This window comes from Hoplias malabaricus, chromosome 6 (genome assembly GCF_029633855.1).
Source record: "Hoplias malabaricus isolate fHopMal1 chromosome 6, fHopMal1.hap1, whole genome shotgun sequence".
In the NCBI taxonomy this organism is placed as follows: Eukaryota; Metazoa; Chordata; class Actinopteri; order Characiformes; family Erythrinidae; genus Hoplias; species Hoplias malabaricus.
Genome location: NC_089805.1, coordinates 25,528,182 through 25,599,024, shown reverse-complemented (window position 1 = coordinate 25,599,024; position 70,843 = coordinate 25,528,182). Strand labels below are relative to the sequence as shown.

General features: G+C 38.5%; 5 protein-coding genes across 19 annotated transcripts; 2 read left to right on the top strand and 3 right to left on the bottom strand.

Moving 5' to 3' along the window:
- Positions 1-9,741: 9,741 nt before the first annotated feature.
- Positions 9,742-10,938, top strand: gper1 (G protein-coupled estrogen receptor 1). The gene has a single exon (XM_066675639.1). It carries the CDS (start codon positions 9,742-9,744, stop codon positions 10,837-10,839), a length of 1,098 nt encoding a protein of 365 aa, XP_066531736.1. The 3' UTR covers positions 10,840-10,938.
- A 7,706-nt stretch (positions 10,939-18,644) lies between these two features.
- On the bottom strand, positions 18,645-20,879 carry h3f3a (H3 histone, family 3A). 2 transcript variants are annotated; one of them, XM_066673827.1, is made up of 4 exons: positions 20,154-20,299; positions 19,382-19,522; positions 19,091-19,244; positions 18,645-18,993 (listed from the first exon to the last, which is right to left on the bottom strand). In XM_066673827.1, exons 2-4 carry the CDS (start codon positions 19,507-19,509, stop codon positions 18,865-18,867), a joined length of 411 nt encoding a protein of 136 aa, XP_066529924.1. In that variant the 5' UTR covers positions 19,510-19,522; positions 20,154-20,299; the 3' UTR covers positions 18,645-18,864. The 2 variants fall into 2 exon arrangements, with proteins under 2 accessions (XP_066529924.1, XP_066529923.1); XM_066673826.1 differs by lacking the exon at positions 20,154-20,299 and adding an exon at positions 20,724-20,879 and having other exon boundaries at positions 18,646-18,993.
- Positions 20,880-21,837: 958 nt separating this feature from the next.
- unkl (unk like zinc finger) lies at positions 21,838-43,306 on the top strand. Of its 4 annotated transcripts, XM_066673822.1 has the most exons (16): positions 21,838-21,902; positions 22,846-23,055; positions 28,555-28,731; positions 29,418-29,551; positions 29,678-29,813; positions 30,328-30,445; positions 30,526-30,610; positions 32,037-32,203; positions 34,327-34,515; positions 35,121-35,180; positions 35,357-35,534; positions 36,180-36,272; positions 36,426-36,653; positions 36,789-36,985; positions 37,602-37,859; positions 38,071-43,306. In XM_066673822.1, the coding sequence occupies exons 1-16, from the start codon at positions 21,838-21,840 to the stop codon at positions 38,224-38,226; spliced, it is 2,451 nt and encodes an 816-aa protein (XP_066529919.1). In that variant the 3' UTR covers positions 38,227-43,306. The 4 variants fall into 4 exon arrangements, with proteins under 4 accessions (XP_066529919.1, XP_066529921.1, XP_066529920.1 ...); XM_066673824.1 differs by lacking the exon at positions 34,327-34,515; XM_066673823.1 differs by lacking the exon at positions 36,180-36,272.
- Positions 43,307-44,101: 795 nt separating this feature from the next.
- LOC136699773 (dynein axonemal assembly factor 8) lies at positions 44,102-65,225 on the bottom strand. Of its 10 annotated transcripts, XR_010803665.1 has the most exons (32): positions 63,254-65,223; positions 62,274-62,384; positions 61,723-62,124; positions 61,519-61,636; positions 61,243-61,399; positions 60,921-61,139; positions 60,503-60,760; positions 60,058-60,196; positions 59,774-59,965; positions 58,535-58,699; positions 58,262-58,456; positions 57,631-57,741; positions 57,401-57,545; positions 56,553-56,829; positions 56,382-56,458; positions 54,439-54,593; positions 54,181-54,307; positions 52,657-52,788; positions 52,410-52,577; positions 51,245-51,547; positions 50,569-50,616; positions 50,439-50,477; positions 50,204-50,364; positions 49,897-50,092; positions 49,097-49,191; positions 47,147-47,258; positions 46,741-46,958; positions 45,998-46,083; positions 45,628-45,919; positions 45,195-45,330; positions 45,011-45,080; positions 44,857-44,922 (listed from the first exon to the last, which is right to left on the bottom strand). XR_010803665.1 is itself a non-coding variant. In XM_066674744.1 (30 exons), the coding sequence occupies exons 1-30, from the start codon at positions 63,323-63,325 to the stop codon at positions 44,851-44,853; spliced, it is 4,620 nt and encodes a 1,539-aa protein (XP_066530841.1). In that variant the 5' UTR covers positions 63,326-65,209; the 3' UTR covers positions 44,102-44,850. The 10 variants fall into 10 exon arrangements, 4 of the variants coding, with proteins under 4 accessions (XP_066530841.1, XP_066530842.1, XP_066530845.1 ...); XR_010803666.1 differs by lacking the exons at positions 45,195-45,330; positions 45,628-45,919 and adding an exon at positions 46,253-46,293 and having other exon boundaries at positions 44,858-44,922; positions 63,254-65,224; XM_066674744.1 differs by lacking the exons at positions 45,195-45,330; positions 45,628-45,919 and having other exon boundaries at positions 44,102-44,922; positions 63,254-65,209.
- Positions 65,226-65,487: 262 nt separating this feature from the next.
- Positions 65,488-67,977, bottom strand: igfals (insulin-like growth factor binding protein, acid labile subunit). Of its 2 annotated transcripts, none has more exons than XM_066674750.1 (2): positions 67,901-67,977; positions 65,488-67,655 (listed from the first exon to the last, which is right to left on the bottom strand). In XM_066674750.1, exon 2 carries the CDS (start codon positions 67,632-67,634, stop codon positions 65,844-65,846), a length of 1,791 nt encoding a protein of 596 aa, XP_066530847.1. In that variant the 5' UTR covers positions 67,635-67,655; positions 67,901-67,977; the 3' UTR covers positions 65,488-65,843. The 2 variants fall into 2 exon arrangements, with proteins under 2 accessions (XP_066530847.1, XP_066530846.1); XM_066674749.1 differs by having other exon boundaries at positions 65,489-67,636; positions 67,901-67,949.
- Between the last annotated feature and the right edge of the window lie 2,866 nt (positions 67,978-70,843).

Below are 70,843 nucleotides of genomic sequence, written 5' to 3'. Positions count from 1 at the left end.
CAATCGTACATTCCTTTTAATGGCTGCCTCAATCTAGGAGTGCAGTCTTTGTTGATTTCGGACCATTTTTAAATAATAGGTATAAAAGGTACGGTGTTCTACTATTTTCACCCATTGTTTCCCTCATTTGTTTATGAATTGAATGAAAACTTTATAACACACTGTAAGTAAAGTCTCTGAAAATGTTGAGGATCCTATACAATCTTTGAAAGTTTAAAGAATATTTCAAAGAGCATTAAATATATTTTTTTGTTTATTACCTGTGATTTACATAGATGTGCATTGGTATATGTAAGTATATAAGGCTCAGCTAATTTGTTACATTGTAGCTCATCTTTTTCCATGCTGTCTGCTTTAGTCATCCTCTGGTTCTTCAACAGTGTTCAGTTTCTGACCATAAACTAGGGCTTTAAATCATTCCAGTGTAACATTTTACTGTACATTAGCATTCATAAGGCTTTATGATAAGGACAGATTTTATTAAAGTTAATATATGTTTATTTCACGTGTTACTTGTCATAAAATCTGCTTTAATCATTTTACAGTAGAACATTTGTTTTTAAATAAACACTTGAAAAAGCATTTTAAAGTAGTGCAAAAAGGGGCAGCTGCAGCTAAACGTTAGCAAAGCAGATTCAGGATCATAAGGTTTCCACTTTAATTGCCTGAACCTCATCGCAAATAGCTCCCTGGGCGTTGGGATGGCTGCCCATAGATAAGAGCTGCGTCCGCACACGCCGCCATTTACTGATCTGTCTGTGTGTGCTCACTGTCACAGATTAATTAAATTCAGAGGTACAACTTTCTTCTACTGCTGACAATAAAAAGAATTTTTCACAGTACACTACATCATGAAAAGCTTATGATAGTAAGATTCATGAAAATTTACCTGCAAAAAGTGTAAGCTAAAGTACCAGCTCTAATACCAGTAGCAACCCTAACTTGACTTTGCTTTTTATACATTTTTTAATTTATGCTTTTAGGATACAAACCAAAAGTGGGAGGAGCTTTAACAAGAAATGAGTGTTAAGTGCTTGACGTCAGATTATTTGCTAACCAGTGGAGAGCAGACTGACAAAATAAAGAGCAGAAGCAATTATATGTATTCTTCCAATAACTGGCCAATAACCAGTCTAGATTTTACAATAAGTGTGCTTATTTATTAGTTTTATGATTAATCTGATATCAATAATATGACCTCTGAAATTTGAAAATGAATAACCATTTACCATCAAGTGCTGTGAATGCCCCCATGCCTTATTTTACATTATTATTATTATTATTCAAATTTAAATTGTCATGGTAATACATCACAGAAATATGCCTTACAACTTGCCTGAATTTGTAAAGTCTGCACTTTCAAGTCCATCGTATTAAAGGATACATCCTGACTCACAACTAGACTCTCATGAAACATGAAATGACATGCTATATAACAGGTCAATTTAAAAGGTGCAAAAAAGTAGAAAATGCCATTTGTTTCCAGAGGGTTAAAGCTTTATTCAGAAATTGTCATAAACATCTCATAAATACATCTCATAATTATGGTGTAGCAATTATTTGGCCAATAATAATAATAATAATAATAACAACAACAACAACAACAACAATAATAATAATAATAATAATAATAATAATAATAAAAATTGTAATAATGAGAAAATTTACCATGACAATGAATATCATTATCACAATGAATAATATCTCTTTATAAATAGATAACAAGTTATAATTACAGAGTGGGCCATTTATATGGATACACCTTAATAAAATGGGAATGGTTGGTAACTTCCTGTTTGTGGCACATTTGTATATGGGAGGGGGGAAACCTTTCAAGGTGGGTGGTGACCATGGCGGCCATTTTGAAGTTGGCCATTTTGAATCCAACTTTTGTTTTTTTAATGGGAAGAGGGTCATGTGACACATCAAACTTATTGGGAATTTTACAAGAAAAACAATGGTGTGGTTTTAACGTAACTTTAGTCTTTCATGAGTTATTTACAAGTTTCTGACCACTTATAAAATGTGTTCAAAGTGCTGCCATTGTGTTGGATTTTCAGTGCAACCCTCTTCTCCCACTCTTCACACACTGATAGCAACACTGCAGGAGAAATGCTAGCATAGGCTTCCAGTATCCATAGTTTCACCACCCATCTTGAAAAGTTTACCCCCTCGCATATACTAATGTGCCACAAACAGGAAGTTAATATCACCAACCATTCCCATTTTATTAAGGTGTATCCATATAAACGGCCCACCCTGTATATCAAAATGTTTGCTATGAATATGAAATCATGGTTAATTATGTGAGGTTCTAGGAATAATTTTAGGAGGAATGTTCTTTCACAATAAGACAAACTTGATAAATCTGAGTTTTTTTTCCAGAATTGGCATAAAGATCATTGTGTTAAAACAAAATTACAATAAAATTTAATTATTGGCTCTTCCCTGAAGCTGAGACACACAGACAGCTCTTGCGGATGTCTTAGGGTCTGTGAAAGATGTAAGTGTCTGAGAGACATGGGGAACTGGTGAAGAGAAAGAGAAGCAGCAGCCAGCAGATGGCCATCTGTAAACACCCGACACTCTGCACTGTGTCACTGCTGAGATTTATTTTTTTAAAAAGCCCAGCACTAACACACAGAGACTAGGATGAAACACCTAAAATGTCCATTACATAATTGTTATACAGGGTGATTCAATTTTTAAAAAATGGAGATAAACATGCTTCTTCCAGACCTGCATTCATGTTGCCTATATATAAGTGCATGTAGATGGTATTATAAACTGTCACACACTATATCTTATAATGGCTGGTATCATTCATTCATTCATTCATTATCTGTAACCGCTTATCCAGTTCAGGGTCATGGTGGGTCCAGAGCCTTCCTGGAATCATTGGGCACAAGGCGGGATCACATTCTGGAGGGGGCGCCAATCCTTCACAGGGTGACACACACACTCACACCTACGAACACTTCTGAGTCACCAATCCACCTACCAGTACATTGCTGTAAAGACAAATAAACTAACAATGACAGTAGGGGGAGCCCCAGGTGTAAAAATCCAAATCCTACCTAGTGTTACTTTAAGTACAAGCTGGCAGCCTTATTGCAGGTAATATTTGGTATTATATATGTTATGTAAAACATTCATAAAGCCTTTTCTCTACAGGATTCATAGAAACTGTTACCATATGTTTGTGCTTCATATATTTGCTATTTGTTATCTTTTATCAACATAATATCCTGAAATCTCTTTTCCATGTACAGTCACTCTCGCTCTTCCCTGGTTTAAAGGGCACAATGCAGGTGCACTGAAGCCATACTGAGCACCATATTCAGTGTTGAATGTCCTGGAAATGTGGTTAGAGTCACATGAAAAGGGCCCTGGAGCTTTTCTCGAGACATTCGAAGCAGCAAGGTGCAGTGAGGTGAACAAAAGCCATGTCTGTGCAGAAAACTGAATTACCCGTGTAATAGCATTTGTCTTGTAATCTCAATGCCTAGAAGAGGGGAAACAGCAGCAAATCTTCTGTCCATCATCTACAAGATTCAGATTTAAGATGCAATTACTTCTATAGGGTCTCTTCATCCAATATTAACAGGATATTACTTGAAATTGTGTTAAAGACATTTTAAAAGGGCGTTTAGTCATTATTTCCCTTGATTCTTCAAGTTACAGCCAATTATATTCAAACTTATTGGCCTGGATGTTTATGAAATTCAGAGATTTTAAACATCAAGGGCCTGATGTGTGGAATATAAAGTGGTTCCTTCAGGGACTAAAAAGCAGTTTGATCCTTCATCTTGTGCAAGTTGGCCTCCATTAAAATATTATAAAAATTATAAATAATTGCTTTCGTAAATATTGCTGGCTACTTCTTGGTGTTTAAAAATATATTTATTTCTCCTTTAATGTCTATACTGTTAGGAGTTTACAGCTAGATTCAAGCTGCCCCATGAGGTTGAATATTACACTACAAAGGTGGATTTGTTTATTTAACTCAGTCATGGTTGGAGGCCCCTTTTTGTAGGCTGTTAAACTGTCTGCAAAGTGGTCTCATAAAAGACATTGGTGACATTTATTCCAGTCTTATATTTTCCCCTTCCCCTGTGCTCAAAAGCAGTAATTCCACAAATATTTGTTAAAACTATTTATAGTGAAGTTATTGCAGATATGAGAAACTTTGTTCTTGACATGCATTATGTTTGAGATGAGAACCATTAAAACTAAAATACATATTCATTTTAGTGGCTATCACTGGGTTCAATTTAAAATGTAGTTATCCCTAAAGATGCCCTTCATTTTAAGTGAATGCACTTACATTAAAGATCACTTATTGTGACGCAAATCTTCAATTGTACAAACACAGCTTGTATAATCTCCAGAGAACAGCATGAAATGAAAGCAGGGTATAAAGCCTTAGGTCATGGAACAGTGGAACCGAATTCTCTGGTGGATGAAGTGCCATTTAATACCTCTGGGATGAGATGGACTAATTTTGTGATACAAAACTAATCATCCAGCATTAGTAACTGACCTCACTAATGCTCTTGAGAGCAAGTGCCATCAAATCCACACAGTAATGTTCCAATATCCAGTGTTGAGTTTCCCAGAAGAGTTGAATATGTTCCTGCAACAAAGGGGGACAAACTACTATGTAGAATATGGCCATGCCCCTCAGTGTAGGAGGACGTGTTATGAGCAATCCTAAGCACAATGAATATCAAACAATATTAAAGAGTCTATAAGTCTTTCTCTGTCTCTTCCTGTGACTGTCTTTCTCCTCTGAACGTCTCTGGACCTTTCTTTATATCCATTAGTGCACAGCAAATTCACACAGTAAAATCAACATTTTTTGTATTAAATTAACACTGAGAGTGTTGAAAAGTTTGCATTTTTACACTAATGGTGTTGATTTAACACTGGTGAATTTGCTGTGTGCCTCCTGCGCCAGTGTTTACCACAGGGATGATGCCAGTAGGGAGTCCAGAAAACAGGTTTTGAGTGTGAGAAGAATTATGTGGCCTCATCACCTTCTTAGACAGTGCTGCCTCTCAGCTCAAACCTATAGATAAAGTGGGCCATGGCCAGCTTCAAAGCTTTACAGAGCACCCTCTGTTGTGCCTCTGTGGTGACTCATTGTTATTTATATTTAATCGAATGTGGTTTACAGAATTATGCAGAGGGGCATTCTGCTATTAATCTATATTTTCAGCATTTTTTTTTCAACTTTTTTCTTCAGTCTTATTACTTTGACAGTATTCATTACTTTATTTTTTTTAACTTCATCAAAGTTTTCATTCTGTAGATGTTGATTCTGAATTCACAGTGCATCATGCAAATCATCATATAATCATTGAAAATCCTTGTGATGTTAAACAATGTCAACTGCAAGTGCAAAGTGGCCACAAAAGAATTAAAGTTTTGTGTGGCTTTCAAGTGCCACAGTTGTTAAAGCTTGGTCCTATCACCGGGAGATCACCAGGTTGATCTCTTAAGATGTCTCAGCCATCATTAAATAATTCACACTCTCTGGATGGGAAGAAACAGACCCTTTCTCCCCTCATCTCTCAACACGGTGCTAGCCGGTGCTGATCTGTTGTCAGCATAACAGCATTGGCCAGATAGTGTTCTCATCTCAGTGTGTTGGGCTGGGTAGTGATTAACATGAAACCACTTTTATCATTAGTGCAAGGCTGTACCACAAATTTAACCCATCCCTGGCAGTGAACACACACTTAAACACACTCTCATTATGTGTGAGTTCATGGTCAGGTAGACACTTTTCTGGTATTAATACATAATAAAATTAAATAATAAAGTGCGGTTTAATAAACAATATGACAACAGTTTGTATTTTTCCTTACTCTTACAGAACAGATACTTTAAATCGGGGTAGTACTAACATTTTTATAATAAAATATATATAAATATAAATAAAAGTTATATAGAAATATTTTTTTATCATTCTTTTCCTTTGCTGTTCAGAGCAGCTACATTTAAAACCTCTATTGTAAAGTACATAGGGTTTCAGTGTGTACTGTAGCCCTGTTAAAATACTACAGACTGTATTATTTTTTATAAGCTTATTTTATTTAACTCTAATTTTGTCAAATTTTTTAAGTAGTTTTTTCTTTTTAACTCAATGTTTTAGCTCAAAGTTCAGCTTCTGTTTCAGCTTTTTATTTCAGTGCACCACTCATGATGAAATTCAGGTTAAAATGGTTCATAATTGTATGTGACCTACATATTTGCAGTATTTAGCAGTTCTTGAAACTTTGAACAGGTACTTTATATTTAAATATAGCCTTTTAAAGAACCATTTGTTGAAAGAACCAGAAGTGGTTCTTCTATGGCATAGCTCCAAAGAACCTTTGTTTTTAAGAGGGCTAAGTATAAAATAGGTACGTAAGGTAATCTCAACACTACGATGATCTTAGGAATGTGGGTCTTGAGCTCCTGAGCTGTGATTTTCTCAGAAAAAAACTTCTAGACGGTCAGCAGACTTGACTTTTAAGAGTAAATGTATTGGGACGTTCTCCCTACAACATGTGCCTCAGGGGCTTCAGAAGCACGGAGGCGTACTTAGGAGAGCCATGAAAAACAGGAGGTGTGTCTGCAGTCACCTGCTCCAAAGTCACTCGGGTCAGTGGGTTCTTCTTGAGTCTGATGCTACTGTGGGCACATAGGGGTGGGGGAAGTGGGGTTGAGCGGTGTGTGCGTTGGTGGTGGGGGGGTGGGGGGTAAAGCCAGAGTTGAGGAAGGAGGAGAATTGCAGGAAGAGGTAGTGGTGGAGCAGGGAGAGAAAGGGAAAGGGAGCTTGAAAACTGAAGTGAGGAGGGAGCTAGGGACGGTGGAAGGCTGCTCTGATCCTCTCCAGAACAGCGTCTCGTCCTTCTCTTCTCTCATCCTCCTCTGGTACTCAGGCAGGGGCTGGACAGCAGGGGGAGCAGGGAGTGGAACTCACTCCTCGTGTGGGATTACAGACTTCTCGGTCCTCTCGGTCTTCTGCAGTGGAGCTACGCAAACCTGCGACACAGACGTCCATCTACGAAGTAAGTGCTTTTCTTTCTGAGTTGTGAGAGTTAGCTCAAGTTGGGAGTTCCAGTACAAACTGAAGACGTGATTACAGCAAATTGCAATCCAACTGGAAAGTATAATTCAAGCATCAAATTTAGATGTGAGTGGAACTCAGGCACATTTTTACCCTTCCTGTCTTTAGACAAACAGTTGGTATGTAAATATATGCATATTTTTGCTGTTGGGAAAAAATGCATTAAAAAATGTCAGAAAAAAATATTCCTAAATTTAAACGGAAGCTAATAGAACAAGATAAGCAAGATAGGTCTCATTGTTCAATTCATAATAAGAAAGGGAGACAATGTAAAGAGCAGCTGGTATTTTATTATACACAGATAGAGAAAGAGAGAGAGAGAGAGAGAGAGAGAGAGAGAGAGAGAGAGAGAGAGAGAGAGCAACCAAAGTCTAATCTCCATTTTTTACATGTTTGAAAACACCAGTTGTCTTTCACAGCATGTTAACAGAAATGCTAATAGTTCAGAAATGTTCTGAATAAAACCTTTATTCAATGTCATGGAAATTGAAGTCAGATACAAGGATTTGCTCCAGCGATATGCAAGTAGAAAATATGGTTTCTGAACTTTTAGAATAGAACTTAGTTTTTGATATTATTATAAAGATTATTTAAAAATTACATTTGTGTGTGTGTGTTATTATTATTATTAAATTTTTAAATATATATATATATATATATATATATATATATATATATATATATATATATAGTATGTGTGTGTGTGTGTGTGTGTGTGTATGTATAAAAGCAGGGCAACCATATTAAAAATAATTGTATAAGTGGTTCCCCCTATGACAACATGCTACACACTAAATCTACCTGGTCTCTACTCCTATATTCTTCTTGTGTTTAAATTAGATTAAGCTTATTTAAAAGAGTTCATTAGATTTCTTCTTCTATATAATCTGAGTGGGTGTCTTTCATGTCAAAGAAAACAGTGCTTGTTAAAGTGTACAATACTTCAAAAAATTTCATCAAACAACTTCCCTTGCCGTCATTCTCTGAAATTCTGGCCAGCCATCTGTCTAGGTCTGAAAATAAATGGTCTAATTTTGGGAAGCTGGCAGCCCTTCTTTTGCCTTTTCTGCCTGATGTCAACCATTTTCACTGGGAACCTGATCCCCAAGCACAGTGTTTTTTGAAAGGTCATATTATTTACACAAGTCCCAGGTGGACGGCTATACATTATGTGTTAATCCAATTAAATTTGTACCTGTACGGGCAATTGTTTTGACAAGGCTTTGCACGCTTGGGCTCTTTGGAATCTGCACAGCCTTTTGTCTGATTAGAATTCACTCTGTTCATGTAGGGCTTGTGAGTTATAGCTGTCAAAGCATGTATTTTATGGGGGGAGCATTAATATTTCACAGACTTCCACAGTGGAGAAGGAGCAGACTGAGGGGCTCTGATCACCAGCTAAAGGTCAAGGTTCTCTCTGCCACAGCTTATTATCATTTTCATTAACACAATACGTTTGCATCTTTTATGATATTATTTGAGTAAAATGCATAGAAAAACAGAATGACCTGGTTCCTCCTAAGATTATTTTTACAGACCAGTGTTATAAATTGTCATTATGTAATTATGGGTAATTTTAGCATTGGGGTGTGGCTTGATTGGTCTTCACTTCTTATTTTTCATAAAGCAGAAGTAGATTATATGTCAATTAATATTTTAAAATATAATATTAATTAAAATATAAATTAATTAAAATTTTTTACTATTCCATTGCTACTTCTGTTACGGTCAAGTGTGTGTTGTTCATTTAAAAACAAACTTAGTACTTTTTTTTTGTTGGTGCCAGCAGTCTCTCTGGAGTTTGAAGCAGCTCTTCAATGAATCTGCTTAAGTCTTTTCTTTGCATTTTAATTCCCTCTGATTCTCACTGATTGGCTGCTGAGAAAAAAAAAACCAAAATGGTTTTAGGTATTTACATCAAATGCATACACTCATAATTAATCTTTGTTTTTACACTTTGAAATGCCAATGCTTTATATAGAAGCTATCATTAGAGTAAATCAGAGTATTTTAGTCAAAAAGAGACCATAGAATGATATTGCTAAGCACAGGAGCATGGTGGCTTGTATTTTTTTACACTTGTAATTACTTTTTTTTTCTCTGCTTTCTCCCCCCTCCTTCTTTCTCACTAGATTAGGTGTCACAGTAATAGCGTCATCAGCTGCTGCTTGGTGAATAATCATGCCCGCGGACTGGAGCAAGCAAGGCAGCACTGGAATTAAAACGTGTGAAGAACAAAGCATGCAAGAGAAGAAGCAAGAGAAGCACAACCCCTAGAGAGAGAGAGAGAGAGAGAGAAAGAGAGAGAGAGAGAGAGAGAGAGAGAGAGAGAGAGAGAGAGAGACCTCACAGTTTGTGCCATGGATCATACAAGTCCAGGCAGCCTCCTTGGGTGAGAGGACTACACATCAACATGGAGGTGCTTATTGACCCCTCTTTCCACTGTCACCCTGGGTCAAAAAGTCAATTCCCAGGGCACTGTTTCATAGTCCTGAGTTTTCTGTACTGTAAGTTTGGACTGCTAAGAATGACAAGTGCAGACTAAATGAGTGATCCTCCGAACACTGAGAGCTGGGCACACATTCCAATGCAATATTTAACACTAGCAAATCATGTGACTTATGACAGAGAGCGTTTGGTACAGGGACTCTGTCAGTATGGAACAGGAGACAACCTCTCTGATTCAGATTTACAGGAACAGCACTGAGCACTTAAACACGTCATTTGACTACAACTCAACTGACCTGAAGGAGAATTCTGACACTTATGAATTTTATATTATTGGTCTTTTCCTGTCCTGTCTCTACACAATCTTACTTTTTCCCATTGGCTTCATTGGGAACATCCTCATACTGGTGGTCAACCTGAACCACAGGGAGAAGATGACCATCCCTGACCTTTACTTCATCAACTTGGCTGTGGCAGACCTAATTTTGGTGGCGGATTCGCTCATCGAAGTCTTCAATCTGAACGAGAAGTACTACGACTATGCTATCCTCTGCACCTTCATGTCACTTTTCCTACAGATCAACATGTACAGCAGCATCTTCTTCCTGACCTGGATGAGCTTTGACCGCTACGTAGCTCTGGCCAACTCCATGAGCAGCAGACCCTTGCGTACCATGCAGCATGCCAAGCTGAGCTGCAGCCTCATTTGGATGGCGTCTATCCTGGCCACTCTCCTACCCTTCACCATTGTGCAGACGCAGCACAGGGGTGAGGTGCATTTCTGCTTCGCCAACGTCATCGAGATCCAGTGGCTGGAAGTGACCATTGGCTTCCTGGTGCCCTTCTCCATCATTGGCTTGTGCTACTCCCTGATTGTGCGCATCCTCATGCGGGCTCAGAAGCACAGAGGCTTGTGGCCACGGCGGCAGAAGGCTCTGCGGATGATCGTGGTGGTGGTGCTGGTCTTCTTCATCTGTTGGCTGCCCGAGAACGTCTTTATTAGCATCCAGCTGCTTCAGGGCACAGCTGACCCTTCACAGCGGAGTGCCACGACTTTGTGGCATGACTACCCACTGACCGGGCATATCGTCAACTTGGCTGCATTCTCTAACAGCTGCTTGAACCCCATCATCTACAGCTTCCTGGGAGAGACCTTTCGGGATAAGCTGCGGCTCTTTGTGAAGCAGAAAGCCAGCTGGTCTGTGGTCTATCGCTTCTGCCACCACACTCTGGACCTGAATATCCCTGTCAGGAGTGAGTCCGAGGTGTAGGACGTGAATAGAGTTCCGGGGATGAAGTTCTTCTCTATCGAGATGCTAAAAAAAACTTGGACCTCTCCCCAAGCTTCTTAGAATGAAGTTGCTATGAAACCGCACATGCAACAGGGATAGGGTGGAGGCACATACCCACCAACTGAGTAAGGGGTGCATGGCTCGTCTTACCAAGAGCAGAAGAAGCACCATGTTTGGTTTATGTCCAGCAGAGTGTAATCAATACTCAGTGGAATGAAAACAGGGATTATTCAGGGTAATTCTTTGCAAAGATGTTGATATAATGGATTAAATAGCAAAGAAACAATGACCTGTTTTTCTAAAAGTAAACGTTGTAGATATCAAAAACATATAATGTATCAAAGCAACGACTTTTATACTCAAGGATGACTGTGCTCGGTGAGCCCATGGTAAGGGAACAAATAAAAAAGACATCAATGGCCCTAAGATCCACTTCTCCTCTGCCTTGCTGTGGTATAAAATCTGATAACAGTTACCTCTATGTGTTGATTCAGCAGTACAATGTCTTTTAAAAGCCTTACACTGGGATTTGGTAATGACTAGCAACCATCATTGATTTCTAGACTGAATAAATATATATTTTGATCAACTTTGGTTGAAAAAAAATATTTTCTGTGAAGTACCACTTGCAAAATAATGGAATCACCCGACTTTGAAGATGTTTACCTGGGTTTTTTACTGCTTAGCAAATAAACATTCATTCATTGTCTGTAACCGCTTATCCAGTTCAGGGTCATGATGGGTTCGGAGCCTACACAGAATTGTTGGGTGCAAGGCGGGAATACACCCTGGAGGGGATGCCAGTCCTTCACAGGGTGATACACACATTCACTCACGCTTATGGACACTTTTGAGGCGCCAATCCACCTACCAACATGTGTTTTTAGATTGTGGGAGGAAACTGGAGCACCTGCAGGAAACCCACGCAGATACAGGGAGAACACACCAAACAGTCACCCGGACTGGAACTGGAAACCACAACCTCCAGTTCCCTGGAGCTGTGTGACTGCGACACTACCTGCTGCGCCACCGTGAAAGAAAATAATTCTGTTTAATAGCTAAACATTCTAAAACACACCTCAAACAAACAAAAATAAATTAATTGAATTAATAATATCTTTTTTCCAGCTCAAGGAGAGGAAATAAATATCTAATCACTCCAAACTGAGGAAACAATTAAAATACAAGCACAAATTTAAATATGTAAATTAGTCTGCTAAAATTAACTGCTTACATATTAATGAGCAGTTGCACAGGGTAACACCAAAGAGAGTTGCCAGCTGAAACAATGGATAATATTATAAAACTCCTTCAAGGCCAATCAATTGAAAATGTTGTTTGTTTCCAGTCATTGGTGCCTAAAACATAGTTCAAGTATAAATAAAAGGAAAGCTTATAAAAGGAAAACATACGGAAAGGTCAATGATAATTTAAAAGCAAAAATCTAATAAAAATACCCAAACTGTAAAAATGGGATGAATGAAATGGGGTTTATATTTAAAAAATCTATAACTAGTGAAAACCAGCACCAGTGAAGCAAACAAGGCTACAGTGTGCAAAGTGAAGCAATCATGCAGTGTGCTGAAATTGGATTGGATGAAAGTAATATTGACTAATGAATCATGAATCTGCACTGACCTAAGAGTGCCATACTTATGAAACATATCAGATTTCCCCACTCATTATGCTGCAGGTCAGGTAAAGCACGGGGGCAACCATTATGTCAACAGACAATGCACAGTTGTGAACGAATGTTTCTGGACACCTTTCTCCTTTCTCATTAAATTGACAAAAAACAAATGTCTTTGGTCATAATGAATTTGCACTGTAGTGCTGCAGGTAGAGGTAGTGTCACTGACACACAATCCTGGGGTTCTGGTTTTGATCCTCTCCTCGGGTCACCTTCTTTGAACTGTTTGGTGCATTCTCCATATGTCTCAGTGGATTTTCCTCCCACAGTCAAAAAACTGTTATCGGTGGATTGGCTGGGTGAAACTGACCGAGGGTGTGTGTGTGTGAGTGAATTGGTGTGATGCCCTGCAATTAACTGGTGATTTTTCCAGGGTGTGTTCCCGCCTTAAACACAATGACCCTGGGTACGGAACCACCACATCCTTGATAAGGATGAAATGGTTACAGAATATGAATAAATTATTAGAAAATGTATTTTTAGGATGATAATGCAATTTGCCACAGAACAAAAAATGTGATAAAACGTTTCTTCAAAAAAGGTATGTGTACGCAATTGTAAAGGCAGCAAACAGTCAGGGAGTAAATTTGATTTTAATTTTATGTTGGGCCATGACAAGATGTGGATGAAGTCCACTTAATGTCATTTTCATATCTTGAGGAGCAGCAGAGCACTATTTTTGTATGAATGTATTTATTTATTTGTGTATTTATTTATATATTTCATTATTCGAGCATTGAGTGATTCCAATTTTTGTTCCTCTACTGGTCTGTAGAAAAAAGTGGGCACCAATGCAAATAATGAAATGTAAATTGTTTGCGGTGTGTTTCACAAAGCCAGAATTTTCATCTTTTACACAACATTGTTTTGTGTTATTACTGTGCTATGTTTATTTACTACATAGTAAAAAAGCAGGGTGAACAATCTCTAACAATGGTGATTCCATTACTGTTGCCAGTGGTTGTAAAGTGTAAGTAAGGAAAAACAGCCAATTCCATGTTCTCAGGAATGTGTCAGATCAGATCTCCAACACATTCATATTCTTTCACTGTGTGCGTCTTTCCCACACCCTCCACTGTAGGAACAAAACAAAGTTGAACCACCCAAGTTCATTTGGAGTTCACTGCCCACCTCACTTTGACATGAGCAACGCCTCAGAGTAAATTTGGGTTAAGCAAACCACATTAGGAGGATTACGGCTCGGAGGTGTTATCGATTCTAACCGCAGGTGTTGGCTCCTGTTTACCAGAGGTAGGGGCCTGGGGGCAGGTGGCTTGCGGAAGATACTAAGCAATGTAAACACATTATTCGAGACTTCAGTGACCCATCTAGCCGTACTCCATCAGTGGTGTTTATTCAGTCCGATCCTCTACGTCATGTCTCTTTCTTTTCACCTCTGTGTCATCCTGAGCTTTGACCTTAACCTGTGAGAAGTTTTCTGTTACTATTATGCCTGTCACATTTATTACATAATCACCTGATTGGATTCATTTTTGGAGCTGATGATAATTATTTAAACTTACTGTAATATTATAGTTGTATACTTACATCACAATACACAAAATTGGTTGCTGGTATAACATCATCATAGTGAAGCTGTTTGTTTATTTGAGCTCAAGCTGTTTCTGTCTTTAATTGGAAGCCACTAATTATTGAGCACGGGGGTCCCTGAGTGGGACAACAGTTGACCCTGTCATCAGGAGATAACCAGTTCAATCACCAGTGATGCCTAAGCCATCCGTACTCAAGAGTCCAAAAGAGTACAACTTTTTCTCTCTCTCCAACTCTGCTTATTTTAGTTATCATAACCAATTGGGCAGTCCAATGATTTTCTGCAAATCTTTAAAAAGATGCAGTAGTTGACTTTCCATGAGTTGAAGGAGGCGTGTGCTAACGTTCATCCCAAGGGTGTGTCTATGCATGAGCTGGGAATCACTTGCACATCCAAAAAAGTGCAAGTGATGAACATAATTATGTTATGAATGTTCAGAGGCTCATGCTCCTATTTTTATATTTTCTTCTTCTCAGTTATGTCTTCTTTGTTCCTTAGTTTTTTTCCCTTATTGACAAAGGCTACCATTTTAAGCAGGGCATTTGAGTGTGACATGAGACAGAGAGGGAGAGTGAGAACTAGAGACAGAGAAAAAACAGACAGAGAAAGCAAGAAATAATCAAGGAAAAGAAAAATCAGCGATTAAGACAGGAACAAAAAGCAAATGACTTAAAGAAAGAGAGAGATTTTCTTTCTTTCTCGCAAAGCAATGGCTCCAAACCCTCATACAAAAATGGATGCTATATTCTATTTTTTTCTTTTATCCTCCCTCCTTCTTGAAGTAAACAACACCCTTGTTTACCACCCCTTTATAAGAAAAGCAGCATTTTTGTTGTTGCCCACCCAAAGAGGATAGCCTTATAACGTCTCGACTTCACCCTTTCAGCTTCATTCATTCATTCATTATCTGTAACCTCTTATCCAGTTCAATGTCGTGGTGGGTCCAGAGCCTACCTGGAATCATTGGGCGCAAGGCAGGAATACACCCTGGAGGGGGCGCCAGTCCTTCCCCTTTCAGCTTGGTAATCTTAAATAAGGCCTAGCTAAAAGGTCAGTAGATAATAAAAAGTACTAGTACATTTAGAAATGTAATTAAAAGGACAATGGACAACAACAAAAAAAGACAAATATTTGCAAATATATGACTGTAACAAGGCTACTCACTTTACTAAGGATTTACTCTACAACTTCAGGTTCAGGAACTCAAATTTTGGTTGGATCTAATCTATAAAAGAAATTAAAATCTCCAAGAGAAGAATATGGAAATGCATTTAAATTCATTTTAACATTTCCTCTTGTAGATTCAAATCAAACTTGTCTATCACATTTCTGCTTTGATGGTCTGGGTTATACAGGCACAGGAGTCAAACAGTGGAATAGTCCTGTCAAGAAGTGGTTCTCAAATTGGCTGAGTTCCCAGACGGTCCACACTTTTCCTCTATTACCACTCTCACCACATACAGATAAGGTGAAAATGTGGCCTGTAAGGAGGGCCCAGAGGATTGGGCTGAGAACCACTGCATTTCTCTGCTGTTAGCTGCTTAAACCAGAAGGTTTACTCTTGAGATTTACTGACCACAAGGAATGGAGACTGTCTGGAATAAGAACTGGAAATCAGGAAACATATATTCTCCACCTAATGCAAATATACATTGAGTTGACCATCTCATTTAATGCCATACATAGCAACAATGTACAGTGTGTTCTTTCCCATGACAAGCAGACTGGGAAAACAAATAAGAATGTAAGAAGTCATAAATAACCCTGGGGGGTGGGGGTGTTTTATTTGTTTTTAATGATGAATCCCAGTCAGCTCTTCTCCATCACAGCAACAATCTCCACTCCTCAACCAAATAATCAAGTACTATGCATCCAAGAATCAGATAAAATAATGTTTAAACATTAGCGGCTTTAATAAAGCTTATAATTGTGATTAAAAAACGTGTTTATCATGAAAAATAATGTGTGTGGTCAAATTCCTATTAGCCCAGCTGCAAATATAAATAAATGGTCAGATTACCAGTCTACAGTAGCGGGGCATTAAGAAACTTGCAGTGCCTTCTAGCACTGCCTGGTATTGCTCAGAAATTGTAAACAAAACATATTTCATTTGATTGGCCAAAGTAATCTTAAACTTACATTTAGATGTTATTTTTAAATGTTTCTAGATGTGTGACTACTTGTATCTTTCCCTACTTCATAGTTTCCCATGTCGTGTGATAATGGCTTCCAGTGATAATGCTAATTGAGGATATAATCCAATCTGTGTCTGATGGAGTGTGTTTGGCGGCGGCAGTGTGTTTGGAGATACAGCAGCGGAACAAGCAGGTTTGGCCTGGTCTGGGAAAGCATTACAAAACAAGCCAAAAACAAAACACTGGCAAAGCGTCAGTTGTTTTTTCAGCTGTGATAATGGGAAATGGCCTGGGAAACGCAAGCCAACTTCTCAATCATTACTTGGAAAGATATTATATAATATTATCATTAAGATAAACAAGGCCTTATCAAAACCCTCTAAATTGATAGACTGACCTGTTTGTAGGGCCAGATATGGGATTTTATTTTGTAGGTTAAGCTTTAGAAATAAAGGTATAGCAGCAAGCAATATTCGGTAGGAATTGCCTTGAGATGTGGAAGATCTTGACATGGAGACCATCACAAGAAAAAAAAATGTGATTATCCAATGAAAAACTCATTACCAACAAGTGGCGCCAGAACAGACGGAGGTCAGAACTACCCCACCACTGCCCCCTGCTCGGGCAATCCCAAGAGAAACAGCAAGTGGGACATGTTCATTATGAATAAATAGGCAGGATGACACATGGACTTTGAGAGACACAAAGAGCAAAACGGGGAGGGAGAGAGAGTGAGGAATAGACTGTGAGAAGTTTGAGACATCAGGCCTGGAGATACAGCTGAGATTTGAGAAAGGTTCAAAGTTGAAGGACTCTGACGTTACATCTACTGGCACATAAGTTCATGTCTATTTTTTTCTGCACAGCTTCTCTTCTGATGTGGTTAAATCAAAATCGTTATCACACTACACTTAAAAAAAAGACATCTCTTCAAAGCAGTCTACTTGATACGTGCAGACAGCATCCACAAGCACAGATGTAGTTTTCCCATATGGGTCAATTGCCACATCCTAATTTTCACACTTTAAGTATTCAAATTTATTTTTTTCATTTTTGCACACATCCCAAGCTAGCTTTCTTTACATGTTTATTCCTAGCCCTATGTGTTAAGTGAGGCACAGTGACTGCAATGTTACAAACATTAGCTTTCCTGTCATTTGTGCAGCACTGGTCTATGTAATCGAGGCTGAAATAAGTTTCTGAAATGGATCTGCAAACCTGACAAACCGACTCTGGCTTTCAGATTAATGCATTAATGGAGGACACGGGCCTGAAACCAATGAGAGTGCGCTGCAATGTCAAGGCTAATTAATGGAGTGTGGGTTAATGCATAATCCTGGAACTGTGCATTCAGGGGGAATTCAAGTCTGAATAATGGACCTGACCTGCAATTACATTTGCATATTAAAATCTTTACTGGAAAAAGAAAAAGGAAGAAATTGGATTAGGTTTAGCAAGGGCAAATGCACGTTATGTGTCCCTGATAAGAGCAGATGAGAAATGACAGCTTTCATTATTTATGCATATAAACTAATGGCACAAAAACTTAACCAAAGTACTCCCTTGTGCAGTGGGGTACTTGCCTTGGCGCCACGGCAAATCAGCGCAGTTACTCACATGTACTGCGTCCTCCACATTTTTTTGTATTCTAGTGCGTTTAGCGTTGTGCAAACATGGTCTTCGTAATCCAACTTCCTCTTATGTCTATCCCTTTTGTTACACCTACGGTTTGTTTGCGAGTTTAAATGTTTGTAAAGACTTAATTTCTTTTCCAACTTAAAGATGTACTTGTTCGGTAAAATCAGCACAAACCGCTGAAAAATGATTCTTCCCGCTTCTTTGAATCCCAACACAATGCAACTCTGACCTCTAGTGGGTAAACCATATTAAAGTCAATTTCCACAAACCCAAACTAACAGCTGCAATTTTAATCTAACGTACAAAACAGTTTAGCATGCAGGTTTTAATCCTATAAAATATTTTGGAAGCAACTAAAAGGATGTCACCGTTCTATCAACTTTTTCGCCTTTCCATGACACAGCATTCTAATGTTAGACGTGACTGGTGTAGATTTGCCCCTAACTTAGTCATTAAAATCCACTTGCACTAGTATGTCTCCTCCATCAATCATAATATAATGTAAGCTTGCTAGGTTTTGCAACTCACCTGTGCTTTTATATATATATAAAAAAATTTTTTAAAACATCCTACTGATAACTCTGAAATTGGCCCCTCACGTGATTAGAAATTAAAACTCTGCCCCATTTCCTTTCGTATTGCGCTGCGTTTCTGCCACAAAAATCACGCACAAAACATTCCTGTGGCACCAGATTTAGTACAAGAGCAACAACTCCCAATTAAAAAAAAGCTGATTGTTAAGGAAATGCAATATTAAATAATACCAGTCAGATTGAGGTAGTGAAATTTATTAACAACCCAATAAATGTAAAAAGAAAATTTCAGCATGCAAACTAAATGCTATTCTACAATGAGTACAACTAAATACACTTTTTTCACCTGAACCTGAGTCTGTAGGGAATGTATTATAAAATTATGCCATCAGTTTTAAAATCCATTGCTTAGAGTGTTTGGTTAACAAAATTTTAAAATAAAGAAAAATAATTAAATTATGCACGCTCTCCCCTGATCCGCCTTGCAAGCTGAATGTCTTTGGGCATGATTGTGACCCTCTTGGCGTGGATGGCACACAGATTGGTGTCTTCAAACAGACCAACAAGATAAGCCTCGCTTGCTTCCTGTTATGAAAACAAAAACAAAGTTAGTCCACAAATATAACTCAAAGAGAAATCAAGACAACTCAGGGCATGAAATATGGTTGAGAAAATGGCTTGCCTGAAGAGCGCCAATGGCTGCACCCTGAAACCTCAAGTCAGTCTTGAAATCTTGTGCAATTTCTCTGACCAGCCGCTGGAATGGCAGCTTGCGGATTAGCAACTCTGTTGATTTCTGGTAACGACGGATCTCTCTCAGAGCAACAGTTCCAGGCCTTTGGGTCAGAAAAAAAACAAACAAACAAACGTGAGAACACAAATATGGACAACCCTAGAAAAATGTAGGGTTCAAATGTAGCGTTCAGAGCACATTGTTTAAACTGTAAACGCAGCCAGAGGTCTTGAGACTCACCTGTATCTATGAGGCTTCTTGACTCCTCCAGTAGAGGGCGCACTTTTCCTCGCAGCCTTTGTTGCCAGCTGTTTTCTGGGAGCTTTCCCTCCAGTTGATTTACGCGCCGTTTGTTTGGTACGAGCCATGATCCCTCAGAAGCTGGAATGTTAAAATGAACATTAAATATCGCGTGTACGACCATGCAAAATTTAAAGTAGCATTAAAATAAATCCCTAGGCGAAAATCCCGCTTATTTCATAAAAGAATCAACGGAAATCACGCCACATTTGAGTTTAATAAGCCAAATTGGCGGTCAAATCTATTAGTCACTAACGAACGTTGTAGCAACAACAGCTTGCATTACCAGAAAACCCTGCCATCTTTCCCAACGTTGTTTAGACACAAAAATAAAAACAAACTAACACTGACTTCAACTGAGGAATACAGAATATTTTGTATCGCAGACAAAATGGCGGCCTGGATGCTGTTCTATTTTCACCAACCCGGCTCCACGACCGAGTGTATCTGCTAGCTCAGCTTCTTACAATTAATCCAGTCTACCTTAAATCAAGCATCAGTTACAGTCGTCCGCCTGAAGCCAAATGCAGCCTTCCCCCCCAATTACTATATTTTCAATTTAGTGATGAACTTCTCTACATGTTGTGGCTCGGAACACTCAAAAAGCCAACGATTTCCATCTTCCACAGAGCGGACGAATTCGAGAAAAGTCCCTGCTCGTCTTCAGACTAGCTGGAACATGTGAAAGTAATTCACAGCTCTAGTCAGTTACCTCAGTAAGATTCAAATGAGAAGTTCCCCACACTGAATTTATAACGTAGACGTTGCTATTAAAGCAGTCCAACTATCCGTTAGTCAAACAAACAGGTCTAGAGTCACTAGAATTAACTGCCAGACAGACAAAGGAAGTGATGTAATGGTACACTACTATCGCTAAAGTAACTCCAGAGGAGTGTCTCTGTCGAGGCGGCTCTCTGTGAGTTTCCAGTTTAATCTCGTAAACTGGACTCATTGTCCAAAATGGCGGGCAAAGCACACAACAGTCACCGCGTCTTCACACAAACCATCATCAGCTCGAAAATCAACTAAGAAGCCAGTTCAGCAAATTACAAAATAACAAACAGGGAACATTTGGGATAACACATTTTAGACACTCTTGAAGCGCCCAATTCACGGACGATCAAGTCAGAGTCAGCATCAGCTCTCTATGAGTCTTTCAACAGAGGAAATCAGCTTTTGCTGGACAGAACACAGGCGACAAAAGAATCGGTTAAATCTATTTCTACACTATATTCCGTAACGTGTAGTTTATCGATTGAAACTCGGGAAAGTCGTCCCTTACCTTAGCTTCTCCGCTCTAGATGTCCGGATTGTGTTTGAAAATAATGGGGTGGGTATGGGGTATTTATACTTCTCTTCAACTGCCACTACACACCAGCAGCACGTGACCTCAGGCTCCTCCCAAATGTTTCACTGCTTCTGTCCAGCGGTGGGGGCTTTTGGGGACTGAGGGGTTGTGGTGGTTTGGGGAGGGGAGGGGTTATAAAAATGATTAATGTTTTAAACGAGTAATAGATCATATTTTGTTTCTAAAACTAACAAAACTCATTTTAAACAGATCAAGGTAAGATATAGCTATATAGTATAAATGTTAGTTGCTGGTGTTAGTGGAAGGCAGTATGTTTTTGGGTAACAAAAAGTAAGGGAATGTAAGAACTGTAGAAAGTGGGTATTTATTATTATATTGACAACTGTGAGTTCTCAAGCTTTTATTAAAAATGAACCGATATATGCACATGAATTCACACACATGAATTCCACATACATGCAAATTTACACCAGTTAGCCAAAACATTAAAATGACCTCACATTTCATCAGCTCCTATTAAAATAATGGTGCACTTTGTACTTCTATATTTTCAAACTTTATATTTGCCATTTTCAACCCTGTTTATCATTGGTGAGGACCCCCATTGGACCACCACAGAGCAGGTATTATTTGGGGAGTCAATCATTCTCAGCACTGCTGTGTCTAATCCACTTGTACCAACACAACACGCACTTACACACCACCACCACCACAACAATGCCCGCTCTGTGGTGGTTGTGTGAGGATTTTAACCACAGAAACAGGTTGAAAGGAGGCGAATAAAGTAAGCAGAGAAGCAGATGTACCAATTGTCGAACTACAAAGTGCCCCTGTATGGTCAGTGGAGCTGAGAGAACGGACAGTGTGTGTAAAAACAAGGGAGTGTCTTCAATGTTTACGCTGCTGGGTGTATGTTACGCCGTGAATCTGCTCGGGGGTGTTGTTCCTGTGTTGTGTGCAGCGTGCTCAGTGTTCGTGCTGTTCGTGTGTCCCGCCAGTTGCTGATATTGGCCAGTCCGCGGCGTGCGAGAGCGCGAGGAGAAGAGAGGAGAGCCTCGCGCACGCGCGCTTATTGTTTTGACTGAAAATGCCGTCGGTTTCGAAAACGGCGGTGAGCGCTTCTCCTCAAACCGAGAAACCAACCCACTATACGTGAGTAAAGTGCGCATTAACGACATGAAAACGCGTTTTCTATAGACCTCTTGTGCCCATTTGTTGTTCCGCCGTCTGCTGGGTGTTTGCAGGACTTGGTATTTCCACGTCGTTCGTGCGTTTAAATATGGTGCTGTTGTAAATTCTTCCGAATGCACGTAGCTCGGCAGTTATAATGTGAGGGGTGGAAATTACACTTCTAGTCCCTGGTCAATAATACCGTTACCGTCGTGATGCGGTTGCAGCTTGACTAAGCTCAAGACTCAAAACAAACTTAAAGACAATAACCTGCTGCTTGTCCACAGCTCGCTGGAGAGGGAGGGACAGAGACACGGCTGAGCCAAAGCAAAGGCAAGCAGTGGAGGAGCTCTCTCGCTAACAAGCTTGCGTTTCTCTCTCCTTCCTCCGCCTCGGCCTCAATAGCTGCCACTACGCTACTCTCTTGGCGTACGCTGTCATTGGGAGAGTGGGGCGGGCGGCGAAGATCATGCGTAAGTTTTGTTGATAATCGCGGAATGCTTCGCGCAAGCTTCATAGTTTGTTATTCGGGACCCCATGTTAAATATCCGAGCGGAGACTCGACATGGTAATCGGTGTTTGTGCCGAGAAACTAGTGGACTGTCCCCACTCTTTGTGTTTTTCGGTCAACACTAATCCCCTTTTGCACGTTTTGACTGATTTTGAAAACATTTTGACCGTGACAGTCAGTTAGTTTGGCGCTAGTTTGTTGTGGCGCGATGGAGTAAAGTAGGCTAATTAGCTGTCCAAATACCCACATATCGCTCACTCAGAAGTAAGTTCCGATTTATTTCGACATTAAAAAGACAGTATAAACGAGTAGCACCGTGTTTGTTTTTGTGGTTTGGCGCCAATAGCTCGCTGCCTTCTCGGTTACTCATCGTGTCCTTAAACTTCATTTGCCTCCTCTTTCCTCTTCTCCCAGATATTTGAAGGAATTTAGGACCGAGCAGTGCCCACTGTTTCTGCAGCACAAATGCACGCAGCACAGACCCTTTACATGCTTTCACTGGCATTTTCTAAACCAGCGGAGACGGAGACCGATACGGAGGAGGGACGGGACTTTTAACTACAGCCCCGATGTGTACTGCACCAAGTACGACGAGACAACAGGCATCTGTCCTGACGGAGACGAGTGAGTGCCTGCTTACTCCTTTACCGTTCACTTATTCACTGAGTGTGTTTGTTCAACATGAGCACACACTGCTGAGGAGGCTTTTTCACTCCTACAGAGGAATTTTGCGGATTCCTGATGGTGAAAAAAATTGTATCATTGTTATTAACTCTGTTCTCAGGAATAGTTTACTAAGTGGTATCCTGATAGATTGCTCAGAGCATGGAATGCAAGGTGCTAGGAATGTGCTTTGATTTTTGCCTCTTTCATAAATATGGTATGTGGATGGTCCCTGGTCACTGAGACCTTTTGTTTTTTAATGCTGACACAACAGTGTTCATTAGATCTGTTGCTTGCTTCTGCAGCCAAGACACACTAACTTTTAAAATGTATTTCTTATAATCTTTTCTTTATAATCTGTGGTTACTGGCTGCTTAAGTAGAGCTGCAGAGAATTGTGAATAAAACTTACTCTCAGCCTCAGCATCATATAGCACTTTAAACACAGGCTTCCACACTTAAACGTGGCATAGGATGTCTAATAAAGAGCCATTAGGGTTCAGTCATGTGTTCACAGCTCCTTAGTGCACTGAACAGAGAGATCTTTGCGAGACATTCAGAAACACAAACAAAATACATTTTTGTAACTAAAGCGATTCATTTCTGTTTGCATGAAAGAATAGAATAAAATGTACTTTTATCTTCACACCAAAGGTAGTAGATGAGCTGAATCATTTCTGGTGTTTGTTTTAATTAATTTTGATAACTGGCAGTGTTTATTTTGAAGCTCATAGGCAACCTAACTGCATTCATTATGATACCCAAAGTTCATTGTTTAATACATTGTTCTTCTTCATAATATGTTATATTTGTATTGTTACACTACTAATTAACATTCTGCCCTATTAAACAATGGGGGGGCAAAGCTGACACTTAAATCATTAATCACAATTTTATATATATATATATATATATATATAATTTGTGATCATGTCATCCCTAAAGCACAGATGATGTTAATTTGCTCCAGACATTTCCTGTTGTAATTAAATGCCTTCTCCAGTGAAAATCATGTTTTTTTACCTTTTAAACATGTTGCTGTTGTGTTATTTGCTAGTGTACTGTGTGAAATAAGCAGTCAATGCCGGAATGCATTGATGGTCTTAAATAGATGAAATCAGACTGCCAGGGTTTCTGATGTCATAAACCAAAGGAACTAGTCACATCAACATACAGTGCAGTGTGTAGGTGCAGGTGAACAGCAGAAGGGAACGTGGAGATAGATGTTGGGACTAATTGCATATTCATAGATCCCTTGCATATTGATTGAATGTGATGATTAAATTTAAGGCATTAAGAGATTTCTTTTTCTTGGAAATAACTGATAAATATTTAATAACGATGAAGAGAGATGCAGTTTTAGTGGGGTTTAACCAGTGGCTGAAGGGGACTTTATTATTTTGTTCGCGCTGTAATGTGTGTCAGGGCTGAAGGAGAGTTTGCACGCGTTACTGTTGTTGACTTCTCTATTGTTCTGAGGCGATTTTAGTACACGCCCCTCGCATGAAGTGAAGAGGAAGCTGAACTCGTCGCTGCAGCACATTCACTCTCAGCAGAACCTAAGTTTATGTGGGCAGTGCTCTCCTTTAAAAAGAAGCGTTTGGCTTCATGTTTTTAATGCCATCCGCAAAACACGTCAGGTATTTCGCGTATTTCCTGCGTTTTGCGGCAGAGTCGATCCTATGGAGGCTCCAGACTCAGTCGTTTCTTTTTAGCGTATGAATGTCCAGCTGAGACCTGTGATGCCTTTATATTCGGGGGAGAGTCGCCGTGTTTCTCCAGTTGGTCTGAGAGCGAATGGCCGCTGCCTCGTTCCCCTCTCCCCCTCCCTTCGGGGAAATGTTGAGCACGCCCCCTGTTCTCTGCTCTATGATTGGCTCCCTGCTGCACGTAGGCATTTCTGATTGGCCCTCAGTCGACGTGTTTACTACTTGGTATGTTTTCAGGCTTACGCTTGAGCGCGCTGGAATTGAAGTAATTTCTCTGTCGAGTATTTACGTTCACGTGCTCGATCACGTCTTACTGTCCTGTATCAGTTACAAATTTAAAGTGTTTTTCACTGGATTCAGTCCAACACTTCAAACAAAATAACCCACTACTTTATTGGGTTTTGAAATATGATGAGTTCACAGTTAAGCTTAAATTAGCTTTATTGCATAAAGAAGCACTGTTAATAATAGCATATTTACAACTGATTATACATGTAAAACTATGATATACTTAACCTAAGTTTTGCTTATATTAAAATTCTGAATATTTTTGCTAAGTATTAAGTACCCCTTGCACTACAGTTAAACTTGGAATATGATTAAAACACACACACACACACACATTAGCTGGATGTTGATGTCTGTGAGTGCCTGCTGGCTTCACTCTGAGCTGCTCTTGCACATTCATTCATCCAGCAGAAGCTACCCTGTCATGACATCACAGCCGTTGTCATGGAAACTGTTGCTACCTGAGTGAGATGCAGTTGCTATATTTGAGACTATTCTTGGATATTTAGCATTTTTCAATATGAATCTGTGACCTGCCAGCATGTGATTTATTACCTCGGCCCAGTTTTAAATTAAAGTCTCTTATTTCTGCATTCTCACCGATGTGTCTCTTAATATGTTTTCTGGTGATTTCATAAAAATCCCTCTTATTTTGATCTGGGTGAGTATTTCTAATTAGGATGGCTGGTGAGTTTATAAATGACCGTTTGCTTTCTAAGATGTAGTATTGGGTTTTAGTGAGGTTTGATTATATAAACCATTAATACTGAGAGGGCTAATAGGTCACGATTTACTGCAGATTTGTTGTATATGACTGTCTTGCATACAAAAAAAAAACACTTATAAAGAACAAGATCAACTTTAGGCCATGTCTTTTTTTTTTTAATAATTTATATTATCAGTATTTTTGGATTATAGAATACTGTTCTGTCAATAGCTCACTTATGGCATATAATGGTATCCTGCTAAGGGTGCTTTTTAAAATACACTTTTGATTTGATCGCAGATACATGTCTAAAAGTTTTCTAAAATTCTTTGTCACAGGTATTCTGTAATTAATAAGATGGCAGGAAACTGTTAATACTGAACATATTAGATATTTGCGTAATGAAGAACAAAGAATGTTTTGTATTAAGTTATAATATTAAGTTATAATTAAATCAATGTCCTGAATAATTATATTTCAGATCAAATCAATCCTTTATGGCATGGTAGGTAAGCAGTGACTTGATTGGGATTTAAAAATAAAAGAATATAAATTGAAAGTAATTTTCTTTGTCTTAATACTAAACCAAAAAAAGCCATAAAAGTAGTTTACCGATAAATGTAGATTCTCATATCTATATCCAGCCTATAGTGCTGTGGTCTACTGAGAAATGAATAAATGTTTCATAGTCACCCTTAGTTTTCAATTTTAAAATAAAGTTCTTACGCAATTTACATCTCTATCAGAATTACTTTACAGCTAAAATAGAAATCAACATTCCAGGCAGTTTTAGTAAACAGGTGTATTTGGATCCTGCACAGATGAGTAATGTGTATTCTTGTTTTGATAGCTGCCAAATGCTGTGTGTTATGATGTCTGCAATCAGCATTTTTTTCCCCAATCTGTTTTCTGTGCCAGAAAACATAGGCTGAGGAAAGGTGAAAAAAGACTAGGTACATTTCCACAAGGGTTATCAATTATTATTTCAGTATTTTAGTGTTTATTTTAGTTTTCAAAAAAATAATTACCTAAAAAGAAGACAACAGTAATGATAACAAATATGAAATTAATAGACATGACAGTCAAAACAAATCAAATACAAACTAAAAGGTATAGGCTGAAGCATTAGCTTATTGTGACTACCCCTTTTACTTAGCTCATTAACAGTCCTTTTACTTCTGTATTTAGACGATACAAAACAACCACAAAAAGAATTTATATGCCAACATTTTTTTAAACATAATTACATACGGTGCTGTTTATAATAGTATGAATCTGTTTGTTCCATGACATGAAGTCAATTTGATTACAGAAAAGTTTACAGGGATTCTAATATACTAGTCTTGCACAACTTTACAGGTTTACAGTAATTAATAAGACAGATAGATAGAACCTTTGAGATGCTTAAATGGAGAAAAACGGATAACATTTGAGAATTATTTAGGCCACAATTCTCAATACACAAAGCTTTACAAAAATTATTTAATGCCTTCTGTTCAGGGAATGCAATATATTTTTAATAAAACATATTTGTTTGTCTTTGAAACAATATAATGGTGAGTGTTCTGCTTTCCATGTACTTGAAAGAAGGGAAGGAGATTTAATTCTTACCAAATGAAATGCCTATAGTGAGCTGTGAAATTTTTTGCCAGACAGTGTAATGATACAAGTTCATAATTGAGAAACATCTTGATTTGCTTCTGGGTTTCTAAATTCACCATTATTTGGAAAAAAACATGGACATTTTTTATAATTTTCGTTTACACTGACCAAAGTAATCTGTATAGCAACAAATGGCTGGCTCATGGTGTTGTATTGTTATAGTCTAATGTTCACCTATAGCTCAGAGTTACGTGCAAGCCATTATATTCCTGAGGCATTTCATACCTCTTTTTTTTTTTTTTTGTCCCAGGGTGGTAAAAAAATACAACTTGCATAATTTAACCCACTGAGTATGGATTGCCTTTCAGTCAAGAATGTTTTTGAACTCAGTCTTATAAACTATGACCTTAGAAACTGCACAGTGGCTCAGTTTTAGAGGGTTTTTAACAGTGAATTCAGAATGCAAAATCAAGTTGTTTTTCAAAACTCAGCTCTCCTTGCATTGGTCAAGTATGTGGCTGTTTTGCTGGATATGAGCTATGCTATAGAAACATTTGCTATCACAGTACTGACCTCTGCAATATTCATATTGCAGAAGGATGCAACAGCATACAATATGCCACTTACAAATCACAAAACAGTTTTTGTGTTTTGTGAAATATCTCTGATGTTTCAGATGAATGTTGAGTAGGTGTTTTGGTGAATCATGACATTTGTGGGTTATTGAATTAGGAGGCAAAAGAATGCAGGCCAGTCTTTAACATTCTTAAACATCAATATTTCAAAGATTGTAATATATTGCAAGACACATCACAATACAGATGCTAAATATGCTATTTTGTTTATATTGTGATCAGGATTAGAGTGGTTTATTTGTAGTACTGTATATTGTATGCAAATGTGAAGTAGTGAAAAGGTACAAAGAGAATTAATTGAAGGATGTAAATATGGACAAAGGCATAAATAAGTGATTTTGTCCAGTTTTTTTATTGGTACATAGTGTACTTACAGAGCTGACCAACAGGGCAGAATATTAAGATCAAATCATGTGTACTATGTAATTTCAAATTGGCAGTATCTATTGTATCATGAAAAGACTTCTTAGTTCACTTAAATGATGCAGAAACCAATTCCTCTTCTCTTTCCGTGCTCCTAGCTGCCCTTACCTGCACCGGACTACTGGTGATACTGAGCGCAAGTACCACTTACGCTACTACAAGACTGGTACTTGCATTCATGAGACTGATGCCCGGGGGCACTGTGTGAAAAATGGCCTCCATTGCGCCTTCGCTCATGGCCCACATGACCTCCGGCCGCCAGTGTATGACATTAGGTAAGTGGAATAACTGCTCTGCCCCACAATATTGACGCTATGTTCGAAAAATTGCAAATGGGGACATTTGATTAAGTGACATAACCAGGAAGGAGTTTGCATTTGCTTTTGCTTTGAGGAATTGAAATGGCGAAATTCCTGTTTTTCTGAAGGCAGGGGATTTCCGTTGCTGCTTCTTCTATAACATGATTAAAATGCTCTGCATGCAGAGCGGACGTGTGCATTGTTTTGCTACAGCACTTGAATCTTCTTTGTAAATCCCTTGAGGCCTTAGAAAAAAAGTTGGTTGTTAGTTGGCATTTGGGTTTGGTTTTCATCTGATGTGTGACCGACAAACCACAGTTTGCATAAGTCATTTCATAACTAACTTTGATTTAAAAAATTCAAACTCACATTTAACCCCATTTGCCAATGTGTAACTTCAGCACTGAGCTAAATGTAGCAATCGTGTGCAAATCTGACACATGGCAGTCTTCAGAATGCTTAGATTTGTAGAGAATATGGCTCACTGGTTGAGTAACATAAAAAATATGAAGACATAGATATGGGCTCTCTGCAGTTGCCTAGCAACTGGTATGTGGAAATCACTGCTGCATCCTTGTTTGAGGTTTTGCATCTAGAGCTCAGAGTTGCTGGTTCTGCATGCTCCCAAAGCTGGTCTGACTTGTATAAACCTCTTCACACAGAGAGATCCAAGCACAGGAGGCTTTGCAGAACGGCCAGTTAGGCTCTGGAGAAGGGATACCAGATCTGCAGCCAGGAGTTCTGGCAAGCCAAGCCATGATTGAGAAGACTCTTATTGAGGACCCACGTTGGCAGGGTGAGCCTCGTTAACCCTTCAGCTCCTATGTGTACTTGGACAAAAATAATAATTCTGACATGTGAAGAATGCACAAATCACAATATTTTGTAATTTATGCCATATTTATCCTATTTTATTTTTCAGATACCAATTTTGTTTTGGCCAACTACAAAACAGAGCAATGCACCAAGCCCCCACGTCTATGCAGGCAAGGCTACGCCTGCCCCCATTATCATAACAGTCGAGATAGAAGAAGAAATCCCCGCAAGTTTAAATACAGGTAAGAATGGGATGCTGCGGTATTGAAAGTAGTGTTGTTGATATTTCTATTTTCAGTTTAAAATACCTACATCTGAAATTTTTTTCTGCTTGCTCATGTGGAAAGTGATGAAGTTGTCTTGCTGCATATGTGAGGATGCTTGACATGAATGTATGGTGCACTAAATTAAAGTAGCCATAATTTATACATTTTTTTACCAGTCCCTGTTAGATTTAAATCCTCAGATTTAGGCTTCAATTTTTATGGTTTAAATTATACAAGATATGGTTAAAATATATAATAAATGGAAAAACAAATACCAGTCTAACCAACAGTTTTGGAGTACACAAATTATTCAGACATGCCCTATATGGATTAAAATGTTGTCATAGTCATCCCATTACATCAGTGTGACACGGATACCTTTATACTGGCAAAGACAACAATATCACCCAATACCAGAATGTAGCATACCCATTGGAAAAGAATAAAACTGCTCTTAAACATTGGTCTTGGTTCCTGTGATTGGTAACAGGTCAACTCCTTGCCCGAGTGTAAAGCATGGTGATGAATGGGGAGAGCCATCAAAGTGTGAGAGTGGGGATAGCTGTCAATACTGCCACTCCCGCACCGAGCAGCAGTTTCACCCAGAGGTAAGGTGATATGTCTGAAATAATTCATGTGTTGTTGTGAAAAATCAGGCTGTATAACAGACGTTCAAATCTGTTTACAGATCTACAAGTCTACAAAGTGCAATGACATGAGGCAAACTGGATACTGTCCGAGGGGACCATTCTGTGCTTTTGCACATGTAGAAAGTAAGTGTTTTAAAAAGATTCTGCTGGCATTTTCTTACATTTTTTTAGCAAAATATTTGTGTGGCATCTGTAGCATGTAGACTCCCACAGACAGCAATTTCCTGTATTTAATAAAAATACAAAATCTACCATCTCGAAAACTTGTGCTGTATATTTGCTTACCTCCTGATACTCTACTGATTGTTTTGCACATTATTTGTCAAACTAAATGGTTTTATTTCCTCATAAAAAATCTAAAATAAGGGGAACACTGAATTAAAGGATAATTTTGTTTATTGAAGGAAATAATTTTTCAACACATAAATACAGCAAGCCATTTTAAAAAACTGTAAATCAGTTATTAATATCACTTTTTGAGGAAGTTTGGCCCTTTTCATCTTTACAGAAATGTTTTAATTCAGCAACTATATTCAAGCTGTCACTGTCATATTAAATTTTAGTCTGAAACTAATTAAGAACCTCTTTTGTGAGTTTAAACATTTCTAAAACACAATGCAGATTTCTCCCAACTATTAGTCTGCAAATACTCAAACACAATTTCACGCACATGTATTCCCTGTGCATGGAGAGATTTGTATTTCATTACTTCTTGGCAGAGCAGTTTTGTTAGCCCTTTCAACTATATTGCCAAATGTATTCACTCACCCATTCAAATGATTGAATTCAGGTGTTCCAATCACTTCCATTGCCACAGGTGTATTAAACCAAGCAACTAGGCAACTAGGCATATTCTACTAATATTTGTGAAAGAATGGGTCACTCTGAGGAGCTCAGTGAATTCCATTGTGGTACCATGATAGGATGCCACATGTGCAACAAATCCAGTTGTGAAATTTCCACACTACTAAATATTTCGCAGTCAACTGTCAGCGGTATTATAACAAAGTGGAAACAATTGGGAACGACAGCAACTCAGCCACAAGGCCTTCTCGTCTGACCTTGTTTGACATGAATTGTCAGAAATCCCCATAAACGCACTCCTAAGATTTGAAGCTGTTATAGCATATAGCATATGTTATTTCAAAAGTGAATAAAAACTTAAGACAAGCTGGACTTCAGCAATGCACAAACATGCCGTTTTATTCCTCAAACATACTGCTCCATCTTAAAAGACACAGAGCTTCTGAAAGTAAACAAACCAGAGAGAACTACAGCTCCCCACAATCATAGACGTTCCCTTTAAACTGAAACAAAAGCAGACGAGCGAATAAATTTGGCAATATAGTGTGTGTGTGTGTGTGTATATCTAACATTTGTCATATTGATCATTTACCATATTGATAACACAAACCAACATTTTTGTGGTTTTGCTTAGATAAACACAAATACATGATAATCTTCAGTTTATGATAGATATATATGTTAGCAATTGTTTTCGCATGTCGTTATCATCTTTTTTCTAAATCTGAAATTTTGTGTTATTCAGGAATTCCTTCTACAGAAGAGACCATGAGCACTCTGCTCACAGCGATGCAGTCGAGCTCTCAGGCAAAGCTGGGCTCCCAGCAATATCCTGAGTGTCCTGTAAGCGAGTGGAGTAGCACCACAAATTCCATCACCAGCAGCGCAAACAACAACGGCCAAACAGCAAACGTATGTGTTGCCTGGGGATACATTTCAGTGCATAGCCAACATGCTGTTTTCGGAATTATAGCACTTTAACTCAGTGGTTTCCATCTCAAAGTCAAAGTCAGCTTTATTTTCATTCTTTCTCGCAGCAGATATGTTAAGTGAGGAATGAAACAATTATTACGGCACACAATGCACAGAGAAGAGCTGCTGATGCTAGTGCAAATATTCCACAAATACAGACAATTGTCTGTCCACAACATTGTTTTACAACAATTTTAAGTACATTAGAGATACTAAACACTAAGCACACCATAGTTGGAAGTATGGTGCAGTATGTATGTGCAAAGGATTAGGGCTTTGTTAATTATTTGAGTTTTTAAAAACCTTTAGGTAGATATGTTTAATGGTTGGACTGCCTGCAATGAGAAACCGTTTGTGAGTCTGCAAGACATTACCCGGATGCTCCATAGTCTTCTTCCAGACTAGGGTGATGTAAACAGTTTGCTGGATATAATATAATAATAATAAGGGATAACATATAGTCTAGTAAATTTTCAGAGCAGTTATCGTCCCAACACCAGAACTCCAGCTGCCACACTTCCTCTCCGAAACCTTTCTCATTACTTTTGGAAATGAGCCCTGAAACAGTTGTACCTTACGCAAACTTGATTATATGACTGTGGTGATGTTTGGCAGTACAGTCATGGGTGAGCATGGTGTAAAGCAGAGGACTCTGTACACAACCCTTGGGGCTTCTAGTGCTTAAAGTGATAGAGCAGGCCAGTCTGTTCTGGAACCTGACAGCTTGAGGCCTGTAGCTCAGGTAATCGAGAAACCAGCTGCAGAGTGAAGAGTTCAGGTCGCATGAATGGAGTTTGCAGACTAGTTTCTGGGTTATGATGGAGCTGAAGTCCATGAATAGCATTCTGGCATATGCGATTATATTGTCCAAGTGTGATGGGCAGGTAAAATGCAGTGGTTATGCCATCCTCTGTGGAGTGGTTTTGCTTGAATGTATGCGAGGGGCGTTCAGTATTTACTCTGTATCGATATAATCTTCTAATCTTGCAGATAATTTTATAATGGTTTGACATGTATAATGAAAACATCAACTCATTTCTATTAAAAGTAGTGTTGCAGTTGCTACAAAAACTAAACCTTGGAGTTACAAATATGTTTATGAAAATTGAGCATCTATGAATTTCAAGACATTTGTTATCCACCTTACAGCATGGACTTAGCATTGAGTGATTTTTACCTGTATTCAGATACAAAGAAATATCTCAATGGAAAGCAATAATGGTTTAACCATTTATGCTCTTGTAAACACACGTGTTGCTGTAGTTATGTGCAGGTTTAGTTATTCCGTTTAATTTTTAATGACAAGCATGATGTCTTCATTAAAGAAGGTGGCTGGTTGTTGGCTTGAAGCATGTCAGCTGTCATTGACAAGGAGATATTGATGAGGTCTGTGAGGAATCAGCTAATATGAATGCTCCTTGAGCATATGTCCAGGGATTTTGTCAAGGCCAGCAGCTTTGAGTGGATTCCTCTGCTTCATGGAACTCCTCACATCAGGAGTGAAGTCACTCCTGGGAGAAGTGTGGTCCACACTGCTTTTTGGGCACTCAATGCTATTGGAAGCAATAATGTCATTTAGGGTGTGGGGTCATGGCTCATATGAGATGATGATTACTATAAAGTCCTGCGTATTTCCTGAGATGAAACAGGTCTGTTAAAGCAGGAAACACTAATCAGTGCAGGGCCAGGTTACTCCAAGCATTGAGTTGGAAACCACTTGGTTAAAAAGTTACACTGGTTCACTGCAAAAGCTCTTTTCATAGAATTTAAGTGGTGTTTGGTTCAATCAAGCTTTTTTTTTTCTTTTTTTTTTTCCTCTCTTCATTTTTCATTTTGTGTGTTGCAGTCTGTGTTTGAAAGGGGAGAGTTGCTCAAGCTCAAATCAGGACATTTACATTTAAATTGCAATTAGATAAAAACACCGTTTACTGGTCAGATTGAGCTTCCCAATGCACAGCCAGCACTCCCTTTAGCAAGTGAGGAAAGAGAGCGGCTGTAGACTTTGGCTATTTAGCCGTTTTTAAAAGCCCTCCATTAAGCTCCTTTGTGCTTTTCTCCTTCAGGTGTCATGCTCTAATAGTCCGACTGTAACGCCAAGCTCAGGAAGCACCAGTTCATTGTCCCCAATTGGACCCATCGGCAGGCCCAAAAGCTTAACTAATGGTAGCTTATGTTCAGAGTCCACCACGTCCAGTGTTTCCTCTCCAACATCTAACTATCCCAAAGCTCCGGGCTTTGAACGCGAGGATCAGGTATTCCATAACTCGCTTCTCTTTCCGCTCTCTGAAAGGGTCTTTCCTCCAGGACTGCAGGCATGCCTGTGTAGGGCCTAACACATACTGCAAGCCCTTCTGTTTTGTTTGAGTTCTGGTTCCTTCAATTGTTTAATGCCCATTCACTTATTTATTTACTTATTTTCTTATTTGTTTGTGTGGTGCCACAAACAGTACGTTAATGCTTTAGTTTTATGTTGCTGTATGAACATTGCTGTAATTTTGGGGAGTATACAATAACTTTTCTCCAGCTAATACCATGACATTGAAATGCCTTCTTTACAGACCGAAAGTAATGTAAAAAGTACATAAATTCTTAGCACAGTCGTCATAGGTATAACTATTCACATATCATTGTCATATTATCATGTTTCTGCAAAAATACTGTAACACCTGGAGCACTATTTTTTACAATACAGGTGTTAGCACAGATAAGGGATTGAGGTGTGTTTTTTCTTAATGAAAGCATATCTACACATTCATTTTTTCTTGATATTCCTTGGTGAAATAATGCCACGCAGTTTGGAGAATTATTGCTTAAAATAGTGTGAGATCATGTGATGGAATATGCTATCTAATTTTAGACAAAGAACCCGAAAGGCCAGTCTGGAGAAAATCTTAAGTTAATGGACCAAGACAAACAGGTAATTGCACATAGACCGTTGTCTTTCAGCATAAAACGACAAACAGCTATAGTTTCAACAGTACATTTTTATAAAAGCTTGCTTCAGAAATTGTACAGTAATGCATAATTATTGTGCATAATATCTACTGATGCTTGCTTTTTACTCTAAAAATTTGGATTGTTTTTGTTCTACAGAGCCACGGTGGAATGTTTTCTGTGGTGAACCCTCTCGCGTCTAGCATTACGTCGAGCATCACTTCAAGCTTAGCCTCCAGCATCGGCTCTGACAGCTCGTCACCCACCACCTTATCCACGATGAATGCAAAAGCCACCCCTTTTTATCCGGGGAGCAATACTGTCGAGTCAGTAATAGGTATGTGATTATCCAACTTATAACTCCTCCCTTATTCTTTCCTCATTGATTCATTCTTTTAGCTCTGGGTGTGAGTGTGTTAGATATTCAGTCAAAAAATGCAAGACATTTAGGTTTAAGTGTAGTGTAGCTTGTTTGAGATGAAGGCTGTGAGGCAGTGCTTTTGGGTGATGTTCAGGGTGCTGGTTCGTGTGTGTGTGTGTGTGAGAGAGAGTGTGTGTGTGTGTGTGTGTGTATGTGTGTGTGTGTGTGAGTGATAGCTTCGCTATGGCTTTAGCAGTAGATTAGCAGCCAGTGTGTGCACAGACGCTGTGGAAGAGCTGTGGCAGACAGTGAGTCAGCACTGTTCCGAGGGGTACGTACAGAGCTGCTTTTTCCTTTTAGCTCTCAGGCATCGGAGATCATGCAAGTTTTATTTTTATGTGGTTTTACCAGAGTTAGTAGAATTTCTTTTTGAAGAAAAAAAATTGAAGTAGAAAAAAGATCATTAGGGGAGGTGAGTTCAAGTGCTCTGTTAGTCTGTTGTAATAGCCTGGTTTGTTCTGGTGTGATCTAATATTATCACTACATATATATTTTTATCTAAACATCTTATGTATAGTACAGTTAAATTCCTTTTTTTTTTTTTACTTTCCCCATCCTTAGGGTCTGCACTTGACCTGAATTTCAGTGACATAAACGTTGCCTCCCTTGACAAAGAGCTAGAGGACCAAGACAATAATGGCCTTGGTTTAACAAGTAAGCAGTTAATGTTGCAAATAATGGTTGTAGAAGTGGTTCAATGCAGTAAAGTATATAGTAAATGTAATAAACTAAAGTAATAGTTATATGATTTGTGTGTCATCTTTTTCTTTTTATATATTTAAACTGTGACTTCTTGTTCTTGTGCAGGTCAAAGGTTGTTAGGAGGCTCTGCTCCTGTCAACATTCCTGGCTCCCTGGCTCGGTCTTCCTCTCTGCATTCCTCCTCCTCGCTATCCGCCTCTCCTCTTAGCTCTTTGTCTCAGTCCTTATCCCAATCACTGCTCACTGGAATGGCCCCACAGCAGAGCCAGCCACAGGCTGTCAAAACTGAGCATGGCCTTCTAGGGACACCTACGTCCACTCAAAACTCTTTAGGTAGGAAAACATGACGTGGTAGTGGTAAACTTTTAAAATATGACTACACATTTCATTTATCTTAGAAGTCCACATAATCATTCTCCTAAAACTAATGTTTTTGTTAAAGCTGTTTTGTTATATTTGGTACACAAGGTTTGAATGGTGGAGCCGGAAGCATTTGGGATTTTGTGAGTGGCAGCCTCTCCCCCAGCCCATCCCCTGTGTTTAGCAGCCTTGGCTCCAGCATGGTCAGCTCCAGCAGTGCAGACCTAGGCCGGCTGCTACGGGAACTGGACGAGGCTAAGCGGAAGATCAAGCAGTGGGAGGATGCCTGGCACCAAGTCAAACAGGTCAAAAACAGAGTCTGAAATATTCATCATTTATCAGATATTTCTTAGGCTCACAGTGGAATCAGATGTTATGTTCTGGTTTCACATAGCCTGTTTTCCAGCATGAATGGATTTTGGCCTGCATTTTCCCTGCTTTATTTTTTCTTCCTACTTTTATTACATTCAACTGTGTTTTACTAGCTTTTAATTTGTCAGCAGTGAGATCTCCTCTGGTCCACAATGGAACACATTTAAACAAATACACCGGACCATGTTTTGGAATGCATTATTAATGAATACATTAAGTAAAGTGAACTTTTCAATCAATTACATATAGCTGATAAATAGGGCTTGTTTTTTAAATGATTAAATTGTTTATTGATGTTCAGATGATGGGTAGCATTGTTGCCGCAGCCAGCGCTCTGTTTTGTGCTTTAGTTATTGGTAAATTTGTGCTTGCACTGCTTGGCCCGAATGTTGTTGGGCTACATTCTTAATCAAAGCTTTGTGGCATAAAGTTGTGTTAGTTTTGGGAAGAATGATCTTGGAACATCAGGTTATTGATGCTAGCAGTGCACACAAGGAAAGAAAGAAATAATTCTTCAACTTTTTTATCTCTCTTGGTTGTTTGTTGAAGGCATGCGAGGCATGGCAGAAAGATGCCCAAGAGGCAAAAGAGCAGGCGAAGTCAGCTGAGGCAGAGCGGCAGTTGGCCGAACAAAAGCGTGAGGACACAGAGCGCAAGCTCAAAGAGCTCCAGGGTGACTTTGAAGTGCTTTGCCGCTCACCGAACATGCCTCTCCTGCGCAGCTACGGAGATCTAGACCAGCTTCCACTGTCAAAGCTCCACTCCATCCAGAGCCAGCTGCGCTCTGACCTAGACCTCATAGATGGGGTAAGAAGGGCCCGGTCCCAGCCGACACATTTACCATATCACATATAAACACACTGCAGTTAGACTGGAGCTGGCCTCAGTAAGCACAACCAGAGCTGCAAAACAGCATGTGCTTTAACCATCATACCTGTCAGCAGTGCATGTGTCACACTGAATGGTACTGACCACTCTAACATGTGACTTATATGAATTCTTCTTTTTCTCAACACAGGTAATATATCAGCTTCAGTCAAAGAAATGTATAGTTTGCCAAAAGCATGATCGTTGCATTGTCCTGCAGCCTTGCCAACATTATGTACTTTGTGAGAACTGTGCACCTAGTAAAACAGAATGTCCTTATTGTAAGACAAAAATATTGAAGTGGTGATGTACAGCAATTCAAGGTACTATTTAAAGATATAGCCCTTTGAAGAACTACTAATACATATAATGCTTACAGTTTCTACATAGCATTTTTGTGTTTCAGTATTTCATATAGTGATTAAAATTGATAGTTTTATTAGAATTTAATAAATGGTGTTTGACTGATTATATATAAATCAAGTACTTAAATGCAATACATGTTTTGTACTAGTTAGTTAATTCATTTTCAACAAGCATTAAAATTTCCCCATAGAAGAAGGATATTATTGGCATTCACAATCTGATGGCCCTGTTTTGACTGTTAAGTTAAGAAGCGCCAGTCAAACATCATTGTTGTTACTAGCTGTGTGAAGAGAATTGATTTCTTGTTTAAAAAGCACTTTGTTGACCTGGAAATTTGTCAAAAGGGTATTTTAGAAAATTTGCTTTAAGCTGCTTTTTTTTATTTTTTGGTTCCTCCCCACCCAAATACGCTAATGTATGAAGCTTTTGTGTGTACTGTGAAAAATAGTAGAATATTTCATATTTCTTACTGTTAAATCATGATATAGTATATTGTTAGTTTTTGTATAAAATAGTACTAAATGGTAGTTACTACTTTTCATTGTTACTTTTCAATTTTTGTTTCAATCAATTAAGTGCAAATTTTGAATGCATTTTAGGCATAACCAGCAGCTGTAATATCAGTAAGGCACATACTGTATGCTAAGGCATTTAGTAAAGTTCTCTGTATTTTAGTGATTTATTGAGTAATACATTATGTAGTTGTTAAAGGAGCACATGTGTTCTGGAGTCCTCGCCGACGTTTGTAGGACTTCTAGCCTTTCAGATAAGTTTGCTATAACATGTCTGATTCTCGGCCACTCGCTCTCAAGTGCCTTGCCTAATAGAATAAGCGTCTATGAGGAGCTTAGGATTGTAGTGCAAACACCCACAGGTAGTCAGTGCTTGTGCAAAAATTCTGCAAAGTATGTATTTGTCATTTCTCATTTATATATAATTTTTTTTTAAATAATGGCGTGAGCTATTTGAGTGCAAATCGGCCCAATTCTATACAAAAATGTTTCTTTAATATTGAATCCTTGTCAGTGCCTGTGCTCTGACACTAAGCTAAAGTCTTCTGTCCCCATTCCTCACGTCTCCACGAGCAATGAATGGTGCTTTTTTGGGTGCAGCTTTAGTATCCTTAGAAATGTTGAATCTTTTTTGATTTAAACATTTAGGAATATACAAATCAGGAAATAATGTGTGTATTTCTTTGATTTACAAAATTTAAAACTGGCTCTTTTTATGTTGTTTTTGTAATGTTTAGTATTATAGTACTCTGTAGTGTTTACAGATAAACAAATTCATGGCGTTTAACTTTTTTGTTTAATCTTTTTTTCCTAAATTCGACGGTGTAATGTGTTTAGGTTAATCTAATTGAAATGACCTACTACTGTGTTATCTGAACTAGATTCCTTTTTTTTTTTTGTCCTTTAATATTACAGCAGTGTGTTTGTGCGTTAAACAGTCAGGTACACACAAATGCAAGTTTCTTTGACATTGGGATAAATGGTTTACTTCTAAAGGGATAGAAATTCAGGATCTATAAAGGCCCAGACCTAAGTAGTTTATTTCAGATCTCTGAAGAGCAGGAAGTGTATATATTTTTTTCTTTGTCTCACTATATATATATATTTTTATTTCTCCTCTTTGTTGGTATTTGAATCAACGAGGTCTGTATGTAACTCATGACGGTAAAAAATTGGCTCAATATGCCATCGAAAAACAATCATTGCATGTCTCAGTGTAAGTTGTGTTAACCAGCTAAACGTCTAGATCACACTGCCAGATGTGTTAGTGTTGAGCTGTGGAGGCCAAATGTTGAGCAGGCATCACAGCCAACAGCACTGAGGTATTTCTACAATTCCTTACAATACTTCAGAAGCTTTGAATCGTGTGAATATCCATTTTTTGAAGTCAGAAATGAGAGAACATGTTTTTACGTGGTTGATGTGAGTATGTCGGAAACAGTTGTTATGGATCACACTGTAGTATTGTAACGTTTCATACACTCTGGTGTTCAAGAAACAATTTTTAGGTATTTCATTTTAAGGTCGATTGACAGTTTTGTCTTTTTCAGATGTATTATTTTCCAGAATGTTGAGGGATTATAATACTCTTGTTGGGTTTCTGGACCACAGTGTAGACTTTAGGTAAAGTAAATGATGCAATTGCTGCGTCTGGAATGTGGCAGGTAATTTACAGAATAAAAGAGAATAGAGGTGTCGTTAAATCGAACATAGACTTGACTCAAATGAACCAAAGTGTTATTGTAGTTTCTTCTTGTTTTCACTTTCAAACTTCAAATTATAATGATTTAGAATTACTATGGCAGTCTTTTTGATGTTTAATTTGACAGGAAAACTATGCCAACTGCTTTTGCTGACAATATTAATGGATTTAAAACTTTTTTTTGTAGTTTTACCAAAGACCTTTACTCTCTTCTTTTGCTTCTTCCCCTTTTTCTTATTTTTTATAACATTCATTTTAGCACTCAAGTGAATTGGTTAGAAATATGGGAAAAATGACCAAAACTAGTACCTTATTTACAATGATCTGTGCATTTAAATAATAACTAATGGTGTAAAAGTCCTCATTTACATATTGTTTTTCTTTAGCTATTCAGTGAAAATAACAGTAACATACTAGTATTGAATTGGCTGTTATCTGTAGTGAAGGAATGTCATGGATATGAATGAAATTTGTGTTAATATTCTTAAGTGGCCATATGAAATAGTGCTTATTTGAAGTATATCATTTCCTTTTTTATGCTAATAGTACTTTATAGAAAAATTCTTAAATCAATTTTGAAATATTAGTGGTTGTGCACTACTTGTATGCTGTCAGGAATTTAAGAGTGTACTTGGACTGTAAGGTGCTTTCTTTAGTTTCCATTTGACTGGTGTCCATCACTCATACATGCTTCATTTTCATTCAGAGTATTAGAAGTGAAATGTGATCGGTGTTATTCGAACCACCTTATCAAGTGTGTCAAAACTGTACACCATGGTTTTGCAAAATGGATATCTAATAAATAATTTGTTGTCAATTTAAAAGGGGCTCTTGTAAAGCTCTTAATGGCTGATGCAGACAATGGGCTTTGTTCCTCGTAAATTTTGGCCCTGAATGGCTTTTGAATTTGGCAGTTTCTTTGCATGTCGTAGCCTTGAATCAACAAAGCTCTGTGATTAGTTCATGTGATTGTTGTTATGTATTACAGACTAAGAGTTGATGTCTTGCAGAAATTATATTTGTGTTAGAAAAAAAATATCTCCTGAACAAATGTGTGCCTTTGTGTGAAAATCTGTTTGTAGTATTCTTGATCAAGTGGCTGTCTCAGTCTTCAAAAATGAGCCAAATTTTTGTGCCTTGGGACATTTTTATCCCTGTATTAGTCAATGTACAGGTTTCTTGCTGTACATTTCTACATATTTTTATTGTATTAATGACTACTCTCATGCCTTCATCATTTGGGAAGCTGCAACTTTTAAGCTTCCCTCACAAAAAAGAAAGTGTCAAATATCGCTTGCACGAGCACTTATTGGCATGTATTTTTAATTATTTTTTCCAGTATATATGACTCATTTGGGAAATGTACTAATATTATCAGCATATTTAATCCACCAATATTAAAATTGGAGCATTTCAAATGCATTTATCACAACTTGAGTATAGTGTCGATCACTACTGTGATATTCTGTGTTGACACATTAATTGTTGTGACTTTGTGTACGGACTGATCTGTGAATGAAATGGCAGCATAAAAAAGAAAACGTTTTGTACGTGTTAATGGTGAGAATTGAGCAAAGAATTTTTTAATCCTGAAATATATCAATTACAGCATGAATGAAATCATTCTCTCCCTTATACCACATTCATAATCTTCTCCCCTGAGATCCCCACATGTCTGTGTCAGCCATCGTACCTTTTGTTCAAGCTACCGTTTGTGTTGATAATTCTGTATGAAAGGCCAGGCAACTGTTATTAAAGAAAAGCACCAAGTAGAAAAGTTTGTTCTTTAGCAATGTGTAAATTAACTGTATTGGAGGTGTACCATAATGCTCTGCAATGGAATAATTAATTTTTTTTTTTTTTTTTTTTTTGTGAAATGTTTCCTTTTTGTTCATTTGATTTTTTTTCTATCAATATTGTGATTATTGAACCTGAGGATTTATGCAATCTTGTACATACATATGTATGAATCTGAATAAATTTAGCAGACTAGCTAGGAAAAAGTAATACCTATTACAAGTGTAAACATTTGTAGAAACCAGACAAAAATGACAGAATTGGAACCACTGTTCCCTATAAGTAATGTTATCATTAAACTAACATTGAAACCCTGAATATTGAATGTACCGTTCAAATTAACTATTCAATGGGTCACTGGAAAAGATAAAAAAAAAAAGCACAAAAAAAACAGAGCAGTTGATCTATGATGTAGCACTAGTTTTGTGAATTGCGATAAATGACAAATAAATTTATAAGTTAAACACAAATGCAGTTTTCAAGTTTGTGTATTTATCAGTGTAACAATTAGATGGGAATAAGAGATGTATTTTCTCAGGGTTTTACAGGATAACTAGAATAAAGTGATGTCCAATATTCAGAGGAAGCTGCAGCTCAGATTTATTTGCGTAAGAGGTCAGTGTGAGTGACCTTTATAATGACAAAACATATCCCTTATTTTGGTACAGTATGCATTGATATATAGAACAGCTTATATTCAAATTAGTGTTTAACTATAATATACAATTTGCTGTCAGTATAAAACTTTGTGTATGTGATGTCTACACAAGACCTTAAAACATTTACTGGGAGCTCTCTTTTAATTTATGGAAGCTTCTTCATGGAATAGAGGAGTGCTATGATGGAATATAAGACCAGAATGGATTTTCATCACTAAAAGTTTAAGACGGTATTATTTATAATGCATAATCTTTTATTCATAGTGTATCATTTAAAATTGTTAACACTTGTGTACACTACAGCAGTTATGCAATGGTTTACAGAATTCATGGAATTATTTTTATCATATTGGGAATTAAATAATTTTTGATCTTTAACTGGTGCAAGTGTATTCATTTTTATCTCCCAGCCTCTCTTCTGTTACGCAGATCCTTGAGGTCCTTTTCCGGCACTGCATTAAACTCCTATAATCTCTGTTTATCATAGCTACATGTTTAAGAGTATTTTTCCAGGAATATAATTCCCTAAAGCCATAAAAATGGTTTAGATGCAAATCTACACTTTTGCTTTCATTCAATATGCGCAGTTATATGAATATGCAAATAGTCTCTGCCTCCATCTCCACTTACTCTTCTATCACTCACTATCATAGGTTCAAAAGCCCTGCCCCATAAGTTGATTGCTTCCTTTGGTTTATGACATGAGAACCCTGGCTGTCTGAATTCTCCTGTTTGAGACTGTCAGAATGCTCAGCTATGCCCTTGACTGCATATTTCACTCATGATATGTCTTCTAGTGTGTAAACATTGTGAGAATAACAAGGTGAACAAATTGATTTTCACTGAAGGGGCCTTGTCCAAAAACACACGTTGGTAGGTGGATTGGTGACTCAAAAGTGTCCGTAGGTGTGAAAGTGTGTGTGTGTGTCTGTGTTGCCCTCCAGGGTGTATTCCTGCCTTGCGCTCAATGATTCCAGGTAGGCTCTGGACCCCCGTGACCCTGAATTGGGTAAGCGGTTACAGATAATGAATGAATGAATGAATGAAGGGGCCTTTAACAAAAATGAAATCACTTTGTGCAAATACACATAATTTATTTGTTTCTGTAATAATCCATCACAATATATGTGTTAAAGAACACATGGAGTGATTATAATACAAACAATAAAACGTATTTACTAGTGTGCAAAAGTCAGAGACCACCTTTGTTTCTTTAAACCACTGAATTAAACAGCTATTAAATACACATTCTTCTGTTTTAAGAGTTACTTATGAGTGGATTAGGTATAGGATAATCCAGACAAAATTCGAAAGATAATTAGTAAAAGTTCACAAAGTTGGTATTTGAGAAGTTACAGAAAAAATAAACCATAAAAACTGCACAAATTTGTAGACTACCTCTCAATATCAGATAATCAATACACATAGCTTCACTTGCTTCAGATCTGAACTATTTCCCAGTCCAATTTTTCCACTTTGAGAAGATATCTCAACACTCTGGGTCTGTAAGGATTCACAAAGATATGGAAAATATAATAGGCAAATTAAGCACAATGAACTGAGATCTAAGCCTTAAAAATGCTTTTGTATTGGAGGAAGCAGAAAATACAACTGCTTGGACTGGATTTTACAGGTGTGGGAAAATATCTCTACATTAACTAGAAGAATGCAAGGAAAATAAAAAAGGTTGGGGGTAAAACTGCTAATTGTTGCTTTGACTGAAGGTTAAATAACTGACGTGTAGTGGTCTCTGACTCTCGCAAATTATGTTCATGCAAATCTGGAAATGCATATTTATGTAACATTTATATTAAGATAATGATAAATATATATTAATTAAAAGGTTGATCGCATTTTACACGTTTGTGCCTGTCCTGTCACTCAGGTAACTGACATCATTTTGGCACTATGACATGGCGACTGTCCGGTGAGAATCCATCAAACAAGTAGCACAGTAACCTCACTGCCTGAATCACAAAGAAAGGAATATGACATTTTATGTAGGAATTATAAAAGTGAGTACTGTGCTTTGGTGCAGATAGTGGAGTTTATTACCTCACATTCCAAGCTGGGGTACAGAAGCATGTTTCTCACTTTCTCAAAGTCTGGTCTATCTCTACAAATGCTGAAATTCAGAGGACCACATCACTTAAAATCTTAAGAGAACTGAATCTAAATTGTACATTTAAATTGCCTTTATGTTTGTACAGGCGTTGTCAAGTTTATCAGCTTTACTTACAATACAGAAGCACTTTGTAGTTCTATAATCACAGACAGCAGTCCATGTGTTACTCTGCTTACGTTGTTAGATCACTCTGACCCTCTTCTGCAATGGTGAGTACCCCCACAAGACCACCACCGAGCAGGTGTTACATCTGAAATTCCAATGAAGTTGGAAATAATAAATAAAACATAAATAAAAACAGAATACGATGATTTGCAAATCCTTTTCAACCTATGTTCATTTAAATTAAATCATCATACTCTGTTTTTATTCATGTTTTACACAACGTCCCAACTTCACTGGAATTGGGGTTGCACATGGGTGGTGGATCATTCTCAACACTACAGTGACGTGGTGTTGTGTTAGTGTGCATTTCACTGGTATGAGCAACTGCTAGAGTTTGTAAACACCGTGCGCACTCAGTGGCCCCTGTGTAACACACACCTACCTCGTCGGACCAGTAGCTCATCTGTTGCTGCAGAGTTTGTGCTGGTCGTCCTCTAGTCCTTTATCAGTGGACACAGGTCACTGTTGACTGGATATTTTTGGTTTGATGGGCTGTTCTCACTCCAACAGTGACACTGAGGGGTTTAAAATCTCCAACAGCACTGCTGTGTCTGATCTACTAACTCAACACACATTAACACACTTCCACCATATTAGTGTCTGTGCAGTGCTGAAAATGGTCCACCACACAAATCATAACTGGCCTGTGGGGGTCCTGACCATTGAAGAAAAATCTGAAAGGGGGCAAAGAAAGTATGCAGAGTAATAGATGGACTACAAAAAACATATAAAAGCTTCACCAAAAACTGTACCTTTCAAGAATCAGTTCAAAGCATGTCACAATGTTGTCCTTTTGCAGAGCAAGTATTAGACATGGACCCTCACACAGAAGTGTTCCCTGGGTAAAGTGCACAGATTTTCCATTAAAAATATCTAATTTCACACCCTGATTCACTCAATATAGACTTGCATGCCAAAGTTTAAAAGGGGACATGCTATACTTCTATACAATATCCCTTCAGGGCGTGTGCACATTAATATGGTGATTGCAGCTTCTACCAACTCACAAAGTGAAATAAAACAGCTCGGTCAGTTTTTCATGGTTTGCCTAAGTATAAAAACATAATAAAATGAGTCTTCTTACACAGAGTGAAGGTACTTTAGGATTGTCTGAATCTCAATAATCACAGCACTGGACCCAGGATTATGTGAGAAGACAAAGGTTTAAAGTAGGCTGTGTTGTTTGATGCTTGTGGTATTTTGACAAATGCATGTAATGGACTTTCCGTAAGACCCTAGAGAAGTATTATCTTGTGAAGTAGGTGTAAAATAATATGTCCCCTTTAAATGACTTGTTTTAGTGCCTGAATTCTAATTCTTTGCTAAATTTAACAAATTGAAATATAAAAAAACTGAACAGTAACTGTGTTTTAAAGTGTGCAAAATGTGTTTGTTGTAGAGAATGGGTTCTTATTTTCGTTTAAGAATATAAAAATGCAGAAGTACTCAATGTTTTGCATTCAACTGTAATCAACTCCAGAAGGCGCTTGCTCACATTAACTGCTCGACCAGCAGGGGGCCTCAGTAGTTCAGATATGTGTCTCCTTTGGCCCTTGTCTAGTGCGGACAACCTCCCGGCCACCAGGTGGCATCCTGTACTCAGCAGTTTCTCCAGGAGGTCCAGGTGAAGGGGCGGCCTGCTCAGCTTTAGAACACTGGAGGGCATGAGGAGGCAGGTGGTCTGGCAGAGTGCACTGCGGACTGAGCACCCCGCTTGCACCGAAACACAAACAAACAACACAACTGTCCTGTTCTGCTTTACAAAGTTCACATTCAGCTGACGAAACATCAACAAGAACAAAGAGCAGAACAGAAATGAACAGAACAGAGCCGAATACTCGTGGAAGTCTGTCTTGTATTTTGACAAAGTCAAAAAGCTGTAAAGCTGAAAAATGTCTTACCTCTAATACATCCGGGCTCCTCAATGAGAGACTCAGAGAGCTTGTTCTTGGCAATGGCATGACACTGTTGTCGTTCCAGACTAGCCACAGGGTCTGAAGTCAAACATTGTATCTGAAGGACATCAGAATAATATTCAGCCTCCAAATAAAAGATTCATTTCTGTCATTTAATGTCTGGACTGGTAAAAAAAAGGCTTTGCTCACACCACAGGGCAAATGGTTCTTGTGGGGCATATTATGAAAAGAAAAAACAATAATGTTATCAGTGCATGTGCATGTTAATGTGGGGATCTGTAGCTCCTACCAATCTACAAACTGTGAAACAGAACAGCCCTGTAAATTTGCGTAATCTTCCTACGTCAGAAAACATAGGATAAAATTATTTTGATTTTGTGCTGCACACAAAGAGGGGTTAAATGCAAAGAAAATATAAAATAAAAAACACTACAGGCACAGACAAACAAGTTTACCCTTGTGTTCAACTGGTTTTAGTGCCATAGCTCAGTTTAACATGAGGAGCACAGGAGTGTGGAGCAGATTCATTTTAATTTCTTTCTTCTTGTTGTAGTTTGGCCTTGATGTGATTGGCCAAACTGAGTTGCATGTTCAGAGATCAGATTTAACTGGAATGGAACCAGCCACCAGTGTGGCTTCTTGCCTGTCAGACTGCAGAACATCTGCTATGACAGAGCTGAGAGGCCTCAATAAGTCTTAACACTAGATTCAGCCTCATTTTAACTAAACTATATTGTCAAAAGTATTCGCTCGTCTGCCTTTGCATGCATATGAACTTGAGTGACACCCCATTTGTAATCCATAGGATTTAATATGGTGTCGGTCCACACTTTAGAGCTATAACAGCTATAACCTTTCTGGTAAGGCTTTCCACAAGGTTTAGGAGTGTGTTTATAGAACTTCTTATAGAAGCGCCTTTGTGAGGTCTGACACTGATTATGGACAAGAAGGCCTGTCTTGCAGGGAAAAGTTCAGGACTCTCCAGGCCAGTCAAGTTCTTCCACGACAAACTCGCTCATCTATATTTTTACGGACCTTGCTTTGTGCACTGGTGCAGTCATGTTGGAACAGGAAGTGACCATCCCCAAACGGTTCCCACAAAGTTGGGAGCATGAAATTGTCCAAAATTTCTTGGCATGCTGAAGCATTAAGAGTTTCTTTCACTGGAAATAAGGAGCTAAACCCAACTACTGAAAAACAACCCCATCACCATAAACTTTACACTTGGCACAGTGCAGTCAGACAAATACAGTTCTCCTGGCAGCCACCAAACCCAGACTCATCTATCAGACTGCCAGATGGAGAAACGTGATTCATCACTCCAGAGAACATGTCCGCGCTTCTGTAGAGTCCAGTGGTGATGTGCTTTACACCATTGCATCTGACACTTTGCATTGCTCTTGGTGATATACGGCTTGAATGCAGCTGCTCAGCCATGAAAACCCATTCAATTAAGCTCTCTACGCACTGGTCTTGAGCTAATCTGAAGGCCACATGAAGGAGGTCTGTAGCAATTGACTCTGCAGAAAATTGGTGACCTCTGCACACCTTGTGCCTCAGAATTCTCTTACTCCACCCTGTCATTTTACGTGGCCTACCACTTTGTGGTTGAGTTGCTATCATATCCAATCGCTTCCAATATGTTATAATACCACTGGAAATTTCATGACTGGATTTCCTGCACAGGTGGCATGGCATCCTATCATGCTGGTACGATGCTGGAATTCACTGAGCTCCTGAGAGTGATCCATTCTTTCACAAAAGTTTGTAGAAGCAGTCTTTATGCCTAGGTGCTTGGTTTTATACATCGGAGGCCATGGAAGTGATTGGAACACCTGATTTCAATTATTTGGATGGGTGAGTGAATACTTTTGGAAATATAGTGTACATTAAGCCTAGATTCTTTAGCATCATACATGCAAAGTCTTTCATTACCTGCTCATACTTCATGACTGATGTTTGGGTGCAGCAGAGACCATCTGAAAACATCATCTTCACATCCAGTATAGCTTTCTGATAAGATAATGACCCTGAAACAAAAAGCCAATAGGACAGAATCAGTATACATAAGCCACAACTTTAAAACAGTTCTCTAAAAATATCAGTAAGCAAAGTCTCCAGATATCGGCCACTACTAGCTTTAGCTGATGTTAGCCAAGTTATCATTTTTTAGGCAATCCACCATAAAGAAACTGTCAGTGAATTCCATCATTTCCTCCATTACTCAGCACACTGCTTGCCAATGAGGCTGTCTGTTAGTTAACATAACAGAACTGTTAGCTAAGATAACAAAAGCAGCATGAAGAAAAAGGCTTCGCATGTCTTGGAGCAAGCATTTGCTAGCCTTAACCCTCGCAGCATGTTAGCACCATGTGACCTGGGGAGAGCAAGTAAATCGGTGGAACTGGCAATTGCAAAAACATCCCACGAAACAAACTTAAAGACCAGTGGCTTTACTTCTGTTACTCGAATAACAAGTGTACCCTACGTTTTCATTTATGTCTGCCAGGGTTTGACAGAATTTCCTGCAAAGTCTTTGTTATTTGATGCAATTTCACATACAGAGTCAGGGCTTTCTGTCAGCACAAAAGAGACATGCTGGATTCTGTGCTACCATGCTCACACTGCACTAACCACACGTAAGGCAGGTAGATATCAGAGGGAACCTAGTGAATTTTGGTACTGAAAACCTATTCTGTAGTATCACAGGTATAGAAATAAGAGTGTACTCTTACCGTAGAGGCCATTGTGTAGTCTGTCAGTGCCATAGCTGGCCCTCCACAAGTGTTGTTCTTCTGCACAAGCTTGAGCCGGGTCCTCAGGCCCCAGCAGCTCCAAAAGCCTCTTAACTGCATTCACTCTCTGTAGGCATAGAGCCAGAACAGGGCCAGACGTCAAGTACTTCACTTCTTCCACTTTCTCAGAGGGACCCTGAACATCACGAACAGACATTGACAATAAGGACAATATTTGTGAATATTATTTGTGTAGCTCAGTGCTTTGCTCCAGTTGTTCAAATAATGGACTAAGAGAGAGACTGACCTGTGCATCCATCAGTGAATGTGCCATCTTTGAGTCGAGCACAAGCACTCGCAAGCCCACTACAATGAAGCAGTTCTTCTGGATATTGCTGAGGATTTTGCCCAGACAGTGTCTCCAGACACCAGGCTTGAAGAGCGCCATGGTCAGAAGAGGCTGTGGGTCTGTGGAATATAGCAATGCGAGTCAGAACGACAGCCATTAAAAATGCTTTTTGTCTGAATAAAATATCACTTACCCGCTGTCATGCAGCTGTAGAAGGACTGGCAGTTGAAGCCTGAAATTAGACAGACATTGTCAGTGCACTGTCGGTATGCAGCACTTCACACAATGGAATTTTCACATATTTCTGCACATAACAGATGTACCTATGTTCTGCGGTGGTAGGTATTTCAGCACTGTGCGACTACTGTGATCTAGAAACATAAGGACGAGTGATTATTTAAAAATCAAAATGGATATATAGGGAATATTTTACACACATTACTACAGAAAATATTAGGAATAAAATGTACAATTCTGTGTAGTGAATACAAATGCCTTGTTTTGTAATTATTCATCTTTATTTATATTATTAGAAACAATGGCTGTGTCCAAAATGGCTCCCTATTTAAGTTTTGATGGATTATTTAGTACATTGGCAATTTGTCCAAATAGTAAAATCGAATTTGAGCGTGATATTTCAGGGCACTAAAATCTCCCTCAGTGCACTCGTAATTTATAGTGAACACTGTAGTTCACTACATGAACTGAATGTGGACAAATGCACTGCAATTTTCTTTGTTACTAAGCAACGGACAGAAGAACTGTCCAAAATCACTTGTTTCTAGCACTACTTAGTGAACTAAATAGTGCCTCACTATATATAGCACAATCCTAATGAGGGAGTCTGGGCCATTTCATTCACAGACAATATCTTAGAACAGTGAAGGAGAATTGTATGTCTACATATGCATCCTAGGTTTTCAAGGAGTTCATATCTCAGTGACCAATATAGAATAATATCCAATGCATATGATTGACATATTGAAGCTGCATTTTTACCCGGGATGAACTCTGCCTCAGTGAAAAAGAGTGAGGCTTGTCTGAAGGTCGTTTGGGGAGTAGGCGACATTAGCACGCTCAGGTTTCCTGGGTAGTTTTGAGGTAAAAGCCTCTGCAGAGTTTTGAATGCCTCCAGCCTTCTAAGGGCACAGACCAGAGCTGGGGAGGATGCCAGGCTCGCCACACTGCTCTTCCACAGGCGGTCACCGACCTCAAAAGGGCTGAGCTCCTGAGCCTGCCTCTGGGACAGCGTGGGCAGCCATTTCAGCGCCAGCAGCTCAAATCTCTCCTCCCCCACTCCTACTGGGCGTAAGAACATTTCAACACAGGACACTGATTTTATCAAAACTTCAGAGAAGTGTGTCAAATAACTACAGAGGGAAAATCTAATGCAGAAATACACAAACCTCCTTGGCAAATGACCTCAAATGACAGATTAAGTCTTTTAAAATTGTATGTATATCCTTTGGTTCAGTTTTAATTGTGTATTGTTTAACATATGTCAGTACATAATTTGTAAAATAAATTCCCTTTACTTTGCTCCTTCAGGACTGGAGTCTGAAACCCAACCCTTTCCAGAGTAGGATTAAGAGATTCAGAGGGCAACACACACACATTCACTCACACACATCTACAGACACTTTTTGAGTCGCCAATCCACCTAACAACGTGTGTTTTTGGACCGTGGAAGGAAACCAGAGCACCTGGAGGAAGCCCACGCAGACACTGGGAGAACACACCAACTTCTCACAGACAGTCACCCGGCACGGGACTCAAACCTACAACCTCCAGGTCCCTGGAACTGTGTGACTGCGACACTACCTGCTGAGCCACAGTGCCACCCTAATTAATTATTAATTAATAAATGAATTAATTTCAACAGGCAATTGGTTTTAGACAAGCCTACAATAATGATAATAATCATGTTCTGGACCACTTTTGAAGAGGACAATGACTATAGGACAATGAATATACAAATACTCATTTTTTCCATGCTCTCAGAGAAGCACAGCAGTGTGGGGTAATCAGATATTAGCTGTTTGAACCTGGGCTACAATGAATTAATTAATGCTGAAACCATGTGTTCAATTATTCGCAGATTAACAATGATCACATTGTTGTTTAAAAAAAATCGTTAGTAGTCTTGCTATAAATATCTGCACACCTGTTACATCTCCCCTGATGACCTTGTGAAGCAGACTTATGCCCTCTTCCATAATGTTGTTACCGGTCAGTGTGAGAATCACAATCTGCTCGATCTCGCTGCAGGAGGGATACTTGTGGTTGGACAGGATCACATGGCTGAAGTCTGGCAGTGTCCACATGAGTCCGCCTATGGCATAGCAACGTGTTCTCCATCAGCTCTTGCACAAAAGTCCTCAAATTAGGTTAACATTATAGCACTTGTGTACCTAGGAAGCTGAAGAGGCTCTCTGTATATGGCACAGCATGAAAGCAAAGATCTGGCATAAGTTGAGCATCATCTGCCAGTCTGGCACGAATCACTCCGATCAAGCCTTGTACTGCAAGCTCATTCATCAAACCTTCAAAATAAGAAAATAATTGATTTGCCATGAAAACCTAAAAAATACTCCCCTTTTGGAGCAGTTCCTAAATGTGAGGGACTGAGTGAAGTTACATGGTAGCTCCAAAAACAATTGTAACTAATTCAGCTTAGTTTCATTTATTCATTTTGGAATTAGTGGGGTGGAGTGGGGGGTGTCATTAAAACAGAGATTTGTGATGACTGTGTTAAAATCACACTGTGAAAATATTTTTTCGGGTTAAAGAATTTGTTTAAGTGTCTAAAAATGGTTGACAGAATAAGAATCTGTGATTTGCATTGTCAACTTAGTATTAGATGTTCACTAAACCCAAAGTTTCAAGTCAGTTCTGTGACTAACTTCATCATACATTTTGTGGAACTGAGTTACAAGTTGTAGTGGGTAAAATCTTCCCCTACAAAATGGGACAACCCTTCAAGACCCTGATACCTCATTAGAACCCAGTTTGCAGTGAGAAGTGCTGCTGGACTTTAACAATTTAAGGCATCATATGCCTTCAGAAGCATTCAACAATCCTACCATACCACCCTTAGCATACCACACTTATATGTTGCAATAACCACAGACACTAAAGAGACATTTGCATGCTACTAGTAGTGTTTTATGCTTGTTGAACATAATGCATTGAAACTAAAGGAGAAAATACTGCCATGTGTGGCTTTATTTTGTCGATTGTGGCTTTATTATCATCTTGCAATCATCTTTACATGGTATACACAGCCGTTCCTTTGAAGTGTACCCCTGAAAAATATCAGTTTCATGGGGTATATAGCCCTACCCCTTGGCCCTCTTTCCCAGCAAGAATTGGGACTCCCTAGGCGAAGTGGAGGTGTAGGGCTAGGAGGAGAAATGGGATTCACCCACAGTCTCTTGCACACCTGCACACTGAACATTGGTGAAATCTTTTTGGAAGTTGCCCCCTTAGGTATAATTGCTTCTAATTCTCTGGGAGAGCTTTACACTGTAGTGGTAACAATGCTGTGTGTTTTTGATGCGTTTCAGCCATGAGAGCATTAGTGAGGTCAGGTTCTCATATTAAATGGTTAGTTCAAGATCACAAACATCACTCCAACTCTGCTGAAAGGTTTCAAATGGTGCTATATCATGCCAAGAAACACAGATCCCCTACTCCAAAGCCTTTGTTGGAGGGCCTTTGGTGACTAAACAAACTGTGTGTACAATAAAACACCTGTGTCAGCAACAGGTGTGCATTTAAGTAGCTGACATCATTGCAGTTTAGAACAGAATGTGAAATTCAGACTAAAAATCAAATTTTATATTGTTAACCCTACTGGTTGATGTAATAGTTTGAAACAGAACACAGTAGAAGCCTCTTGTTATGAGACTAGGCAGAAAAAATGAAGGCTGCACCTGTAGACAAGTTGGCACTGTGGCGCAGTGCATTCTCTCTCCTCAGCAACAGCACCAAGCAGTGAGAGTACAGCTCGAGCTGCCCTCTATCCACAAACACCGTGGGTGTGTGACAGAATGCTGACATCTAACAACCAGACGAGACGTTTATGTCAAACACAATCTCCATCACTGTTGCTGACAGTCTTTCTCTGTAAGGTCCGTCTAAGTTAAATATTTCTGAGAATGAGTTTGTTGTGGATGGCAACAATTGATTACCTGCTCTGAGGTGAGGCCAAGAAATGAGTCTTGCTTGCTGGAGATCTGTATTCTCTGTACCCCCAACAGCTGGAAACCTTTCTTTGCACATGCGGACATCACGTAACTGTAACAGCAGGGTACAACCACAGGAGATACAAGCAGGAACACATCGCCTAAGGGAAGAGGAGGACAGATTGAACAGTTAGAGCAGTGTTTCTCTATGGGTTGTGTTTGTGCTAGGTCACCCCATGATGGGAGTCAGTACATTTGGCCTTGTGTCTGTTGTGAAGTGAGTTTAAGAATGAGCATGATTTTTACTGACAAAAAAATATTTTTTGGAAATGTACACTATAAAGATGAGGCCAAAGTTTACATATATCTAGGCTAAAGATAGTCACATTTTTAGTCCTGATACATTCTTTGAAATAACGAGAGACTCATTTATTTCAGGTTTAATTTACTTGAGTGTCACAACTTTTGTCACAGCTTTGGATAAAAGCTTAGGATCACAGTCTTATTGAAGACACATTTTGTGTCTTGGTCTTCCTGGCTGGTTTCTTGACATTTTGCTTTAGTATTTCTAAATCATCATCATCGTCATCATCCTTATTCATGATGCTATCTGAAGTGCACTAGTCTTTCTCCCAAAAAAAAAACAGCTCCAATACATGATGGGGCTTTTTTATTGCTTTGCAGCCTTAGTGCATGTTATGGTGAAATAGTACTGTCAATTTGTTGATTTTAAACACTTTTGCACTTCAGTTCTTTCTCCAGACCTTTCTGATGTCTTTGGTTTCATTTGAACATTTCAAAACAACATTTGTTTAGCCCAGGTAGTTACTGTGCCTCCTGAATTATGTATCATTTATATTATTCTAAATTCATTACATTTGCATACAATTTCATAAAGTTTATGTGGTATCTTTAGTTGTCTGGAACATGCTCTTAAGGTGGAACCATACTTTTGGAGCTCTGCATTTATTTTTCTGAGGCTTTCACTGAATTCCTTGGATTTTCCCATTTGTTTCAAGAGCAAATCAGCCTTGGCTGTAAAGGTAGGCCCATAAATACAATCACAGATGCAAAAAGTGATTTCTAATTTAGCACCGGCAAATCAGAATCTTTTATAATGAATGATGTCAGTTTCTGAAATTCCTGATAGATGTGGTGCAGCAGGTAGTGTCGCAGTCACACAGCTCCAAGGAGCTGGAGGTTGTGGGTTCAAGTCCTGCTCCAGGTGTTCTCCCAGTGTCTGCGTTTGTTTTCTCTGGATGCTCCAGTGTCCTCCCACATTCCAAAAACACATGTTGGTAGGTGGATTGGTGACTCAAAAGGTGTCCAAAGGTGTGAGTGATTGTGTGTGTGTGTGTGTCACCCTGTGAAGGACTGGTGGCCCCTCCAGGGTGTGTTCATGCCTTGCACCCAGTGATTCCGGGTAGGCTCCGGACACACCGTGACCCTGAACTGGATAAGCGGTTACATACAATGAATGAATGAAAGAAAATCATACAGTGAATAAATGCTGAATTATATCTGTCTCTAATAAATATTTTTAAATACTTCCATGTGCACAAAGTAGACGGAAAAGAATATAATTATGATGACATGGAATGTGTGGAGTTGTGAGAAAGAGTTTGAATGTTTATCCATATTACCGGTCTATTAAATGACCAGATCTAGTTTAAGGGGTAATCATTGCTGACATAACTCATTCCTCAAAACAGCAAGTGTGAACTCTAAAGAAAAGGCTTGTCAGTAGAATGGGATGCAAAGCAGCAGCATATGACTCTGACATCACCATGTGAAACATTAGATAGAGTAGGTTGAGCTAGCACTGTGCTGTAGAGCTCTATATGGTTGTGATATATTGTTTGTTAAACATTCAAATGAATTAATATTAGATATAAATAACAAAAATAGCAATCCCTGCTGTTGTTAAACCCTATTCAGGTCCCCCTTACCTTTCATTGTGGCACAGAGAGTTGCAGCTGAAGGCATTTGAAGGGTTCCATCCCCTTTCCCACTAAAGCCTGGTTTCCTGTTGGCAGCACAGAGGTTTAAGAGGTATTTTGGGCTGAGCTGTTGTGACCTCCTGTAATGTTAGTAGCTTTAATGTCTAACAAGCTACTTACTGCTTTGTTACCAAGTGGTTCATAGACACTCTCCCACCAAACCACACACACAAACCCAAGTGCATTTGACTGGTCAGTCGTTGAAAGAGGGGAAGGTGTTGATCTTGGCTATAGCAATACAGAGCATTGATAGATTCAGGGTCTGTCTTCTGTGCCTGTTGAGGGTCTGAAGGCCCAGTAATTTTCTGCCATACAGAGCTGGCATAAGGTCCACGGATAGCTAGGGCAAGTATTGGCTGATGGGAATTCTCCCATCCATGTCCACTCATCACATTTACTGCCAAACAGAAGGTATTATAATGTCAAATGGTTTCACCCCAGAAATACATACCTTGGCACATAAGCAACCTATAATAATATTTTACCTCTCTACCTCCTTACTGATTAACAAATGATCACAATGTAGCCTCTTATTATTTTTAATGTCAATAAAAAGTTTTGACACTACATTGTTATACTACACTGTATGGCATTTTGTAGAACAGTTTGTGTTACATATAAGTAAGCATATGTACCAGCTCTGGAACATTTGGAATGAAAATATCCACATTATAAATTCTTGTATTGTCCAGATTGATTGAAACTGTATTAAACTGAGATTGCGGATCTTATTAATTTAACATTTAACCTGATTAAATTTTAGATTTAAAGTATACAGTCTCTAAAAATCCGTAATATACTTATATCAAATGATATACAATCAAATAAATCCCTTTCCTATCGAATTTATTGCTTTAATGTAAATTGCATAAAATATTGTTGTAAATACATAATTTAAAACTAATAAGTAATTACAAACTGTTTAAGGTATTACTGACAGTAATATAATGCATGGAGGTTTTTTTTACCTGCATTATATACTATGACTTCTTCTGAAGGGTAAGTGAGGCGAAGGCCACAAACATCTAATCCTGAGCTCAGTAGAAGCTGAAGTGTATGGTGTGTGGCTAAAGGGTTAAGAAACAGCTGCTGACATCCCAAAGCAAACACAACCTAAGACCGCAAGAGACACTGACTGGTAGTGCAAGAAAAAATAAAGAGTATTTATGTTCTACAAAATCCAGAAAATCCCTCTCACCTCAGTGTGAGACAGAAAAGTTGTGGCCCCTGCCTTTTGGCATATTTGGTCTTGAGTTTCAAGAGTCTGCCAGAAGAACCCAGGACTCATTCCAAAGGCTTTCTTAACAGCCTGCAACAAAGCACCATGTCATACCAGTCCAACAACAGGCAAACTATAGCCCTATTTGTTTTGTTTTCTTTTAGTTTGAGATGGGTAATGTAATTTTAGCATTATTTGACATGTTTCTGAATATTATGTTATATAATGTATTGTGTAGCGTAGCCTATAGCCAGCATACATGCTATGAACATGTGGCTTGCAATTTGGTAAACCCTTCGCCATTACTATAAACAGGTTATAAAAGCGGTATTTGTGTTCTATTTATCGTCCAATTCTTCATCAGTTTCTGGCCACAGGACATTGTTCACACTTTCTGTAGTATGCATAAATTGAGTATCCATTCCCATTTGTCATTTATCCTGAGAAATTCATATCCAGCGTGAATCTGCCTTAAAACTGTTCAGCTGTCCTGCAGCAAAATTATTTGGCCCCAACTCCCCAGGTAAAACTAATCCATTCCAAACAGGAATTATGGCTAAAAATATCTCTAAATAAAACAATAGTTCAGATGAACCCCAAAAAAACAGACCTGTTTGTCAGAGTTGATTGAAACAAAGCAGTCAAGAGAAGAAGAGGGTAAAGAGACGAGTTCAGGATTAGCCTGGTGTTGAAGTAGGTGGTTAAGCTCCGATAGCCATGGTACTACTGTCCTCAGCTGTGTCTGAGACAGGAATTTGGACACTCTTTTACGGAATAGAGCCCAGTCCTTTTTCACATATCTCTCCTGTAAATAAAAATAAACCAATCTAATAAATCTGGAATATACCTTCAAATGATGTTTGAAATGATGGCTATGTCTCACCCTTGATTTTATGCAAGAAGGTGTTCTTTCTACAGGACACACAGCACAGGCGTAAAGAACCAAACCATCATCACTCCAAACCTGCTGCAGACCAGCCACCCAAAATGGTGCAGTGTTTCCACCATTCCTTCTAGTATCCTTTGTACTACTACTCTTTGGTTCAGCCTGCCATTCACCAGAATAAAGAGTACTAATAATGATCAGTTAAAAACATCAGTTAAAGTCCCTCTTGAAGTAAGAGGGAGGTAAATATACAGGTAAAATTTAAGCTGCACTGATTTCTGCATGGTGTATAATGTTATATTATAAAACAAATCCAATAAAATTTGCATTTATTATTTAATTTAAAACTTTTTTAAATATTTTAATATAAATAACATTTTAATTTATTTATTTATTTATTTATTAATTCATGGTACTACACAGAATGGAGTAAAATCCATTCTGAATATTTTAATTTCCAGTTAACAATTCTGGAGATATATTTTTTCCTTAAAGTTAATGAAGCATCTGTGACATGTTTTGATCAAAATATCACAGGGATCAAATAACAATTTCAGAATGTTCAGAATGACTGGCTTTAGCACCTGTTCCTTTAAATAAGAATGTGAATAAGCCACTAGTAACTTCAGCATGAGTGCCCAGGAGCGAGGAGCAACGAACAGAAGCTTTATTTTTTAGTCATTTTTGCTTGGTTCTCTTTTAATCTCCATTCTCGCTGTGATGTTTTGCTCTGTTTAACCTTGTCTTTGCACTATCATATAAAGATATGTCCAATTCTGTAATTGTAGCAAATCAGGCAGAATAACTTAAATGCCTGCGCTCTATGTATGAAGTATTACAAAACAAGAACAACACATTTAATCTAATGTTTTCAGACATGGACAGATCACTAAAACTGTGTTGGTTTTTTATTTCTCAGTTTGTGGGTTGGTAGATGCTCCAGATTCTCAAATTCCCAAAAGTGATATTTTTTTCCTTTTCATAACATGTCTCCTTTAAGCTACTATCCTAATTTAACTGGAAATTAAATGGAAGGTAGTCTCTGATTTAGTCTCTAAAAATGTTTTTTCAGTATATGTTCAAATGTATTAATTCTGAACCACAAAATATTTATAACTGCATCATGATGAACTTTCAGATTTTCCAAAAACAAAATAAAATCAATCAAATCTAGAATTATATGCATTAACAAAAAACAAATATATACTATATAAATGATATACTAATAACACATACCAAAGACAGAAACCAAGCAATTAGTGAATTGAAAATGTGAGATCTGGCTATGGTTGATTCCACAGTATGTGCTTTTCCTTGTGCTCCTCCTGCTACCACACCTGGACTGGACATGGTAACAGTCAAAAGAAGACATTTGCAACCTTGAAGGAGTGGAGATAGTGTACTGACTGATGGAGTGTGAGATCCATCCTGTTAAAGAAACAGAACATTTAACTATATTTCGCAAAGCTGTGAATAATCTCTCTGAAATATTCACAGACAGTCCATGAGAAACTGCTCACAGTATCATAAAGAGCATCTGTCATCTCAGCTGCACTCTGTTTGTCATGTGTAGATCGTTGAGGATTAAATGTCAGAAGCTGTTTCATATACTGTTGCCGTTGAGCCTTGTTCATCTGCTGCTCCTTCTGTACATGGTCACTAGTAAGCACAACTCGTCAGACACTGAGCACACATTACATAGTATTTGATCTCTTCAATAATTTAATACGCATAAGACTTAATTTGGTCTTGATTTAATTTCATTTTATATCACTGTGCTAACAGGTATTAACATTGCTCAGATTTCCAAAAAGAGAACAAATTGACATCAATACTCACAAAACACATCTAAAGCCACTTGAACATGGAGAGTGACAGTCATGTAAAATTCATTGAGAATTTGTATTCATTAATTATTGTTTTAATTTTAAATGATGTGGTATGGAAAATAAGTGGAGTCTTTACCTCTCTTCCTTCTTGTGACAAGACAATGTTTTATCTGCTGGTTCTGCACTCTCATCACATGCAGTTGTAGGAAAGTATGTTTCATCCACATGTACAGCAGGAGAGGAATTCCTGCAGCTGTGCTGATGTCTCTTTAATCCCAAAGTCTCTTCCTTTTTAGGCTCAGAACAATCTTCAAAACTTTTAACAGAGTTCTCTGTCCTGATTTGACGTGACTCTCTGATTTTCTGAAGTAACGAATTCTTCCCAGTAAGTATTCTACATACACACACACACACACACACACACACCCACACACACACACACACAGATATGCATATGTAAAATTTAAAGAGTATTACTAATATATATATATATATATATATATATATATATATAAATATAGGGAATACATTTTTCTGTTTCTTGGCAAGTTTACCCATTCCATCTGACTACTTCAGGCTGTGAATTTCCCACTCTGTCTCTGGTCATGCTTTGCTTTAATTGGTCAAAACATGAGGATGTGTTCAGAATAACTGCTGGTTTTGTCGGATGATCAGCAATGCACAAATTAATATTTACTGTGGGTGAACTGTCATCTTTCAATTGCAGTTTCTCAGCAATCACATTACAATATTTGGTAGAGGCATCAGCTTTTCTATGGGATAAATAACAGGATATCTTTTATTAGAACATTAACACATATTAACATTTTGCTAATATCAATAGATTAATAAAAAGAAACATTTTGCACAGGGTACCTTTCAGGTGAAGGATTTTTCACACATGGACTCTGAACTTCAGTGTGGCTTTTCTCAGTTAAACAGGTTGACACTGTGACCATCTTAGATGCCTGCATCTTGCAAAAAGCAGCTAACTGATCCATTATGTCAGCCTTTGATTTGTCATTGCCATATACTGTAACCCAGTAGAAGAAATATTCCTTAATAAATCAAGATTGTACATGGTTTATCAAAACAAATGTAGTGGATCCAAGAAGTTGAAAGAGTGACAAAAGCAAAAGTTTATAAACAAACCTGGGTATTTAAGTGGCTGAATCCGAAGTGGCGTGTCTCTTTTCCTTGTGTCCTTGTGATGGCCGGTGTGTTGCTTCAGAGACTGAAGAACCTCATTCAAATCCCAGTTTTCCAGAGACTTTTGCCAGAAACAAGGGTCTTTTCAGAATATTAAGTAACAGCTTAATAATGATTCTTATGAATAAAACCAACAGCCACACTCACCTTCAGTGACAAAACTGGGTATTGTAGTGTATTGCTTTCCCCCTCCCCTTCAATTAACTTTGGGACACAGACCTCTGCAGATCTCTGGAGTAAATGTTCATTTTTGGGGTTTGGAAACTTGGGTGATTTGTTCTGTTCTTCAGCAGTTTTCATATTGCCATTAGTCTTTTTCTGTTCATGCTCAACATCATTTTTGTCAGATAAGTTTGAATGGTTCATAAATTCACTTCTAAGGTTTTCTGGTTGAGTCAAATTGAAAGCAGGTATCTCACAGTCATGCATTTTGGCAACTTGTGTCTTGTTTTCATCCAGATCTTCAGGGAACAAAGGTGAAGGGTCTACTCTCTGGTCACTTAATACATCATCAGACATAAATGGCTCTGAAAATGATTTGAGTAAATCCTGTTTTATGAGGAAAAAGATGTAACAATTAAGATAAATACTCAGATCTCACGCACACACTTTCCCTTTCTCTCCTCTCTCTCTTGTTCTCTCTCTCTCTCTCACACACACACACACACACACACACACACACACACATTAATACACACCTCAATTTCAGGTTCCTCCAGTGATGGGTAAATAAGGTCAAATTCCACCCGTTCATGCATCTTGAACGCTGAAGGTCGCTGATAAAGGGATACCTCCTCTTCACTGTCTGACTGCAATATATATCACGTTAGTGAAATAGAACCCCCTAAAAAAACTTTTCAAGATAACTAAAGTGATACAAATTCATACAAAATATAATAAAATATTAGAACCACACATATATGGGCTATTAGTAAACCAGGAGGATTAGTATACAGATTATTAACAATATTCAAGGGAAAAGATTTAATTAAAGAAATAGAGAACAGCAAATAGTTAAAAACAAACAAAGGAGCAGATATTAGAGGTCCAGGTGAAAGGAGGCAAAAGAAATGAAGTATGTGGGCCATATGAACATGGTCTGTAATAAACTATATTTAATGCATAAGGTCGCTTTTGAATCAAATGCATAGAATTTAATTTCAGCCATAACAGACCACCTCACTGTTTCTACACTCATGGCCCAAACTTCCCTTGTCCCAACTTTATGTTGAATATGTTGAAGGCCTGATTGAGGGAAATTGATATTTACAGATGAAATAAAGCTGACCAGACAAAACATGAAATATATTGTTTTAATGTTTCCTGCAATAAAATACAAGGTAAATACAATGTAAATTTAACAATCTCTGCCATGTTATTTCTTTACATTTTTCATACATCCCAATTAATGTTCAAATTTGGGGTTGTCAGTTCTTTAGGGGAAACAAAATAGTTGCACATTTTAGCACATTGTGCTAAGAGTGTATATAAATGTATGTAAATATATGTATAATGTAAAACTAAGCAATACCAACCACTGTATGTTTACATCAAACCTAATATTTGAGGCCATAAACCAAAGCAATGCTCCTGACTCTGGGGGTAACGTTAACCCATTTCCACTTAGCAGAGTTAAACGTTGTTTACATTTTTATTCACTGATGTATAATTTACTTACTGAAGAAGCCAAGTCAGAATCCAGTGAAGGAACCTGGGATTTAATACCATCGAAAAACGAACTCTTCTGCATTTTCCCATACAAATTAAACGACGGAGGGTCCTGTCGGTGAGTTTGGTTGAAGGCAAAAGCGCAGTACCGTTGTCATGGAAACAGGACGCGTCTACATGCACGAGCGTCTGAACGAGGGCTGTTCGATTCCAAAAATGTTGGAATCGACTCAAAATCCAAGTCCAAATGAAGAGAATCAATACATCTGTTAGATATTAGATGATCTTACAGCTTCACAAAGAAATATATCGAGAGCCAACGCTAACTAAAGGAACTTAACACTAATGAGTGCCCACACATGCCTGGTCCGCTTCTGTCTATCGGCTCCTTCGGGTGAATATTTAGAGGTTTAGAACATTTTGCTACAAATGTTATTTTTTAGTGTTTTTCGCTCTGTCTTATGTAAAATGCAGCAAACCTATTGATATGTGAGTTGTGTAAAAGTGTAGCACGTTTCATAAAGGCTGTACGGTGTGCCCCGGCTGGGAATCAAAAGCCTGTGAGTCGACTCTCGACGACTGAATTAATTATTTTTGGGATCGACCCCTATCAGTCATCATGTGGGAAATGCTTCAGGGCTCTTATAGTTCCTGGCAAAAAAATAAGAATAAAAATAATAATAATTAAAAAAAGATTCTTTTTAGGATTCAAAAAGATATTTCCCATTCTCATATCTTAATCGTTGCAACGATTTCGTCATTGAAATAGTGTACACTGTTAGGATTCAGAGGTCACAGAGGTAAGTACGTTCAGCCTGTATATTAAAATGGCCTCCATTTAATCCAGAGCAGACACAGCAACGCGATTGGAATTCTTAAACACAATCCTTTATCCAACAAGAACACTTTAACACACATTAACACACCAACACCACGTCTGTGGCCCCTCAATAATGAGACAGATCCCCTAAACAATTCATACCTGCCCTGTGGTGGTCCTGACCAGGTCCTGATCAGTTAAAAATCGAGCAAAAGTATACAGAGCAACAATCTGAAGTTGTAGAACTACAAAATGCAGAACTACATGTATGGTCTGTGGAGCTAATATTATAGATGAAGGTAAGCAGGTCGTTTTTTGCTAACTGGTGTATTCTCATCAGAAAAGAAACATAACCTTTGTTTACATTGTGAAAGCCTTAGTGTTTAAACTGGTTTGTGGTGTTAAATTAATTTGTGTGTGAATGATAGGGGAATTTTCCATTTTTTCCCATTGCTCTCTTGGCACTAGTCTCTGCTGTGAATAATAAGCTGGTCCTAAACCTGTGATAAGAAAAAGCCTTAAACACCAGGTAGAATGTCTATAAACATGCCATGACATAACTTCCTCTAGTGTAATTTTTAGAGGCATTAAATTCTTTAGACAACTTGTTCCTATCATCACCTCTACCACCATTATGGTATTTCATGCAAATAGAAAAAGCAGTGCATTACACAAATATCCAGAAGGTATTTTAGGATAGCTTTTAGAAGCATAGAAACATACATGCATAATTAATTATGTATTTAAGATATATAATCATTTCTGGATGCCAGGTTACTATTATGCCTGCTACCACAATCTTTATGTTCTTCTAGAAAATATCACTATGCATAAAATCCTTCTAAAGCTATCTCCTTCAAATTATGCGTTTTTAAAGAATTGGGGGATTTTTGTTAAAACACAGTCAAATTGGCTTTCCAACTAGCAACAGTGTGTAGTGACCTAATTTAAATGTACAAAAAATTAAGGATTTCTATGAAACTAAATCACAAAAATTGATATGGTTTCTACCTGGTCTATTTGTCAATCTCAGCATGTTCATGTGGTTCTGTCTCTCTCTTGGTCTCTCTAATATTTATTTAGAGAATGAAACCAAACACAATCTGTTTATTTTGAATGATACGCCTGATGCAGGGTGAACAGTTACCTACTGAAAATGTATAAAATAATTAGTAGATTCACTGTTTTTTGTGTTATTAATCCTAAAATAATTAATTCTGCACATTAGCCTACATTTTGCTTTTACCCTGCAACACCTGAAGAAGAATATTTTCAGTGGCATCACTGAGTAAATATAAACCGATTGCCTATTATAGACTGTGTCCTCTATCACTGATAATGATTAAACAAGAGGGAAGCAAATGTTGTAATAAGGACCCAAAAGGCACAAAAAGTGGCACATAGGATCCATAATAAAAGTTTTAACTTTTAAATGTCTAACATAGTTATCTTTATTTTAATCAGACCACAAACTTTATATACAGTCACATAAATCATGATAGGTAGTTCCACAATGTGTGATTTTAGAAGTTATAACAGCTGACCAGGTTATGGTTGCCTCAACAGAAACATTAATTCATTTCATTCATTATCTGTAACCACATATCCATTAACAGAAACAGCAGGAGCAAAATTAGGTCTCTGAGGGTGTATCTGCAATATATGAGAAGAGAGTACACTTAAAAAGACTTAATTTGTATATTCACATTTGATCCTAATAATACTTTATCATGTTTGCAGAAGCAGGGTGGAATCTCAACCACACTACTATTCAAAAGACTTAGCAGTCTTTAAAGTGTTCACTGCTGACATCTCGCAGGTCTAATCCAGCAAGGTTGGGTGGGCTGGTGCATGTGATGTTGTTATAGATTGTGATAAGTGTGTGGGGCTCATCACCCTCTGCCAGGGTCTCCACCTGCCGTGGAACCACATGCATCTTCTGCAAGATGAAATTCTTGAAGATTTTAGAGCTGCAGTCGCATTTCCAGTTGTTGCCTGATAGCCAAAGTTGGTCCAAACTTTCAGGAATGGAAGATGGAAGAGTGCTTAGTGCATTGTCCCTCAGGTTAAGGTAGCGTAGCCGAGGCAGCATGAACAGCGTTGCATTAAGAAGCACTTCCAACTTATTTCCAGAAATGTCCAGCCAAGATAGATGCTGCAGTGGTATCAGTGCTTCTGAAGGAAGGTGACAGAGAAGATTGTTTGCTAGAAGAAGGTAATCAAGACTCTTTAAGCCATAGAAGGTGTGAGGGGAGAGAGATGTGAGTTTATTGAACCTCAGATCAAGTTGTTGTAAACCTTGAAGTTCCACAAAGCTCTGACGCTCTATTGCTGAGATGTTGTTGTGTTGCAGGAAAAGTCTGCGTAGGCTTGTCAGACCAATAAAGCCTTGAGTGGACACTTTGGTCAAGCAACCTTTGTCAAGGTGAACACTGTGGAGCTTTGACAGGCCTTTAAACACCTGGTCTGGCAGGGTGCGGAAACAGCTACCAGTGAGCTTGATCACCGCCAGGTGACTAAGGCCCATGAAGGTGCCAATCCGTGCCTCTTGTAGCCTGTTGTGTTCTAAGCTGAGCACCTCCAAATGGCCTAAACCTTCAAAAACTCTCTCCCCTAAGACTCGAATCTGGTTGTGACTCAAGCCGAGTTCTTCAAGATAATGTAAGTCACGGAAGGTACCCGGCCTTAGGCTGTTTATTGAGTTGTTCGACAGGCGAAGTACATGGAGGCTATGCAGGCCAAGGAAAGTCTCGTCATGAAGAACTGAAAGACGATTTTTACTCAGATCCAGCCATCTCAAGGATTTCATGCCAACAAATGCTCTAGGTGCCACTGTCATAATCTGATTTTGGGCAAGATAAAGCTTCTGCAGCTTTGGAAGTTTCAGAAACACATTTGCTTTGATAACTCTCAGCTGATTCCCAGTTATATCCAGCTCTTTTAGCTCTGTAAGACCCTGGAAAAGCTGAGGCTGAAGGTAAGCCAAGCGATTCCCTGCAAGCACCAACTCTCGTAAGCCATGTAGGTCCTGGAATCCAGTTTCTGGAAGAACTGAAAGGGCGTTCCAACCTAGGTTCAGCAACCACATATGAGAGAGTCTACTGAACAGCCTCTCATCTATACGTGACAGCTGGTTGCTATGAAGACTGAGGGATGCAAGGTTGGGGGTACTTTGGAAGATGGTGGCAGGCAACGAACGGAGGCTGTTTCGCTCCAAATGTAGGTGAGCAAGAGTGTGCAATCCTTTAAACACCTGGGAGTCGAGGCTTGTCAGGAGGCCATTTTGTAGGTTTAAGAAGTCCAGATGGCTGAGATTTTTGAAGGAGTCCGCTGGCAAGGTTGTGAATAGGTTTCCATCCAGCCATAAAGATCGTGAAGATGCAGGGATGTCAGGAGGAGCTTGTGTCAGGTTCCGTGAACTGCAGTAGACGCTGAGCTCTGAGGAATAGTCATCAAGGAGACAGGCGCAGACCTTTGAACAGGGAATGGGATCCTCTGTGGGCTTTGATTCCTCTGCCCACACCAACAGTGTTCCCAGTGCCCATAACAGAATCAGTGTGGACAACTGCATCCCTAGTACAGAAAGGAACAGCTGTAATATTTAATGGAATATTAGGGTTAGAAGTTCATTTACATAACATTTATATAATGAATTTTTCTGATATGTATAATGCTCTACAGAATCTTCTAATTGTCTTTAAGGATATTTCAAACTGTTTAAATAATATGCCTTTTTAATATTCAATTCTAAAAAGTGTAAAATCCAGACACGTTCTATTCCATAGCTGTTTTGAACATAAATGTGTTTGTTCAATATGAAGGCATAAGTGGTTTTACCTTTTCTCTGTAGTTACAGACAGTCCAGCAGGCTTTCAGTGGAAGGGTGTCATGTGTGTGAAAAGACTAGACTGCCTCTGGCCCTATTTCACTCCAAAATAAGCCAGACCCACAGAGCGCAGGCACATATTTAACCTCTTCATGCCCTTACTGAAGTGCAAATTGTTGTGTTCTTAGTTGTTTGTGTATTATGGATTATAATTAAGCAACAATATAACATGAGTAGGTGTATTAGTTTAACTTAAGAACATTCATTATGAAATATGCCTTTTGTATATTTCTAAAAAATATATAAAATGTATATAAAAATATTTTAATAGTTCTCTGTTATTCCATCTATACTCAGCTTTACTGAGTTTTAGTGATGTATATTCACTACTGTAAGATGGTGTGTGTGTGTGTGTGTCCGTGTATAACATTGTGTGTTGACTTATATTTAAAATTAAAATGCACACATTTTATGAAAACCCTGACTGAGCTATAAAATGTACAGTCATGAAGGACAAATATCAATCTTAATCTAACTCAGTCCCAGGCCTGGAAATCTGGTGATGTGGCTTTCACTTTGCTCTTTTTCCAATAATCCACAGACTTGGACATGTTCCAAGAGATAGCAACATTTGGACAGGGACGCCTACATTTAAAGCAGATGGACATGAACTTTGGAACACCATTGAGAGAAAGGCAAGGTATTCCATTCATTCATTTCTTTTTAAAATATGCTTATTTGGAAATCCAGTCCCTATAATATTAACAATCTAATGTATTTAGAAATAAGGTATCCAAGGTGTCTCTATATACACTCTCTCTCTATCTCACACACACACACACACACACACACACACACACACATTGATTAGCCATAACCTTAACACCACCTCATTGTTTCTACACTCACTGTTCATTCTCTCAGCTCCAGCACTTTGTGGTTCTACAATTACAGACTGAAGTCCACCTTTATTTATGCTTTATTTGCACCCTGTTATTCAAGTCTCAGGATCGGCACAGGGCCACCACAGAGCAGGTATGATTTGGGTGGTGGATCATTCTCAAAGCTGCAGGACCATGAATGTAGAAACAAGGAGGAGGTCATGATGTTATTATCAGAAATTTTGTAAAATAATTGATTGTTGTAAATTCAAATTTAATTTACAAGGGATAATAATTGATAAAATGATATTGTATGCACTAACATAAAATAACCAACAGAGGGCAGTACAGCCATTTACACTCCTTAATTCTGGGTGCAGAACCTAGAGAATTAATAAATACTGCTCAGGATGTTTTCATCACGTATTTTCATCATACTGTATTATCATTACACTGCTGCAGGCCCTGTTGTTTTTACAAGTACAGAAACCTTTGCACTTTTTTTCTGTTAATTTACATATTTTTGCTATACTGTGCAGCCCAAAGTTTGTAGTCACCTGAGGGCATTAATAGAGTTTGTACCACCAAGATACTCATAGCAAACAAATTTGTACATACTGTGTCTGCTCAGAGGGTTTAATTGGATTTTGCAGTCTACTGTAATATCAGTATTGCAAAGGATGGTTATCAAATGCACTGTAGGTCCAAAGGTTTGCATATATCCTGCATAATTAATATATTCCAGCTATATTAAATAGCACCTACTACCAACATTCACTTCTTCACACGCAGCTTGTACTGTCTCCATAGACAAGCATTAAATAGAATGGGATGTTCTAAAATAGTGGCATGTGATGGTAAGGTCACCAGGCTTAATGCAAATGTGTTAGAGTAGAGGACTAGAGGAGTAAAAATATGACCCCTCTTCGGATTGTGTTGTGCAGCAGTGTAACTGTGCTTTCTGGAGTGATGGAGTACCACTCAGTCTTTGGGATGCGTTGGCGTTTGTGAGCTAGGGTTATTAAATTCATAAGTCATTTATATTTCGTTGCTTTGCCTTCATGTGAATGATTCTGTGAGTGTCAAATCTGTATGCACCCATTTGCTCACTGTGCACATGGTGCAGTTTTTCATTTTTCCTTTTTTCCTTTTCTTAATATTGCCTGCTGGGTCCGTTCCCATTTTCCATGTGGAGAGGGGACAGAAAAGACATGGTTTCTGCCCTACATTTCTTGTGTTTTTTGATGGACGGGCACAAAAGTGACCCACTGTTTTTATCTGCCATTTGTGGCCAAAGCTTGTCTAAACTGTGCATTTCCCATTAGAGTGTGGAGCCGACTTGAAATTGACTTCCTATGACTTGACAGCTCTTTCCCAGTGGCACGCACACACCCCTTTAGGAGTTTGCTGACCTCGTGGTCATTGTTTCAAGGTGACCCTGTCTATGCATCTGTAAATCTATCATAACGCTCTAACACCTGCTTCTCACTATACCTTTTAGTTCTCACTACACCTTTACAGTTCACACTATACGTTTTACCGGCATCTGCACAGGCCAGCTCAGTAAGTGCAGTGTATCTTCAGACGTGGTTGCGTTGGCTTGGATATGTATTGCTGACACATTTCTGGGAACTAATATATACTCCATATGGGAGTCGTGTTAGACTGAGTGACTGGCGCTTTTCCGCATGAAACCTTGGCTCTCTAAAAGAGAATCCACTAGGGACAGCACACCTCCGGAGCAGCCTGTTATGTGGGCTTATTCTAAAACAATATTTCGTATGACCGGGGCAGCATTCTATCTCAGCCAGATATAGACGCTGGCCCTCCATGCTCAGCTACTGCTGCCTAGTTTAGTCAGATGGAATATCAAATCCCTTTGCGCAGTTGCTGTTTATATCAGCAATTTAAACCAAGAAAGGAAGGAGTACAAATCATTCCAGCATGATTGAACAAATGTAAATGAGGCACAGATGTGGGGCCGAACGCTTGCAGTACACGTCAAGGAAAAACTAGCACTTTCCAGCTATGTATGTGTCCAGTACCAATGGATGAAAGGCTTACAAACAGCAT

Bases quoted from the DNA above. Each gene is read 5' to 3' on its own strand.
- gper1 (XM_066675639.1), top strand. From the start codon at position 9,742: ATGACAGAGAGCGTTTGGTACAGGGACTCTGTCAGTATGGAACAGGAG.
- h3f3a (XM_066673826.1), bottom strand. From the start codon at position 19,509: ATGGCTCGTACCAAACAAACGGCGCGTAAATCAACTGGAGGGAAAGCT. The intron at 19,245-19,381 runs GTGAGTCTCAAG...TCTGACCCAAAG, and splicing joins AAGAAGCCTCATAGATACAG to GCCTGGAACTGTTGCTCTGA. The intron at 18,994-19,090 runs GCAAGCCATTTT...TTTTCATAACAG, and splicing joins CAGCCATTGGCGCTCTTCAG to GAAGCAAGCGAGGCTTATCT.
- unkl (XM_066673822.1), top strand. From the start codon at position 21,838: ATGCCGTCGGTTTCGAAAACGGCGGTGAGCGCTTCTCCTCAAACCGAG. The intron at 21,903-22,845 runs GTGAGTAAAGTG...CTCTTCTCCCAG, and splicing joins GAGAAACCAACCCACTATAC to ATATTTGAAGGAATTTAGGA. The intron at 36,986-37,601 runs GTCAAAAACAGA...TGTTTGTTGAAG, and splicing joins CCTGGCACCAAGTCAAACAG to GCATGCGAGGCATGGCAGAA.
- LOC136699773 (XM_066674744.1), bottom strand. From the start codon at position 63,325: ATGCAGAAGAGTTCGTTTTTCGATGGTATTAAATCCCAGGTTCCTTCA. The intron at 56,830-57,400 runs GTAAAAAAAACC...TCTGTTTGGCAG, and splicing joins AGTCATAGTATATAATGCAG to TAAATGTGATGAGTGGACAT. The intron at 50,478-50,568 runs GTACATCTGTTA...GTCTAATTTCAG, and splicing joins CCTACCACCGCAGAACATAG to GCTTCAACTGCCAGTCCTTC.
- igfals (XM_066674750.1), bottom strand. From the start codon at position 67,634: ATGCAGTTGTCCACACTGATTCTGTTATGGGCACTGGGAACACTGTTG.